At 36.1% G+C, this 60,948-nt stretch overlaps 1 protein-coding gene across 1 annotated transcript; it reads right to left on the reverse strand.

The window, feature by feature from the left end:
• Positions 1-1,033: 1,033 nt before the first annotated feature.
• On the reverse strand, positions 1,034-55,355 carry LOC134753476 (homeobox protein DBX1). Its single transcript, XM_063689352.1, has 6 exons — positions 54,683-55,355; positions 36,330-36,452; positions 33,672-33,743; positions 32,641-32,786; positions 2,251-2,464; positions 1,034-1,146 (listed from the first exon to the last, which is right to left on the reverse strand). Exons 1-6 carry the CDS (start codon positions 55,326-55,328, stop codon positions 1,034-1,036), a joined length of 1,314 nt encoding a protein of 437 aa, XP_063545422.1. The 5' UTR covers positions 55,329-55,355.
• Between the last annotated feature and the right edge of the window lie 5,593 nt (positions 55,356-60,948).

Consider the following 60,948-nt stretch of genomic DNA (forward strand, 5'->3'; position numbering starts at 1 on the left):
TAATATTATAGACGTAAACTTAATAATATGAATTTTTTTTTGTGGCAGATACAGGGTGCTAATTAGAAAAAAAATTTTTTTAAATAAAAGCGGTGGATGAATTTGACACAGATTTGTTTGAATAACATATAACAATGTTCTGTAAAGTACAACACTTCACTTACCGACTCTAATATTTTTTTAGGCGTTTTAGGATCAATATTAGGTATTTATTAAATGCCATTATACCCGTGGATGAAAATGACACAAAATGCGTGTGTACGTCGGAAGCCACTTTGCCTTTACAGGGAAACAAAGAATTTCGTCTCGAATATTTTTTTTACAGAATGCTGATTGAAAAAAGAAATACCTAAATTTCTACCTAAGCAAATACCTAGGATGACACAAAATATTATTTTTAGGTTTAGTATATGGTCTGGAAACTATATATAAAAAATAAGCAACATTAATATTCTTATAACCTCAGAAGTTATTGGTACAGGTCTAATTAGAACAGCGCGCCAAGCGGGACGTTTTGAAAACTCAAAACTACCTAAACTAAACTACCTCGACAGAAATGTGTGCCTTTCATCCCTTGTGGTTAACAATGTATTAACATGTCTGTTTCACGGAAGTTATGTTTTCTGTATGAAATCCAACTGTCATTCACATTTAAGATTTATAGACAGGAGACAAGATGGCGCTGGTCGCTGCTGTAATGGCTGCGTTCAGCTTCTGGTTGGGCTGTGTCGTACGACTGCGATCGTGGCCCAAAATGGTCTCGCCGGAAGATCAGCGCTGACTTTCGGGTCAGTATTATGCTGAGGCGAGACCATTTCGTGGTAAATTTTAACTCTTACCTAAGTATTTTATGAATGCTTTTAGTTTTAGTTATACTTTTGTATGTAATTTTAGTTTTAATCACGAATAAAACATTTGATTCTGATTCTGATTCTGAGATGTATAATCCTCTTAAACAATCACATTAATGAATAGTTCTAGCCTATTCTATATACAGCTACCATCGATGTAATGACAGCTACGTATAAACACGTCATGTCACGTTGATCTCCTCGTCGCTGGCGCTATCGCTGTCAAAATCCTCCGCCTCATCCATTGGTTGGAACGGCTCGCGGTAGAACGGGGCCGCCATTTTATCTTCGTAACCTGTAAAAATATCTTCTTTTAGATTTTTTTTCTATAACATGTTTTTGGAATTGGATGTAACGCTGCATCTTACGTAAGCGACACATCGCGAACGCGAAGCGGCGTGGCGCGGGTTAACGGTTTTACCGCTTAACCTCGGGTTAGTGGGATGGTGCAAGTGGGTGATAAAAAACATAGGACACTAAATATAGCTTCTGGCTGCGACTTCGTCGGCTTCGAATCTGTAGGTAATCCAAGACTCGGCTTAGGCTTAGCTATTCGGTTTAACGGTTTAAGCGTGAAAAAGTAACGGAAAGAAAGACAGACATGGATTAGTAGGGAAGTAGGTTTTTTTGCATAACTTTGTCATATAAACTAAATTCACATATTCCGTGACCTTCATAAAATGTAAAATTTCCTTCTCGAAGATACAAATCTTCGTGAAAAATACAGCTGTCAATGGTGCCATAGACAATATCTTAATTTATTCTGTGACCATAGAAATTCCGACGGTGAATATCTGTAAATAAATCAGCCCTTGTGTGGTGCCTAAGTGCGCCCTAAACAATAAAACTATGTCCCATGGCAAATCACCACTAGTCCGCGCTCTTCAATATATTAACGCGCTCCTCGCATCAGCACCGGAATGTGATGTATTTGCAAGCAGTTGGATGGATCTGTGTAAAGAGTGTATGAAGTTCTGTGATAGGATGGATAAACGTGAATCTTCTGTTTTGTATTAGTTTTTCATTTTTGCATTTGTACCTACTGTTTGTCCTCTACTTAAGACCGTATAATATACCTAGTCTGTATAGGGACCGTGCGCGTTGGAGGGTCTGCCATCTTGTGGCCTGAATCGGAACCATAAACATCATATGTACATTGACAATTCACGCCAAAGCAAGTGCTGCACTCTTGTGGACTACTTTGGAAGCATAAACTACACATTTACGCCTCGCGCCAAAAATCTGACGTCTCCTGTGCTGCCTACAGTTTATGCACGCTCCCTATAATACTGTCTGTTTTAAATTTCACAGTGTATTAGTTCGCTGTAATGCTGTGTAATTTATCGCAAAAAAAAACAGGGAAGCCAGACACGGCCAGGCACAAACTGTCAGGACTCGCCTCTAAACTCCCCAGAAGTGCTGGCGAACATCTTCTTATCCTCATCCTCAGGTACCGGAGACATCTTCTGCTTGTCCACTTCAGCGTCAGACAGGTCCGGGTGAGGGTTGTTCTTGTTCGGCAGCGTCTGCTCTCTGGAGCCGCCAGACGCCAGCAGCTCCCTCTCTTTGGAGTTACGCCACTTCATGCGACGATTTTGGAACCAGATTTTGACCTGAGGAAAAAAAATACTTCATTTTTGATACAAGCTTTTATCAGACTGTACTTTTCTAACAGGCAACTAATAAAGAGACAATCCTAACGAACCCAAACGTAATTCGGTTGGGTTGTTTTATCACAGAGTTCCTATGACCACCTCCTTCCCTGTGTTCATCATCAGATCAGCTCGATGTTACCATAATATTGCATTGTCACCCAACTTACATATGTAGGTACATGAATTTTAAATCGATCGAATACTGGGAAGTGGGTCTAATTTAGGTTGCAAGATTTGATCAGAACATACATACTTAACATTGCAAGTTAAATAAAAGCTTGTAAAAATGGTAAAAATCTGAAGCATCCAGAATTTATTATTGTTATTTGTACGGTTAACAACATTTTTTGTGTCATAAACGTATCCATACTAATATTATAAATGCGAAAGTCTGTCTGTCTGTCTTTCTGTCTGTGTGTTCCCTCTTCACGCTTAAACCGCTGAATCGATTTAGATGAAATTTGGCATAGAGATAGGTTGAGTCCCTGAGAAGGACATAGGATAGTTTTTATCCCGAAAATCATCCCTTAAGAAAGTAAAAAGCGGGGTGGAATTGAGATAATTAATGAAGTGCCTGCTAATTTGTGTGCATAATATGCTTAAATTGAATAATTGTTATGAGAATTTTTCCAGGCGCTATACTTACTTTAGCTGCTGTTACTAAGTCCACGCAGACGAAGTCGCGGGCAAAAGCTAGTGCTTATATAAATGTTTGGTGGACTACTTGCTCAAATTGTTTTTTTTTTTTTTATAATTGGGGGACAGATACAACAACACAGTTTTCATTATTAGAAGAAAAAACATTAATCAGGAGGCATTTCAATAAGCAGAACATAAATCCCGGTTTTACCCTATATTGACACGTTAGAAGAATATACTCGTATTTATTAAAACCTTTATCAATAGGAAGTACGTACACTTTATTACTTAAGTCATTCATACTTTAAAAAAAACTTTTGTTATTATTCTTATACTACCTTTTGCCCACGACTTTGTCTGCGTGGACTTAGTAACCCCAGCAAGAGTAAGAATAGCGCCTGGAGAAAGTCTTATAGCAATTATTCAATTTGAGCATATTATGCACACAAATTAGCAGACACTTCATTAATTATCTCAATTCCACCCCGCTTTTTACTTTCTTAAGGGATGATTTGAATGAAAAAGTATCCTATGTCCTTCTCAGGGACTCAACCTATCTCTATGCCAAATTTCATCTAAATCCATTCAGCGGTTTAAGCGTGAAGAGCGAACACACAGACAGACAGACAGACAGACTTTCGCATTTATAATATTAGTATGGATAGTATGGATATGGGTTTTTGTTTAAATTAGTTTTAAATAATTAAACAAAGAAAAAGTAACAAATGCTTATGTTACTACACTCTTTATTATTTTTTTGGGAGCTTCTTGGGAAAAAAAATCTTAAATCCGAACTTTATTCAACCAAGACCGTTACCGTTAACTCATCAGAAGCAATCCATCTTTTCGGAAGTATGTGTAACATGCCTTTTTAACGTCTTTATCAGAAACACTAATGACCTCCGGAAATCAATTATAAACGCGATTTCACGATCGTTCCATATTTAAAACTGACAAATGGCTCAAAATTTCAAATATCGAACATCTATCAATAACTGATTGGCTACGCCAATCGGCGAGCACTATTCGTCATTCGGAAATCAAATTTGTTTTTTTAACGATTTCGCGCCGTTTTCGATGAAAAAAAGTTTGTCTATGGCGAAAGTGACGTGTCATTTAATAGTGTGTGCAGTGATTCATCATTGCGCGCGGGCGTGAAAGCATCTGTCCGTGAATGGACCGCAATTTCAACAATATCTCGATGATAGGGAGTAAAACGATTGTCTATAAAACGATATTATCATTATTGGACATTGGAACTTTGGAACGGTTACATTTTTATTTTACTGTTTCAAATCAAGGATATTCATGGAGATTTAAAGGAAAAAATAAATAAAGTGCGGTATGCTGTACTAAACTTTTGCAGGAGTCAGCAATACGCAATAGATAATTCTTAGGTTATATGACGTCTATAGGCTACGGTGACCGCTTACGTGGTGGTGGTGATGGGTACTATTTTAATATAAAATAAGATAAAGTAGGTAAAGTTTAATGTTTTCGTTTTAGTCTTTTTTATGAGTTGATGATGATAATGATGATTGGAGCCCTTACGTGTCCCACTGCTGGGCATGAGTTAAATGATCAAAATGGGGTTGGCAACTGTCAAAGGTTTGCAGAGATGGCGCCATCATAGCTTAGCATTGCCCCTTTTTCTATGAGATTTGGCTTAAAAGGCTGGCATCCAGGGCATTAAAAAAACAAAAATTTGACACAATGAGGGCTAACGCGTATGAATTCGCCGCTACGGGCGCTAGTGTAGATGGTGGTCTTTTCCATAGTTCGAAATGTCAAATGTCACTTGTCACTTCAATGACTGACAGCTGTTCTTTAGTCTTTTGGACCACCATCAACAGAGGCGCCAACTGGTGAGCAAAAAAACGATAGCCCTCATTCTAGGGATTGACAGGGCAAGCTATGCTGGCGCCATCTGCTAAACACTTCGACCGGCCAACCCCATTACCTAAGCACTTTCTTTTTCGTGTGTCTTACTCCTTATAAAAATATTTTCACGATATCGCAAACTACTTTTTCAAACGGCTGCCAGTTTAAATAGTACAAAAAAAAATCTATTGCCACACCTAGTAAACGTCATAATATATTTTCATTTAAATTTGACAATAGTGATGACAATTGATGACATGGCCACACTTTGTCATTGCAAATGACATGCAGAGTTAGCGTGATCCGACTCTAGTGGGCGTAGAATTATACAAAAATATTCTACGTAAGTAACCAAAACATTTACGGTAATAATTTTCCTAAACAATAAACTCAAATCCATATTACTAATTCAATACACCGACTTCAATAAATCACATTCATTATAACCCTTAACAATATATTTTCCATTAAACCCGTATTTTTCTAAAAAAAAACAACGACAATCCCGCCAAAACGTATTTTTTTCGGGGCACAGGCGACCACGCCTTCAACCATCAATAAACGCGCCGTCAGCAACACAATGCGTGGACACGGGTGTTGTTCCAAAAAACTGTTAGATTTTTGCCACCATAGATTTGTATTTCGAAATGGGATTTCGATTTACGTTAATGTGATTTTTTTAGTTAGATTTGCGATAATGCACACACTCGCACAGATGTCATTGATGGTGATTAATATTATACCTTTTTACAGCTAAGTTTTTTTAACGGGCTTGCAATTTTAAGGTTAAGAAACGATACAAATCTGTCCCAACTTCCCAAGCATTACATAAACAGGAGACACAAAACTGCTTAAGTTTGACTTTTCATTTTGCTTTAAAATAAATGGCGCCATACCCACTGCCCATAACTAAAATCAAATCGTTTTAATTTGTTAATTATGATAAAACCGTCGTCATTAAAGACGTCGAAAATATAAAAGACGAATAGGATATTCAACTTTTAACGCGCAAAGTGGTACAAATTGTAAAGGGGTCGGTGAAATATCAAAAATACTCCAAATGTTCTCTTAAATGTCGCCTGATTGGTGCTATACCTACTAGTTCTTAATCGAGAAGGGTTAAGTCAAATAACAACATTTTACACAACCCCCAACAGTATCCGTCCGTCGAAAAGTACCCGGCGGCGATCTGACGCACCAATTACAGCTGTCAGAAACACGCTACTGTCAAATTGCAGTCAGTCTGACCCTCGTGACGACTACCGATTTGTGTTACTAGTCTTGGGCTCTATAAATCTCACGGTCATCGCACGCGACATTTGTACTTCTTCTTTCAAAATTTTGTCATGTCATGCACTTTACAGCAATGGAAACTTAGTCTTAGACTAAAACAAACATTGATATAGTAGCGGCACCAATCATGGAACATTAAAGATATTTTTTTGAGTATTTTTTATTTTTTACCGACGGGGTCCCTTTGTTTGACATAATTATTGAAAGTCATAATTCTGAAACCGTTAACTTTTCAGGATTTTCCTCAGGTTATCCTTTGCCTATAGATAGGTTAGGTTAGGTTAGATATATGATAATATGACAATCATATCATTACATTATGACTTTTAATAATTATGACATAATTATTGAAAGACTGACATTTGACAAACATTGACATTGTCAAACAATAGAGACCCTTCACCGACACCTGCAAAATTTCTACCGTTAAAGTTGAATTTTCTATTCGTCCTTTATGTTTTTCATGTATTTAACAATGGATACTGCAATTGGTTTCAATATTATCAAAGATAGATATAACTCCGTAATAGATGGATACAGTCTAAGGAAAAAACGTGCCTCGAAAATCACGAAAATTTGATTCTCGATCAGATGGCGCCACTAGTTTTGGCCAACTCTCGTATAGAGGGCGTTGACTGTTTCGTTTGTTATTTATAATTTTAACGCATACCAGTGAAAGAACATGGGTCAAAATCATATAAAAATAATTAATACAAATAAAAAATCATTTATCCATATTTAAATACATTTTAACGTATTTTTATAAATCTTCATTTTTAGTTTTAAAGTATGTCGATAGATGGCAGTGAATTTACAGTGGTTACAAAATTTACTATGACAGTACCGCTCTATCTTATTATATCCTCATTGATATTATTAACAAATTATTTTTGCTCCAGTCATGGGATGTATGGCGCCATTAAATTTAAAACTAAGTAACAAAAATCAATGAAAAATTAAACTTAAGGATCTCTATGGCTCTAGTCTATGGTATAATGTTGCCAGTGTTTAAAAACTGATGATAAATACTTATTTTACAGGATTTGTTTATACCATCCCATTAGGCCCCATAAGCACGAGAGCTTAAAAAGCGTTGCGTGTGAGACGCACCCATAAGTAAGAGCGAGAAAGCGATATCTCTTTCTCGCTCTTACTTATGGGTGCGTCACACGCAACGCTTTTTAGGCTCTCGTGCGTATGGGGCCTTACCGTGCCAGTTCCAGTATGAGGTGGTACTCTAGCTACTAAAACACTAGATGTAAGCACCAACCAAAACCAATTCTTTAATTAAATGATAACGAATTCCTCGAATAAGATTTGAAATTTGAAACTAAGTATTTTAACGTTTAAAACAGCTAGATACCTATTCAATAAATTGTTTGCCCTCCATTATTTATGCATCTTACATTTTAATGAGTCCAAACTTTGGCAATATTTTGCGAGCCGAAGTTCTTTCATCGCTAGAACTTTCGGTTTCACAGCTGATACTCAAATATTCAATGAGGCCGATTTTATAATAATTATAACAAACAAATTTCTATTCCAAAAATCTAAATAGGTATATAATAAATCATTATTATAAGTATCAGTGCGCCGACCTCGCACTCAGTCATGACATGTGACTATGTTTTATTGGAAAAAGGTAAGAATTTTACCGCAATCTCTATCACCTGATGGTAAAAGTGCCGATGCAGTCTAGGATGAAACATGCTTACCTAAAAGATATCTATTCACTCTCGATTTAAGTAGACGCAAGTTATAGTGGACTGGGAATAGATTAATATAAGTAATCATTGATTTGTCACAACAAGTCACAATAATAAATCATTATAATTTGGGGCATTTTCTATGAAACGGGACCTTATTGTCGATGGCGCTTACGCCGCACAGCATCGCACGGCATTGTATTTATACCGAAGCATCGTTTATAATGACGTAAGCGCCATCGACAATAAGGTCCCTTTTTATAAAAAATACCACATTTTTACGATCAACCCGTTCAACTATCATGACATTTTAATTTTAAATATATCGCGGTTATGTTTTGATTACACACAATTAAAATGTAAAAAAACCAAATAGTTACAGTTAAAATGACAAACAAAATATAGCCGGTCAAACAACATTGTCAGTAGAAAAAGGCATGAAATTCAACTTTTCTATGGAACGATTACCCTTCGCGCCTACATTTTTTAAATTTGCCGCTTTTTCCTACTGACGGAAATGGCTTGACATAGTTTATAATTTACTCTTAGATAATAACAATATGTAGGCTGAATGTTTTATTTATTTTTAGTTTTAGTTTTTAAGTTTTATAAGTTAGTTATTTCAGACCTAGATATACCTCATGTCATTTAAGTATTTTTATTAAGCCGAATGTTGGACAAAAAATGTGTACGTTTGCAAGTTGTCTCAATGACAAAAATTTGCATTTGAATAAAAGTCAACCCAAATCACCGAAGGGTTACGCAAATAAAACTATTTAAATTTAAACAATTGTACACGTATACAATTACACAACGAATTTGAATGTCAAAAATTAATTTAAAAAAATAAACTATTTGACTATGGTAAACAAAACATGGTGGGCTGTCAATCATGATGTAAAAACTCCCGCCAAAAAACCGCGGCAAAATAAATAAATTCAACATTCGGAATTGGAACGCCGTGAATGTAAACAGGCTCCGTTTGAATATTCATTACAAATATGAATATTTCAAATTTCGAACCAGACCGTCCGAAAATTAGATTCATTGGTTGCGTGGACTGTGATGGAATCTCGTGTTTATTGGCATGAATTTAATGCCTATTTTGCTGTGCGTACCTATTTCGCGGCATCGATTATAGGAAGTACCCACAGATGGCATAATACTATACAGGTAGAAATAACCCTTTTAATATAAACGAAAACTTATTCGCAACCGCCATTGAAGTCGCAAGTTCAAAGCAAATATGGATTTATTTAAATTAATTAAATCAGGATCAGGTGAATTTAATTAGTATGTCTGTTTGTACTAAATATTTACAAAAAAATATATACCTGAATGCTTTAGATACCTTGCCTTTTAGACAATCTACTATCTCTAAATAAAATAAAAAGAAAATTTGGGGATAATCTTAAACAGATCATCCTAGCACCGAACTAACCTATATTAAAAAAAAATATATATTTATTTCGGACAGTAGAATCTAACAGGTGCGTGGTAGTAGGTACTTACATATAGTCTGGAAAACCAATTTTGTCAATAGCAAAAGGCGGAAATTTTGGAAAATATTAGTCGGTCTCCCATAAAAAATTTGAATTTCGTTCCTTATTCTGACAAATTAGTGTTCCAGACTATACAGCATAAAAGACAATCTTGCATAGACATTTTTGCAACGTTTTGTACCTTAGCTATGCCCGTCGGGTCCTCAGTAATCAATTATATCTGACCGCGCGACAACGCGTGCTGCAGCTGACGCGGGCCCTTTTTAGGGTCCCCTGGGGTCCCACACAACTATTACCGACTATACAAACACTGTTTAGTATACTTGAAGGTAAAGTTATATTACAGTGTTAATAGCGATATAAGTGCGGATGGTATGAAGCTTTATGAAACTAGATTTATAATATAGTAATGGCATCAATTATGACACATTTAAGAGAAAATTTGGAGTATTTTTGACATTTTAAAATCAAAATCAAAATCAAAATTTATTTATTTGTAAACATAGGTTAAATATAGGTCTTATACAATAATTTATGTTTCACTATGTTTTGCCATTTAGCATACAAATATAACCAAGGAGAGATGGAGCATGCACTAATTATAACATATGTCAAACGAAAGTAATATGTTAAATGTCAAACAAAATAAGAGTGTACTTAAAACTAAAACAACTTAAATTCAAAATATGTCGAGTAAATATTCCATTATCGAATAGTATGCTTTTTGTACCAAAAAGTCATACAGGCATTTCTTAAATTCACCGATACATGTATTACATAATTTCTACTGCTTTGCACGTTAAAAGTTGAATGTCCTATTCGTCTTCTATGTTTTCGACTTGTTTAATGAAATATACTGCAATTGGTTGCAACATAATTAATAAATTAAGTCCATGTTTTTTTCTCCAGTCATGGGCAGTAATGGCGCCATTTATTTTAAAGCAAACAGAAAATAATGAAACGGCAAACTTAAGCAGCTCTATGACTCTTGTTTATGGTAAAATGTTGCCAGTGTTTAAAAACTGATGGTAAATTCTTATTGAATTTAAACTGTTGTGAGACATGTACTAACATTAAATAATTTCACGATTTAGACTCACTTGTTTTAGTCACTCGCGCGTAAATACTTATTTTACAGGATTTGTGGTAACCTTCTTATTATTGGTGCCAAAAATATTTCTTCTATTATTTTTTATATTAAACCCAACCACAAGAAACTTGAAGGAACTGTCATTCGATGTCAGTTCGTTTTTTTAACATTAGATAGAAGCATAGACATAGTATATACAAGTAGTTATAGACGCGCCACCGAGCGACCGGGGGTAAGAGAAAGAATATTCATATAAAATTTAGGCAGCATAGGATTTTTTCTCTTTCACTCTTATAAATTTCGGTATTTCGCCATCGCCTCCTACCTATGATGCCACCCAGTCGGTGATAAGGACAAAGCATGGCACTATTTTCTCTTTCTTCTTATAGGAATCGCAATAAGACTATCTTTCTCTATCAAAGAGTGTCAGGCCCTTGGATAGAAGATAGGAAAGCGATCTTGATGTCTTTTATTAAAAATCACTTTTGAAAATTAAGTCACAGAGCAAATATATTACAATTACAAATCATATACGATCTTTTACATTCTTTTGCTTTCATAACTAATATAGTTGGTGAAGCAAATCTTGTCAGTAGAAAAAGGCGGCAAATTTAAAAAATGTAGGCGCGAAGGAATATCGTCCCATAGAAAATTTTAATTTCGTGCCTTTTTCTACTGACAAGATTTGCTTGACCGACTATATTAACTAATTTTTTAAAAGCGTTTTACAATATTTTTCAATAAAAAGACATGTCAAGATTGTTTTTTTTTCTAATATTAAAAAAACGGTAAATAAATTGCAACGTCAATATTGACTTAGTCGTCAAATATCGGTGAAATGTCGATATGTCCCACCCCTAACAGGGGTGAGTCGCTTGGAATTAATTACTGACACTGTGATACGTATTTTGTCGTCAATTTGTATTCAATTATCGCCGTTAGACATTTATATAGATACGCAAAATTGTAGTTTTTTTTACTCGTTTTAATCAATACATCCTTAAGACTCTAAGAACAAATTAAATTATGTTCTATGAAAATATTTTAATTTGTGTTTTTTCAAGTAGACACACTACTATTTAAACTATAAATTGAAATAAATGTCATATAGGAAGGAAAAAATGACCAAAGCCTCCAGTGTCCAGAGCTGGAATAGAACCAGCGTCCCCCGTTTACCGGACAGGTGCCTGAACCGCTCAGCTATGCGGTCACGGCAAGGGTCGAAATTTCCAAGTATATGACATCGTTAAGAGTCCGCAGCAAGCTAGGCCGGATTTCACCCTCCGATACAAACGGAGTTTCGTTCTCATTTTAAAACTACGTGTTGAATTATAAATGAAACTTTGCACATATAATGACATGAGGTATATCCAGGTCTGTAATTAGTTTATATAGCTCCAGTTTATAAAACAAACGAAATAGAGCAAAAACAAGTTTTCTATGAAAAACTTAAATTCGCTGTATTTTTAGGGTTCTGTACCCAAAGGGTAAAAACGGAACCCCATTACTAAGACTCCGCTGTCCGTCTGTCCGTCCGTCTGTCCATCTGTCTGTCTGTCACCAGGCTGTATCTCATGAACCGTGATAGCTAGACAGTTGAAATTTTCACAGATGATGTATTATTCTGTTGCCGCTATAACAACAAATACTAAAAACAGAATAATATAAAAATTGTACGGAACCCTTCGTGCGCGAGTCCGACTCGCACTTGACCGGTTTTTTTACTATGGTATCTGAAGGTCTGGCAAAAAAGAGTAGAATTTAAAAAGTGGCAACACTGTAGTGTCGTCCCGTTTTTCTTAGATTGATTTGAAAGGGACGACACTAATTTCTACTCTTTTTTGCCAGACTGTACATACACTATTTACAGACGTAGATATACCTTATCCTATTGTAAGTACAAAGTTTCAGAGCAATCTAGCTAGTCGTTTTAAAATGAGAGCGTAACTATACTACGTTTGTATGGAGAACCGAACTTGCCGAAGACCCTTAAGTCCTTGAGCTTCCCATATTGAATATTCTAGTACACCTCGCCTTGAGGGATAAAGCCACAAGCTGCCCTCGCCGATTAGGGCTAAAGCGCTTCACACTTTACTTAATTCAGTAACTGACGACAGGGACGCAGCAATACGTAGAAGTGAGATGCAGATATCTCTACCGTATCGTCCGTGTCTAACGTGTCTGCGTCCCTGTCGTCAGTTACTGAATTAAGTAAAGTGTGTGAACTATGAAGGCTTTTAGAACGCACTGCGATTAATTTCTTGCGGTTTCAGTCTAATTTCTTGCGGTTTCAGTCTTTTAAGTGCGTGCGCTTATAGGGCCCTCCACGGGAGTGTGGAGCCTCGCGTTCGCGGCTTCGCGCCGCGATTCGCGCATTAGTGTGGAGGGCCCTTATGAAGCATGCCGTACGTTACACTTTTTGCGGTTTCAAAAAAATAATCGCAGTGCGTTCTCAGCCTTAAAGCGAAAAATAACCCTGTATTAGGGTACAGTCGCCATCAGATATATCGGAGCGCCCGCGGTGCTCACAAATATCTGAACACGCCTCTATTGTCAAGGCGTTAGAGTTCATGTTCAGATATTTTTGAGGGCCTCGGCCGCTTCGATATATATGATGGTGACTGTACATCTAGTAAACGATTTTAATATATCAAACGGATAAATTAAAAGTAAAGTAATGACCAATATTATTTTAAGGAACCGCGAAAATAGAGGCTTCGTGAATTTAAAGCTTAAAAATGCCTCGTTTGTATATTTTTGTTGTAAGAATTCATTAAGAAAAAATAATCTTCGAAAGAATACGTTTTTTATTAGGGTTCCGTACCCAAAGGGTAAAAACGGGACCCTATTACCTTAGTAAAACTCTAGTCCTTAACTCCGCTGTCTGTCTGTCCGTCTCTCACCAGGCTGTATCTCATGAAAGTCATGAATCGTGATAGCTAGACAGTTGAAATTTTCACAGATAACAACAAATACTAAAAACAGAATAAAATAAATATTTAAGTGGGGCTCCCATACACCAAACGTGTTTTTTTGCCGTTTTTTGCGCAATGGCACGGAACCCTTCGTGCGCGAGTCCGACTCGCATTTGGCCGGTTTTTTATTTATTTAAATGTTATATTTATAGGTAAGTCATTGGGTTTCCGATAATGAATATTCTAGTACACTTCGCCTTAAGGGATGGAGCTCGGGAGCTCCCCTTGCCGATTAGGGCTAATCTGAAGGCACGAAGTAAAAATCACCCTTCAGGGACCCGAGGGTGCAGAGTTAGAGAAGGATAGACATGACAATATAAAAAAACCGGCCAAGTGCGAGTCGGACTCACACACGAAGGGTTCCGTACCATTAACTATAAAAACGGTCACCCATCCAAGTACTGACCCCGCCCGACGTTGCTTAACTTCGGTCAAAAATCACGTTTGTTGTATGGGAGCCCCACTTAAATCTCTATTTTATTCTGTTTTTAGTATTTGTTGTTATAGCGGCAACCGAAATACATCATCTGTGAAAATTTACAGCCTCGGAAATGTACAGCCTGGTGACAGACAGACAGACGGACAGACAGACGGACAGCGGAGTCTTAGTAATAGGGTCCCGTTTTTACCCTTTGGGTACGGAGCCCTAAAAAAAGCGTTTATTTCGGACAAGATATCCATAAACTTATATATAAATAACAAAACAAAATCAGTATACAAAGATAAATCACAACAAATTAAATAATTTTTAGTTTCAACTTTTTTCAATCACATATAGTTGGTCAAACCAAATTGGCAGTAAATAAGAACAAAAAAACTATACTCATCCTTTTCTTTCGGGTGCTAGTACTAATGTAAGATAAAGACAGTATGATTCTCTCTGTCTATGTTTAAAATGAGACAGTCCTTTGACAAACTATATTTAATACGTAAATAGGCCCTTGCACAATAAAAAAATATCTATAATACATATAAATGTATTTATATTATTACAGATTTTTTTAAATATGTCTATGATCGAACTGATGACTTGCCAAGTATTTAAGACAACCTAATTTATTCAAGAAAATATTTTTTTACTGAAATATGTATTATAGATTTTTTTTTAAATAAGAAATTTTATTTAGGCCCCACGTTGGGCGCCACTGTAAGGTTTGAGTTTTTAAAATAAATGTGACATTTTCAACCAAAAGGTACCACATTGTCGCTTGTCAATAAGGTTGATTTCAAATTGAAGCTGTATATAAATAGCGCCTTATTGACAACCAACAATAAGTACCCTTTTGATTGGAAATGGCACAGATACAGTTAGCCAGTTACTCTTTTAGCAGCAATTTTTTAATTTAGGTAGGTACGTCGGTGGCAAACAATCATACAACTTAATAAGCAGTCACCGTAGCCTATGGACGCCTGCAAGTCCAGAGGTGCATGACGACCCTTTAAAAATCTGACTGATATTTTCATTCAACATAAAAACACAATATATCACCCCCGTCCTGTCTACCCATCGCAAACGGAGCCCTATAATTATTTCACGTCAAATGCAACCGGCAAGACGGGCTCCCTCGGACGATTATAACCGCTTAGCAAACTTGAGCGAGGGGGCCTAGTCAAGGTAACAATCGTAAGTACATCGACAAACGATAAACGAAAAGAAAATAGTTATTTGTGCAACGAGAGAGGAAAGTTGGTTTTTCTTGCGAGTGTTTATTTTGAGTCCAGAGAAAGCGAAAGATTCTATAATTGGATTGGAGCGTAGCGAGGGACTCAAAAACACGAGATGTAAAATAACTTTGCTCGCACACATAATCTTTCACCGTGAGAACATATTAAAGGTTAAAATGTATGTCGAATTACATAAAAAAAAATTGTAATAAAAGTATGAAGTGGCAGTTCGTGGCCTTCACTAAATTAAAAAGCTACTTTGTTTCACTCCCTGGAGTAAGGAAAGTCGCAATTTCTTCACTCCCTGGAGTGAAGAAAGTAGGCTTGTTCGAGCTGCTGAGGTGAGGCAAAGATCCACTTCGAGTCGCTGAGTCAGCGTAAACAAACAAACATCGACAAACCAAACCAAAAGTCACGTGACTATTTCCATACTTAACTTTCAATTGGCGTTTTCCATCGACTACTGACATCTTGGCCCGCTCAGAGCCTACCCTGGAAGCCCCGATGACCTGTTCTCACTTACCTCTGACGCAGCCCAATGGCTGAGAACCTTGGATATTAACCTGTGACATACCTGTTATATTTTCGATTTATTTGTGACTTATTATGCCATTCGATTAAATAAAAATCTTGGCTAGCCCCCCCTAGGCTGGTTGCTCAAGTTCGCCCAAGAATCCCAAGATGATAGAAAGCGCTAATACAGGGAGTTTATTTAGTCACCTGCAATAATTTACGGAGTGAATAATGTGAATATATAGGTATAGGTCATACTGAGCAACTTTTACTATGGGACCAACCCAGAAATCGCGAAAAAAAATAATTGGCTGTTACATTTTGGCTGTCTGACCTTGACATTTTCTATGGGAGAGAAGTCACTACGCAGAGTAACGGTGGTTAGAATTTGTCATTTATTGCTTACATGTACATTGATGCATAGAAATACAACCTGTATATTCAGTCCGTAAATTATTGCAGGTGACTAAATAACACCCTTATAATAAAGTTACATTGCGGTTTTGGTCGATCGACTGGACCAAGGGAAATTAAATGTTAATTATTAATATAGTTATGGTGGCAACACTGGCGACAACAACGACTCCTGCGTAATGCATACAAATAAAATACAAAAGATGGGTTTTCCAATCCTATACCGTGATAAAAGTGTTTAGTTTAGTATAAATACGTAACACAATTGTGGACAAATAAATAACTTGCTTCGATATTGACTTATAGTGAAATCTCAAAGTGTCATAACCTCAACAAACTCTTGGAACGATTATTGTGTATATAAAAACAATAATAACTTAAACCAGTGTAGAAAGTGAACTTTTTTCAACGTTTTATTCAGTTGTAATCTTACAATGTATACAACAAAGCTAAATAGACAATAAATATTGATATTAATACCGTTAAGTTTTCAAAACAATAAGTGACGCCAAAGTGATGCGTAGAAGTCAATGACCTTTTAGTGTTTACTATTCCTGCTTATTTTGACCAGGGCTCGGAACCGAAGCCGCAACTAGTTTTTTCACAGTATATACTGGATTAACGACCGACACTTACCTAATAAAAATGGCGCCACTGGATAAAAAATGTGCAGGTTGTGGAAGTATAATAGCTGAAGGTGATAGATGCTATTTACAATGTTGGAAATGTAAAGAGGCTTCATGTCTACAGTGTGCTAATGCAGAAAAGAGGTTCTTTAGCACAATGAGCCCAAATCGCAAAGCAACATGGATGTGCGTAAGTTGTAAAAGTAAGCTCCCGAAAGGCGACAATATTAACATACCGGTGAGGCCGACGCGTTTGCAAGCTCTCAAAACACCTCCTTCGAGTACAAGAAATAAGACTTACAAAACTATGAATTTAAGACCAAAGCCACCAGCTACAGTTAAAGCAATGTATAACTCCCAGTCGAGAAATAGCGAGTCTACTGATACTAGCATGCTAGGTGACACTTTAAACAGCTTGAACGTATCGCAATCTTCGGAATTGGACACGGCTGATGGTAGTACTCTTACTATGGACGCTCTCAGCAAATTATTAGAGCAGAAACTGACATCACATCATCAGACTACTATTTCAGAATTGAAATCAATTATTCAAACAGAAGTATGTGCAGCAATAACATCATTTAAATTAGAAATAACCCAAAAAACTAATGAGCTATCTAAAGAGCAAAAACAGATAAACGAAAACATAAGTAACTTAAGCCAAAAAATTTACTTACTAGAAAATGATAATCTGAAGTTACAGTCCGAAATACGTGATTTACAAAATAAGACACATCACAACCTGAACGCTGACCCAAACACCCAACTGCAACACCTTGAAACCGAGCTATCCTCATTGAAAAAGCAAACTGATTTATTAGAAGAACATCTGAAACACCCCAAGTCATACGCTGATGCTACTAAAGAATATTTGAACTATACAAACTCAACCACTTATATACAATCTGAAGGAATTAGTAAGATAAACCCGAAAAATACCTCAGACAACTCTAAGAAAATAGTACTCTACGGCCTGGGAGAAATTTGGAGCGAAACAGAGCCAGAGCTTCTCAACAGAGTACTACATCTATTTTACGACTTTTACGGCATGGATCTCACGGGATATATAGATGACTTATATAGAATAGGACGAGCAACATCGAAAAGACCATTAGTGATCGAATTACTTAGCAAAAGGACAAAGAAGCAAATCTTAGATAATGTAGGATACTTACAGCGTACAGGACTGCATATATCAGAGTTCCTAGATACCGAAAGCTTGCACTTAAGACAAACATTAAGGCTAAGGCTACAAGAAGCAAGGCAAAACGGAAAGAAAGCAGTGATACGGAACAATAGACTTATTATTAATGGTCGAGACGTTACGGAGCAGACAACTAGGCATCTATCAACGCAACAAAACGAACCGAAACCCGTACTTGCGCATGCAGCACCGTTATCGCAAGCCGTACAGAGAGGTGCCCAAAACCTGAGCGTGCAGCCTCCGGACTGTAGATCTTCAACCCCAATTGCATCGAGTTCAAATAATTTTCGTCCCTAAACCAAGTCAATTAGAAGTACTTTTCCAGAATATGTGTAGCATTAGTAATAAGTTACATTTAGTAGAGGCTGTGATAGATGATAAACCTAATTTACATGTATTATGTATATCCGAGACATGGATAACTACGTCTAAGATTAGTTTATTGCATATTGAAGGCTATAATTTATCTAGTTACTTCTGTAGAACAAATTACGAAGCTGGAGGTGTATGTATCCTTGTTCGGGAAGATATAGAATATATAAAATTAGCAGATGTTAACAAATTATCAATTGAATATATATTTGAAACTTGTGCCATAGAAATACCAAAATCTAATATGATAATAATTGTTATTTACTGGCCAAATAGTGTGAGAAGTCCTGACATATTTTTTGAAAAATTAGAGCAACTTTTACATTTAATAGAGACAAAACATAAAAATAAAAACGTCATTATAGGCGGAGATCTAAACATAGACGTTCTCAGTAAGTCGAATTTATCTAAAAACCTTATAAACCTTATGTTAACCTTTAACTACAAACAACACGTAAATGAACCAACTCGAGTCTCGAAAAACACAGCCAAATGCTTGGATATTGTATTTACTAATTTTGATGCCGATAGCTTTAAAGTAAATGTTGATGAACTTGGTCTCTCAGACCACAAAAGTGTGTCTATAATAGTGCCCAATGCAATACAAAAGATTGGACATAACCCTAATGAATATAGGCAATTTAAGCGTTTGTTTACAGAGGAAAACACTCAGTCATTAAAAACAGAATTACAGAAGGTTAATTGGTGCTCTATCCTCTCACCACAGTTTACAGTTGATGAAAATTATAATAAATTCAATAATAAATTAACTATGTTACTAAACAAATGTATCCCAAAAAAGGTAATTAAATTTAAAGTTAACTCTAAAAGACAATGGCTAACACAAGGAATTAAGAAATCTTGCCTACATAAAAGATTATTAAAGAACATTATCGTCCAAACAAATGACCCGATATTAATTAAATTCTCAGAAACGTATGCAAAAACATTAAAGCAAAGTGTCATGATAGCTAAAAAAATTTATAATCAGAAGAGAATAAATATGTCAAATAATAAAATCAGAACTGTGTGGAAAATCATAAAAGAACAGGCAAAAAAACCCCAACTACAATCAAAATGTAAAAAAAATGTTTCGATTAAAATAGACGGCAAACAAATAGACGCACCACTAACCGTAGCAAACACTTTTAATGATTATTTTACTTCTATAGGGCTTAATATGAACAATAACCAACCTTGTGGTCGCCCGGTACTTAATCCCACTTGCAACACCCTTTTTCTATCACCTGTGACTCACATAGAAGTTGAAAAAAGCATTAAAAAAATAAAAAATAAGTACAGCTTTGGTATAGACGAAATTTCACCATCGCTAGTTAAAAAATGTGCCAACGAACTTATCCTACCCCTGACATTTTTAATCAATCAATCCTTCTCAACAGGAAAATTCCCCGACGCCTTGAAAATAGCGATTGTTAAACCAGTTCCAAAATCGGGAGACTTGACTGACCCTGGCCAATACCGGCCCATCGCTCTGTTGCCGACGATTTCAAAAATCTTTGAAATGGTAATGGCTAAACGCCTGTCAGCTTTCTGTGATAAATACGAGATATTCGACGATAGTCAATTTGGTTTCAGGAAGAAAAGGTGTACAATATTAACTATTAATAAAGTTATGCATGAAATTATTGGCGTTATTGACAGTAATAGATATGCATTTGGGCTTTTACTTGATATGAGCAAAGCCTATGACCGAGTACAACATAATATTCTCCTAAATAAATTGTATGGCATAGGAATCCGTGGAACAACTCATGACTGGTTCAAATCATACTTGACAAACAGAATACAGTATGTAGAAATAGAATATTTTAACAAAACAACTAACTCTCTTTTAAAAACATTTTCACAAAAAAGACAAATCACAGGTTCTATTCCTCAGGGCAGTGTTTTAGGCTGCATCCTATTCTTAATCTACATTAACGATCTGGCAAAAATAATAAATACCGAATATACAAAATGTTTCCTATATGCCGATGATATATCTATAGTATTCTCTTGTTCAAACAGTAACAATCTAACTCATAAGTTAAATAATATTTTTGATACCGTAATTCAATGGCTCAGCGATCATAATCTACAACTAAACCTAAAAAAGACAAATTTAATTCAATTTCGACCCCATCAACGAACCCCATTAAATTTTGATTTCACTTACCTAGATACCCAAATTCAACCAATAAAGCACTGCAATCTCCTCGGCATAGTCATTGACGAGAATATCAATTGGAAAATGCATATAGATAAAATTAGCTTGAAAATATCATGCTTTGCTTATGCCCTCAGAAATATTAAAAAAACCACAGGGTTAAAAACGGCTCTTAGTGCTTATCATGCATTTACCCAGACATGGCTCCAATACGGGATCAATTTGTGGGGTAATAGCACAAATAGTGCAGATTTATTCATATTACAAAAAAGGTGTATTAGAATATTAAGTAATATAAAAAACCAAGAAAGCTGCCGACCGTACTTTAAAAAATTTAATATTTTAACTCTACCATCCCTCTATATATTAGAAACATGTAAATTTGTAAGAAAACATCCTGACCTATATTTAAAAGCTAAAGATCGTCATAATACTTGTACCTTAAATTTAAGACACCAAAACAAAATAGCCCTTCCCGCCAGTAACTTACAAATAAGTAATAAGAGCCCCTATAATATGTCAATAAGAATTTTCAATAGTCTCCCAAAGGAAATAGCGGGAGAGCAAAAATATGATAAATTTGTTAACTGCTTGAAAAATTATTTAACGAGTAATTGTTTTTATTCTATACAAGAATATTTTGATTGTAATAAATACCATAAATAGACATATAAGTAATACATAGCTTAGATAGGTATAACTTTTGTGTAATGTTATCTCTGTGTTTAATTTACATATATATTAGTTTAGAGTAGATAGATAAAATTGCAATACCCTTACAGGGTGTCATGTTGTGATACATTATCGATTAAGAACATCTGTAATTTTACCAATGTGAAAGCAATAAACATATTATTATTATTACATATTATTTCAGGGAAAATAACCTTCGTAAAAATGTTAGGTTATGTGTCAAACGCTAACAAAATCTGTCCCCAGGTAGCAAAATGACGTCAGCGACGTCTTAATGACGGCATTATTACGTCATAATGACGTCGCTGACGTCATTATGACGTATAAATGCTACTGGGGTCATATTTTGTTTACATTATTTGCAAGTTCTATTGACAACGACTTTATTTAAAGAGTTTTATAGAAAGAAAGAAAGAAAATACATTTATTTAACATCATAAACATTGGACAAAACTTTGAAGAACACATAAAACAATTAGATGCGTTTAAATGTTAAATTAAATTTAAATTTAAATGTTCATTTAAATCCTCACAGGATCCCCACTCAGCATAATGCCACGGGAAGCTATGACGCTGATTTTCAGTGGGTCTTCTTCTTCCTACCCTTATCCCACGTCATGTGGGGTCGGCACAACATGTTTTTCTCTTCCATTCTCCTCTATCTTTCGTCACCTCAGCACTCACTCCTTTCTTTCTCATATCCTCTTTTACACAATCCATCCATCGCTTTTTGGGTCTACCATACGCTCTCCGTCCATCAACATTCATCCCTAACATTATTTTGCCTATATGGCATTCATCCCTCCTCATCACATGCCCATACCACGCTAACCTACTACTTCTTATCTTCTCCGTTACTGGTGCTACTTTCAAACTGCCCCTAATATACTCATTCTTAATCCGATCCTTCCTCGTCACTCCACACATCCATCTCAACATTCTCATTTCCGCTGCGTGCACTCTTCTTTCATCCGTCACTTTCGTCGCCCAGCATTCTGATCCATACATTACAACAGGTCTCACGATCTGATTTTCAGTGGGTACCTGACTTAAATCTAAACTACAACTAAACTATAGTTGGTCAAACCAAATTGGCAGTAAATAAGAACAAAAAAACTATACTCATCCTTTTCTTTCGGGTGCTAGTACTAGTGTAAGATAAAGATAGTATGATTCTCTCTGTCTATGTTTGAAATAAGACAGTCCTTTGACAAACTATAAAACTAAACGAGTTTATGGACTGCCCACACTATGCAAGCAATGTGAACGCGCCCCTCATTCGATTTACAAATTAAACTGAGATAATCTGTAATGTTGGCCAAACTGCGGGGGAATTTATATTGTGGCTGAATTGGGATTTTATTCTTAAACGATTCGGGTTTCGAGTGCTTATTATTGGATATAATTGGTTAAAGATATGATTTAATTCAATTATACTTATAATAAGGCGAGCTATGCTTATTGCTTAATCCGATTTTTGGAATTTAAAATTTTCAATAGTTAGGTAATTATGCCCGAATAGTTTTTAAATATAAAAACTACGTGATTAGTGATGGTCTACTATAAATCGGCATATATTAATAACAAACCTACCACAATATAATTTCTAAAAATTCAATTAAGTTTTTAAATATATTACGGTATCTATTAAGTTTTAGTTTATAATTTAGTTTTGATTTATTGATATAAATAAGTTCGTTTCTATTAAGTAGGTACCATTAAGTAGCGACAATATTAAAAGGTGAAATATTTTAAAAATTAACACAATTGTATATTGTACCAACAAGTTGAACGTAGTGATTATTTGTGGCTTTCCATCAGAAAAGAGTCCTTATGTAAGTATATGGAGCATACAGACCCTTTTCTGATAAAGTTGTGTTGCTCTTTAGAATCTTTTATTAGGTAGGTAGTCAGATTTAATTGTATAGGTAATCTAGGTTTTACTTACATACAATAAAAATGCCTAATATTGTATATACAGTCAATGAGGATATAATAAGATAGAGCGGTACTGTCATAGTAAATTTTGTAACCACTGTAAATTCACTGCCATCTATCGACATACTTTAAAACTAAAAATGAAGATTTATAAAAATACGTTAAAATGTATTTAAATATGGATAAATGATTTTTTATTTGTATTAATTATTTTTATATGATTTTGACCCATGTTCTTTCACTGGTATGCGTTAAAATTATAAATAACAAACGAAACAGTCAACGCCCTCTATACGAGAGTTGGCCAAAACTAGTGGCGCCATCTGATCGAGAATCAAATTTCCGTGATTTTCGAGGCACGTTTTTTCCTTAGACTGTATCCATCTATTACGGAGTTATATCTATCTTTGATACAGTGGAATCCGTTTATTATGACTCCGCTTATACTGACCAACCGCTTATTATGACGTAATTACTGTGAGAAGTTTGGTTTTCATATAAAATTCTTTGTGACAAAGTTGGATAAAATGACTTCGCTTATGACAAACTGCTTACTATGATCTATAAATCCTATTTTCATGAAATTATGTCCGGTTATACTGAAATGGACGGAAGACATCATCTCGGTAGCAGGCACAGAATGGTTAAAGGTTAAAGACAGCCCAAGATAGAGACAAATGGAGAAAGTGTAAGGAGGCTTTTACCCAAAAGGGATCTACATCAGACTAAATTGAAAATATGTAGTAATTTTGCAATGTGATGTGGAAATAAAAAAGCTTTTTTATTATTTTTATTATATTATTTATACTGACACCTTAGTCTGACCTGTATGGCTACCATCAGTTTAGCACTGACATAAACGCCATCGAGAACGTAATTTACTTTATATGCATCTCGCTCGCACTAATATTTTAGTACGAGCGAGATGCATAGAAAGTAAATTACGTTCTCGATGGCGTTTATGTCAGTGCCAAACCAAAGATAGATATAACTCCGTAATAGATGGATACAGTCTAAGGAAAAAACGTGCCTCGAAAATCAAGAAAATTTGATTCTCGTTCAGAGGGCGCTACTAGTTTTGGCCTACAGTCGTATAGATGGCGTTGACGGTTTCGTGTGTTATTTAACAATTTTAACGCATATCAGTGAAAGAACATGGGTCAAAATCATAAAAATAATTAATGCAAATAAATAAATCATTTATCTATATTTAAATACATTCTATCCTATTTTTATAAATCTTCATTTTTAGTTTTAAAGTGTGTCGACAGATGGCAGTGAATTTACTGGGGTTACAAAATTTACTATGACAGTACCGCTCTAGTATAAGTTACTCTATGGCCAAACAGGCTGGTAGCCGTACTGACACATTCGCTGGTATTCGTGGCGGTCCCCACATCTGCGAGGATGTTTGATGCGTGCGTGGCGTTTAAATTGTTTTAGTTCTCGGTGACAAGTTGATAATTGGTACAATGTTAAGAAAACTCATCTCTCACAAAGGAATTTCAGATTAATTTGAAAAAAATAAGAAGTTAATAGACTATGGTTTATATATGACATAGACATTTATTCATAATATTTTTAAATATAACATTAAAATTCAATAAAATATGAGGATTAAATTATTCAATTAAACACATCATTAAATTCAATTATATATATAATATGGCATCCGCTTAGTATGACGTGTTTGCCACTTCCGTTCGATGTCATTATAAGCGGATTCTACACGTACGTTAATTTAAATTTTCACTGCTTTTGCGTACACATTTTGTAAAGCACGAGCAAACCAGGGTTTCATGAGGAGCATTAAACTTGAACACACAAGCTCCGTCTTATCTCTTTGTCTCTTTGAAGTACCGATTAATTTGCCAACCAATTAAGATTATTCTTGAAGACAGAACGCCGTATCTTTATACACCGTGTTTCTGTTGAACTCCGATAACTTCCGCGTGATAACTGGTGCATTTTAAACTAACGGGTCGTTCCTGGCGCAGACGTTGTCAATTGCGGTTCAACGCGGAAACGCAGCGAGCGTGATGGGCACCTTTGCGTCGGGAACGATGCGGGGTGGGTTACTTGAGTAGTTTTTATAGGTTACTTTACTTTTATTTATAGTTAAGGTTTTTTTATAGATTATTTTTAGTTCTTAGGTATTTATTAAGTATTGTATTTTTTTGTGTTAAATCAAATCTATAAATACCTTTTTAAACTAAGCTGTTGTTATATCCTTGATAAGGTAAGGTGGGCTAATACTAACATAGTTTGTGTTGTTCGGGGCAAGACAAACAGTATGAGGATTCCATACAAGTGATAGTCTTACCCCGGTGATAGTCTTACCCCACCTTACCTTAGTAATAACAATTCGATTGGCTAATCTACTATAGTTTTTAGGGTTCCGTACCCAAAGGGTAAAAACGGGACCCTATTACTAAGACTCCGCTGTCCGTCTGTCCGTCTGTCCGTCTGTCTGTCACCAGGCTGTATCTCATGAACCGTGATAGTTGAAATTTTCACAGATGTTGTATTTCTGTTGCCGCTATAACAACAAATACTAAAAAGTACGGAACCCTCGGTGCGTGAGTACGACTCGTACTTGGCCGGTTTTTAGGCCGAGCACATGATTGACGCGACAGTATCTTGCCGCGAGATAGACTACCCGTCTTTTACTAACTGTATGAATTAAAGGGGGACGGGTAGTCTATGTCGCGGCGAGATACTCTCGCGCCAATCATGTGTTAGCCCGGCTGGCCGAGATTATTTTGTAAAGCGGTATGGTTAGATTGATAGATATGATTATACCGAATTTATAATAATGCATTGTAAATTAATTTTTAACAAGCAGAAACGTCTGCGATCGATGCTATTAAGCTTAGAATAAATTTAAAAGTGGAAAAATACCTAGACCCATATAGTGGGAAAATTGCTGACTATGGATGAGGTCTTGGTGGCTCAGTTGGCAGAGCGCTGGAGTATCTATCTAGAGGCCGTGAGTTCAAATCTCACCCAAGGCAGTAATTTTTCCACTTTTAAATTTATTCTAAGCTTAATGCATTGTAATTTTAATCATTTAATGTATGTATAAAAAAACAGAATGTAATCTAGAATAGTATTGTAATGTTATTACTATAACGTGTAAAATTGTAATTTTATTAATAAATGATTATACATATATTGTATTGTATTGTATTGTATTTGTATAACACTCTCCCCTAATATTTGCATATTTATTCTATTGGATTGAATTCTTTAGGTACTATATTTTTATTTGTGTTTAAAATGTGGTCAAAATATTATTTTCAATCTATGTTAGCGTCATTAGTTAAGTTTAAATTAAGCGTTTTTGAATAAAGCATCTTCTATTCTATTCTATTCTATTCTATTCTACTTTCTACGAGTATTCCAATGAAAACACGCTGTATGTCAGTATCTTACCCCATTTTGATCGTGTATAGCGCAATTCGTCGCTTATAGTCTTAATTAATAGGTTTGTTAGAGGTTCACTCGCGTGTTCGCGGTTATAATAATACCTATGTTATAACAATTAAGGGTTATAATATCGACAATAAGGGGTATTACTGCAATGTTCTGCCGCCAGAGTGCAGCACTAGCACCTATCGTTAACCATAGAGTAACTTATACATAATACCTCTTTTTACAATCCAATCGTCAGAATGTGTCGTCAGTATAATGAATTGGTATTTAAACACAAAGATATTGACATTTTCGACTCACGGCAGGCAGTATTTAGGAGGCAGGTTCTTAGGGTTCTCGGCCATCATCACACTTCTCAATAATAGTACGCAATTTGACATGTAATTATTAAGTATTTGCGAAGTGTTGTAATTTGTAATTTAGTATAATTTTGAGTAGTTTTAGGATACTTTTTTATAGTTTTAGGATAGTTTTTGCTCCTTATATTTCTTTCTTGCTGTGCATGCTTGCTTTGGATGCATTCTTATGCAATACCTACCACTCATGTACTCTTTGTAACTATGTTGAATGTTGTCTGTTTAGTGTGCCTTTTAAAAAAAAATAAAAAAAAAATACTGTGCCAACTGTTTTTTGACAAGTTTTTCACAGATAATAAAATATGACATTGATGCGTGAAGGCGGTTTGTTTACAGAAGACCTACGAGTGAGCTTTTTCATCACACTCGCTCGCTTAGCGGGAACTATAGGAAAAGCGTTTTCCCTAGGGAGTTATGAATTCTCTAGTATTATAATTAACAGTTTTTTGTCTATACTTCATTTTTGTATCGCAAGTGTGATGAAAAACATTGTGTGTAACTCGGGGCGTAATAATATTGCAAACTCGAGTCTATAAATCGCTCCGGCAAGCCGTCACGATTTAACTATACTCTCTTTTGCAATATTTAACTTACGCCCCATGTTGCACAATGTACTATTTTTTTTTCACAATCCATAACTGACGCGGGAACAATATAGGCCTTTGTCCTTCATACCTGCATGAAATAAGATCTTTTTCGAGCAAGTGTGATGAAAAATAAATTATTTCACACCATGCACGAAATAAAGCGCCAGAAAAATATTAGAAACACCTAGACCGCAGCAATTTTCAGACACAATTTCTATTTAATAAATCCGAAAGAACTATTAAGAGTAGGTAACTTGACCGTGACGTCATTGTTCTATTTTTTAGGGTTCCGTACCCAAAGGGTAAAAACGGTACCCCATTACTAAGATTCCGCTGTCTGTCTGTATGTCTGTCCGTCTGTCACCAGGCTGTATCTCATGAACCGTGAACTAGACAGCTGAAATTTTCACAGATGATGTATTTCTGTTGCCGCTATAACAAATACTAAAAACAGAATAAAATAAATATTTAAGTGGGGCTCCCATACAACAAACTTGATTTTGTTGCCGTTGAGCGTAATGGTACGGAACCCTTCGTGCGCGAGTCTGACTCGCACTTGGCCGGTTTTCAAGATTCCATGGTGGCTAATCGTTTTGACAGTTCGAAAAAAGAAACTGATTTGACTAAGCAGTAGGTACTACCCTTGTATTTCAATAAAATATACATACTAACATTTCAATAACATGTAGTCTGCTGCTATCGCCCTAACCACTAACTTAATCTAAAACATACCCTAATTTCAAACGAATCAGAAAGGCAACTTAATAACTCGAAAACATTCAATAAACCGAAAACCTGCTTACGATCGCTCCATAACCATCAGGAATCATAAAAAAAACTGAACGCAGCCATGAAAAAAAAAACTCAAACGCGCGCGCTCCAATAGAAAAGCGGGAACACTTTTATTCGATACAAATCGGCCAATAGAAACGGGGTATAAGACGTCGTTCTAACGTTATAGCGGTCTCGTTCTAACTTAGGATACTTGTATAAGTTGTTCTCTTTCGTAGAGGGTAAAGGCGTATTTTTGTCTTAAGAACGTTTGTATATTTTATTGTTATGTCAGTGTTAGCGAGTTTTTTTTTATTATGTTGAGAGTGCTTTTGGCGGGTGATTTTCCCGATTTGCCGCCAGATTTTGTTAATGCTTGGTTTGTGTATAAAGAATGGAGTATTTCGTTTGCAATACCGATACGATACGATTTTATTTGGTCGCGTTTTGCGATGCTCAATATAAGATTTAAGATGGCTCAGTTTAAATAGGATTAAGTAGGTTCAGTTTATTGGTTGGTATAATTTATTTGAAAACGTAATGGTAAATATACCTTAATGTGTTTTTTTATTATAAGGTTTTAAGACGAACTCATTTTGTTACGGTGCATTACTACTACCTATACCTAATAATTTTTAGTTAGCAATTATATTTAAGCCAAATTGAAGATCGTTAATATTTTTAATTTATCAAACATGCAATACATTATTTTTGTGCTAAATACAGTAAACAATTCAATATCGTACTAGGAGCTAGGACTGCTCAGCTAGAAGCGTGTCTATAAAAATATCCAACGAATTTTAAACCGGTAATGAAAAGTGAAAAGCGGCAAAGGGCGGAAATAAACAAGTTAAACAATCCGTCTTTTGTTTTTTTTTAATTGATACGAGGAAGAGGAAAAGTTTCTTTTAATTTTTTTTTTAATTTGGCTTACTTTTAATAAGATGCCACATGATAGAACACGTAATTTCGATTTTATTATAAAGATATTGTCATATAAACAAGTTTATTATGATAATGTTAGTATATCTCATGGGTTATGTTTCCATTAGAGCCAGGGAACACGGAACCTCGAATTGTTTGCCTTGCCTACGGTTCCTAATAACAATGTATCCAATAATGCGCCCGTCTTTAGAATGTGTCGTTTATATAATAACTTAATAAATATAATTAATAAACAACTAACTTATAAAACTTAAAAAACTAAAACTAAAAATGAATAAAACTAAACTTAAAATAAATAACTAAAAACTATTCCTCTGCGGCACGCGGCATGGTGCCGATGGTGCCGACATGGTGCGTATGATTCTGACGGCAGATATAATTAATACAAATTTATTTGTTATAAATTCTTAAAATGCAAGCGAAATGCAATGCCGTAGATGCTGGCAGCATTTCCTCGCTGTATAATAACTTATATAATAATAATAACTTAGATAATAATAATATTATAATAACTTAGATATTGATTTTGATATTTTGAGTTTTCTTTACCTAAGTTCAAAAATGTTTTGCTGTCTCAAAATTTGTAAGTAAATACTTATTATCTTACCGTGCTAATAATTTATTGTGTTTTTACTATGAACTTTAATAACAGAAGATTTCATAGTCAAAATTAGTATTTAGCTTAATAATTATTCCACGATAATGTTGTGTACAATTGTAATTGTAATGTAAGTAATGTGTAAGTTGCTTATGTAAGAAATATTTTACAATGTTGTTTGCCTGCATTATGTTATTGTACCTATCAAAATAAAATAAAATATGATTTTGACGGCATAACGAATAGAGGCATGTAATTATTAACGGGGTCTTCAACGCCATCTAGCCAAGAATAGGCCAAAGGTGGTAGCGCCATCTATGCGAGAATGAAATTTTCTTGATTTCCGAGGCTCGTTGTTTCCTTTGACTGTATTAATCTTATACGGAGTTACATAGGTCAGTCTGTTCGTAGTCGCTTGCCTTTACAAAGCGGGAAAATGCTGGGATCGGCTACGAGCGTGGCGCTACAAAAACGTTGGTAGTGAATGTGTTAACCTCTACGTCGCTACGTCGTAGCGGGTCTACGGGCGTAGCATATCAAACAAATTATTTGTAAATAAAAAACCGGCCAAGTGCGAGTCGTGCGTAGTCTGTTTTTAGTATTTGTTGTTATAGCGGCAACAGAAATACATCATCTGTGAAAATTTCAACTGTCTAGCTATCACGGTTCATGAGATACAGCCTGGTGACAGACAGACGGACAGACGGACAGCGGAGTCCCGTTTTTACCCTTTGGGTACGGAACCCTAAAAATGTTCAACTATAATTAGTCACCCGTAGAAGCCTACGCTGACAAAGTATTCAAAATTATCTAAACTCTAAACACGCCTTTTCTGATAAAATAAGATTTTTGGATATCATTTAGAGGGTAGTACCTCCTTAGTATTGTTTAAAAATAGGTACAGAAAAAATCTTACATAAAAGTATAATACGTATAACTTTTTAACACCTTATAAATTAAATTGAAAATACTTCTAAAAATTACCTGCATTTAATAACTATAACATTTAGCATTACACTAATTATCTGGGAGCCCGAGATTTGCTCGGAAAATTTGTATATATAAACTCAAAAATGCGCGTTTTCCCAGATACCTAGATCCTAGCTAGCTTTTCGCCCCCGAAAACCCCCATAGGTACCTATAGCAAATTTCATCGAAATCGTTAGAGCCGTTTCCGAGATCCCCGAAATATATAACTATATACAGGTTGGCTATAAAATATGTGCATTCCCGGTACCAGAGAGGTTTTGGGATTATACTGTGCAACTTTTACTATGGGACCAACCACGAAATCGCGAAAAAAATAATTTAACCCTCCCATAGGCTGGTATTTTTATACCGGCCAAAATGTTTGATACAGCCGAATTTTTTTTCGCGATTTCGGGGTTGGTCCCATAATAAAAGTTGCTCAATATAATCCCAAAACCTCCCTGGTAACAGAAATGCACTTATTTTAAAGCCACCGTGTATACCTATACAAGAATTTCTCGTATAAATCTAAAGATTAAAATACAATACCTAAAATTCCAACAATTACTAAAACACCAACCGAGTTAACGCCGTCAAAACGCTTCAGATTTCAAAAAATACAGTTATTCCCTGAAACTCACCCCATAGGGGTCCGGGTGTTACAAAAAAGCTTCCCTCTGGGGGGCTGTCACTTACACGCTAGGGGAGGGGAGAAAGGTTTAAAACAATTACGAGGAAAAGCGATATTTAGATGCAGGTTTGATTAAGGATTATTGAGCCTTTTCAGAGGCGTTTTTGGGGTGTTAAAAGCAATTGAGTTTTCAGTGTGGTACTTTTTATTCAGTCAAGTCAGTATTTGTGTCATTTTCAATCAAAAGGGTACTTATTGTCGGTTGTCAATAAGGCGCTATTTCCATATAGCTTCAATTAGAAATCAACCTTATCGACAAGCGACAATGTGGTACCTTTTGGTTGAAAACGTCACATTTAATATTAAAGACTTAAAAGTGAATAAAATGTTGCTTTTGGCCTATGTGATTAAGCTATAGGTATGATAAAAGAAAGAAAGAAAATAACAGAAGAATAATAAAATTTTCATTGTATCAAACCATGTTCATGGAATCTAGCTAGTAGCAATAATATAGCTAGATAGTAGTATATCAGCAATAAAACTACGAACTCTTAAAGTCCAATATCTTTTAAGTATACGTCACATCTATTTCAGTTTATAATTTATATTTAGAGGAGTATGATTACTTAAAAAAAACACAAATTAAAATACTTAATAAAATAATTTGATTTGTTCCGAAAGTTGCGTATGTTTACGTCTCTTCCAAAGGAGATAAGAGGTTTGCGACCTTAGCAGACGTTATAAGGATAAATTAATAGTAAATAACGCCTTAAAGTCCGTTTATTTTATGATGAATGAATGAGAGAAGGCTAACAAAGAGAGTGTATAAGGGAGAGGTAGAAATAGGAGTTGGAAGGGGCAGACCTCGGCGGACTTTCTCTGATCAGATCGGGGAAATCCTGAAGAAAGGTCAAGAGCACCCTAAACCGGCGAGCGTGTATGAGTAATGTTATGAAAGTGAAGGAAGCGAAAGAGGTATGTCAGGATCGTAGCAAGTGGAAATCCGTGGTCTCTGCCCACCCCTCCGGGAAATAGGCGTGATTATATGTATGTATGTATTTTATGCTATCCACAGGAAATACGCATACATTTAAAAAATGTTTTTGACCCGATTGATTTTTCTATAGCAAATAAGTATTTTTAAATAGCAAAATGTGCGCTGACCTGGCTATCCTTGAGTCCCAGCTTCTCAGCCAGCTTCTTCCTGTCTGGCTTGGAGATGTACTTCTGAACCTGAAACCGCTTCTCCAGCCCCTTGCGCTGCAGGTCCGAGAACACGGCGCGCCGCATCATGCCCCGCCGAGGTTTACCTGGTAGTTAATAAAGTAGATTGTTAACCAAGGGAAAGCACTCATGTCTGCCGAGGTAGTTTGGCGCTCGAACGCAGCGAGAGGGCCAACAGTCCGAGGCTGAAATGATGCCTTTCACCCAAGTTAAACACTTTACTTTTCATTTAGAATACGAAGAAGGTAAAATGCATGTGTTTTAACTTAACTAACTTAGCTAAACTTAACTAAATTCGATTGCATGTGTTTTTTTTTTTAAACATGACTATCAAAGTGTGAAATAAAACTATGAAAACGGATTATATCGCGTATATTGAATTTATAATACATCCCGACGTTTCGAATGCATTACAGCGTTCGTGGTCAACGGGTGACTGAGGAAAATCTACAAAGTGCAAAAATACCCACATACAAAAAATAATGAACCATCATAGACTATAAACTTTAAGGCTGGTTGTACATGCAAAATCGGTTCATAAGGCTCCAGAGACGGCTGGCTTGCGCGGTTAACGCCCTGAACCACTAGCCGTGTGACGATATATGACGTGGTAGCCTTAAGGTCGAGGGTGTTATTTGTGCCTATTCTTCGCACCATCACATGGCTCGACTCATTTTCATATTGTGTTATTTTTTGTACTCGTTAGGTATTTAAGACAATGCATGTTTTGTTACAATTATTTTTGCATGTTTGTAATGTCTTTTAAATTTAAAATTATGTTTTATAATAGTAATGTCGGCCATTAATTAGAGCCATGTAATGATGAGAAGAATAAAGTTTTATTTCTATCTATCTATCTTGTGCAAGCAAAAGCCGGGTCGAATCTAGCCTCTGCGACTGGAGGGCTTGGTCACTTTTTTTTGTATAGGAAATCTATTTCAGTTTATGAACTTAAAGCAGTATTTTCCTACCTCTCGAACTGTGTGCCCAGGGAAAGGCGCCGGGCAGCGGAAACACTTGCGTGTGCGCCTGCGACGGTCTCACTGCAACAGATAAACATAGTGTATATTACAGCTAACTGAAGTAACTATTTTAAAGAAACTTGACACTCATACATTGTCATTGCAGTCTGGTAAATCTTTCCATGAATGTGGTATGTCTTAATTAGGTACAGAAACAAGTATTATTATTATTAAAATGTATGAAGAATTTTAAATATCAGTAAGTAACAGTAACAGTAATTTTAGCAAATCATTTTATTTCGGATATACGCAATTGCCATTATAAGGCCCACAAGTTAACAGACAGATAGCATTAAACCCTCTTTTTGCGATACATTTAAAAAGACCACCTCGTAGCGGTTTAAAAAAGCAATTCTTTTCTATTCGCCATTGTTGGCGCAACAAAAGGGCATTATTTGCCCAATTTGATACATAAACATACGTTTAGTTTATCTTTAAAGTAAACATTGGCATCTGGGGGTTATAAAGTTGTGTTTAAATATACAATTTGAGTTCATTACGTTTATTTCAATTATAATACATTATCAGTTACTGAGCCAGTAAACTGAAAATATGGCACACTTTTTTTTTCATTGAGACCACATTTGCTACAATTATAACATTAAAACCACCTTTGATATTTATAAGAACATAAGTGAATTTTGCTGCGAATGCTAATATAAGATTAATAGTGTTTAATAGTACAGAATATAATTTAGAATCTTAAGCGTAGCGAGATACTCAAAACTCATCAGGTGTAGATAGCTTTGTTTTACTGTGCCATATTGGCAGTAATATCAACATAATATCAGAGATATAAATATTAGATGAAAGAAATTAAATAATCTTTACATTTATAACTTACGCAAAATAAAATCTCTTTTTTTGGATTTCAACCGAAAAACTCTTAAAAACTTGACAATTGGTGTGTAAGTAGCTCTATGGATGGTATAGAAAGGATGCCAATCTCTTATGGCAGAATTGTTGCAAAAGTGACCGCTTTCAGCTTTAAATAATAGTTCCTAATCTCTCCGGTGGCGCTAGTTAGGCTCTGGGACATGAGTATAACATGAACCATATAAGGCAACAAATAACCCGACCAAATTACGTAGGTTGTTTTTGGTAGTATTTCGGTGTATGGTGGCGCCGCCTAATTACTGTTTTTTGATGGACACTTTTCATACATAGAGATTTGGCTCCTTTATATAGTCTCCATGAGTAGCTCCATGAACGGAGTTTTTTTGTTGCCATAAACCACAGATTACTTTTTATGTTAATCCAATAACATGTAATGGAGGCAAAATGGACAACGGCCCTTTTCAATAGGCGTTTTTTGCAAACGCAAGCGTGTTTATAACCTAGCATTGTATTGTAGTGCAATAAAAATATTGGCAGATCAATAAAAGTTATTACCTTTTTTGTTGTGTTGATCTTGGTGTAAAAAACATGCGTTTATTTGTGTTATAATTGTATTTATTTTGATTTTTTTAAGGTTGTCGTTATGACATTTTGAGACATCCTGACAGTCTTGTGTGACATACTTCCGCTTGTCTATGTATGTCAGGTATCGGCAACAGAGTTGAGGTGAATGATTTTATTGTCTTTATTGAATTTCTGTCAATTTTTTTTGGCATTTTTGTAGTTAAATCGTTTAAAATTGTGAAATATTTTCGTCTTCTTTAAAATAAAGTAAAGTAAAAGTAAAAATCATTTACTGTACACAAAGATTTATTATTATTATTATTAAAGCCTTTATTATACGAACTGTTGACATTTTATGTAACAATTATTAATATTTATTGTATGTTTCTTCCATATGCATATTCGTAAGGTCTTTTTGACCTAGGCCTCTTCCGAATCGCCTTTTTCTATTATATTTAAGTATTTGTCCAACATTTTTTTTCCATTTTTGTCTGTCTATATGTTTCTATTAGGTCTTTTTCCCATCTTGTTTTTGGTTTGCCTTTTTTTCTCTTACCAATCTTTGGATTCCAATTTGTTGCTGTTTTTGTCCATCTGTTATTTTTACACTCACACAAAGATATAGGCAGAAACAAAAATTGACTGGTCTTAAAACTAAGGGACAATTATGTACATTTATGCATTTACAATGAAGGTTGCACCGGTTCCTACACTAGGCGTAGCCTGTCACGTGTATACATCAATGACATTCGATGACTTTCAACAGTTTCAACGTCTGGCAAAGTCTCCTTGCCAGTAGGTAACATAAATTAGTACCACTGAATATCCGCAACATGCCGGAGGCCAAATCGTGGGCCGTCGCCCACGGCCTCGCGCCCCAAGCGGGGCCTAGCGCGAGGCCCCTTTAGGCACAGTGAAAGAAAAGGGCATCCCATGCGATTCCGCCCACGGCTAGATTAGTTCACGCTATGCCACTATTGGCAGCCCCCTCCACACTCGTGCGAGAAGCCGCGAACGCGAGTGTGGAGTCTAGTTCGCTAATCAGCGAAATCGACTCCACACTCGCGTTCGCGGCTTCGCGCCGCGTAGTCTGGAGCGGGCTTCATACCTTTAAGTAAGTTTTTTTTTATCCCAGACCATTGGTGGCCTGTTGTACACCACAACAGTTGTTGTGTTGTTGTTGTTGTTGTTGTATGGTACACTCACCAGCTAAGTAGGGGTGGTGGCAGTGCGCCAGGAGATGCTGTAAGTGCTGGTGCTGGACGGGGATGGGTCGGCTGGCGATGGGCTTCGCGATGGGCCACGGCGTCATCATTGGTTGTCGGTAGTCTGTGAAAAAAAAACTGTTTAGGTATATAGAGTCCATTTTAACCTTTTGGGCGCCAATGACCGATATATACGCACCGCAGGTTCAACGCCAAAGACCGATTAATCGGTCATAGACCACAGAGCAACATAGACCTGCATGCATATGCATAAAGTTCAATTTCAGTTTTGACACTTCGGTGACGTTGCGTCTGGATGACTGCTTTTGTGTTTGACACGGCGTCGAAAAGGTTAAAGAGGTTGTTGTTTATTACGGCATCCCACAAGTCAGTCAGTTTGACTAACTGACCTTCTGGTCAGTTACAAAATTCAGGAAGGTGTAACAAACTCTTAAGAGCCCTCGGAGAGCTCTTGGTAAATAATTGTGACTATTTAAATTAAACGATAATTTCGATTTTTCGATTTGATTGTAAAAATTAGATGCGAAACACAGGGGATACCGCCGTTTAGCCAAAATATTTTTCGCCAAATTTCACTTCCCAACAAACTTATGGCAACAGTTTCATTTCCCAAATGAAATTTTAGCAAGTTTTTATTTCGCAACCATTTCATTTCGCAACCCCATAGTTGGGAAATGAAAGTCACGTACAAGGTTGGGTTAGGTTAGGTTGGATTATGAAAATTTGCATAAAATAGTTTGGGAAGTAATACTTTGGGAAACGATTTTTGGCAATACATTAGCAAAGATAGATATAACTCCGTAATAGATGGATACAGTCTAAGGAAAAAACGTGCCTCGAAAATCACGAAAATTTGATTCTCGATCAGATGGCGCCACTAGTTTTGGCCTACACTCGTATAGAGGGCGTTGACTGTTTCGTTTGTTATTTATAATTTTAACGCATACCAGTGAAAGAACATGGGTCAAAATCATATAAAAATAATTAATGCAAATAAAAAAAACATTTATCCATATTTAAATACATTTTAACGTATTTTTATAAATATTTATTTTTAGTTTAAAAGTGTGTCGACAGATGGCAGTGAATTTACTGGGGTTACAAAATTTACTATGACAGTACCGCTCTAGTATAAGTTACTCTATGACATTAGTAAACCGAAAAACAGATTTCATACAAATATGTAATTGCTTCTAACTCTTATAATAACAAAAAATTTAAAAAAAACGAACGTTAAACGTTAACGTTAAACGAAAGCTGTGGTTGATATGCAACAAATTGTGTAAGTATTTTTAATAATGTTAATATCCAGATAGGAAAATGAGAACTACGTTTGTATGAAAGGACGATTTCGCACGGGTCCTCCACTTTCGTCTAAGTGTAAGGCCTGAGTGGACGCTCGAAGCGGAGCGTTCGGCGGGGCGTGCAGCGTGGCGTCGGGCTCACAAGTGATTTGAGCAGCGTGCACTAAGGCCGCTCCTATATGTTTGCATTTGTTTAACATGCACGCTACACGCCCCGCCCCGCTGCACGCTGAACTCGAGCGTCCACTCAGGCCTTACACTTAAGCTCACAAGACTTTTAGGTGACGATGTATGATAACGCCACTATCAATATTTTCAAAGGGATGTCGTATATTAATTACACAAGGTGTTTTTTACGGTATTTTTTATATTAAAATGACCAAAATGTAAAAATTAGCGTCCTTCTCGTTTGTATGAAATAATGTAGTGCACAAACATAATAATGTCAGCGGCACGCGCGACCGCGACGGCCGCTGGAATTAGCTTCGAATTATCTGCATTTTCATTTAATACGAGCTTCGTTTTGGGCCGTGTGCTGTGGCCGTGTGCTGTGGCCGTGTGCTGTGGCCGTGTGTGTGACTTTATTTTTAGGTCTTTTGTTTCTTTCCACCAAAATATACAATACATATACAAAATATACAATAGTACTAGCACCCAAAAGAAAAGGATGAGTATAGTTTTTTTTGTTCTTATTTATTCACAATTTGGTTTGACCAACTATTTAAACAATACCGTCAACCGGGGTGAATAAGGATGGCTGGGGTGAATAGGGACAAAACATAAAATGCGATTTACCTAACAATATCATCAAAAATACTCACACAAATAGTATCAAACTAAATTTACTATTATTTTCAATCGAATGATACAATTTGTGTGGGTATTTAAGAAATTGTCAGGTAAATCACATTTTAAGTTTTGTCCCTATTCACCCCAGCCATCCCTATTCACCCCGGTTGACGGTATCCATTTTATAATTAGTTTAGTTTAGTACTCGTACCTCGCAAGTTGCGGACCACTAAACATAATTTTTCACTAATTTTCGAGATCGAGCATGCTCCCGAAATCGCTTTTAATGGCTTTAATTAAAACAGTCTTTATAAAAGGTAGAGGCAAAGATAGATATAACTCCGTAATAAATGATTACAGTCTAAGGAAAAAACGTGCATCGAAAATCAAGAAAATTTGATTCTCGTTCAGAGGGCGCTACTAGTTTTGGCCTACTGTCGTATAGATGGCGTTGACGGTTTCGTTTGTTATTTAACAATTTTAACGCATATCAGTGAAAGAACATGGGTCAAAATCATAAAAATAATTAATGCAAATAAAAAAAATAATTTATCTATATTTAAATACATTTTATCGTATTTTTATAAATCTTCATTTTTAGTTTTAAAGTGTGTCGACAGATGGCAGTGAATTTACTGGGGTTACAAAATTTACTATGACAGTACCGCTCTAGTATAAGTTACTCTATGGTAGAGGTAATCAATTTGATCGTTTTTTGTAAGTATGTAGGTATGCTACCGCAAAACTCCGTGTTTTTTTATTTCTTACCTACATTTAATTTTATGTCTTTCTACGAGCCCTTACTTTGAGAACCCCTGACTTGCCTGCAAGTGTCACTTTGACAGTGACAGTTGTTTGTTTACATTAATTTCGTGAGAATAAAATTCAGACCATAAATTCCAGAAGATGTGTAAAGCTCTTTACGCCCTTTATATTATTATAGCAAACTCTCGCTTAACTTACAAAATCTAATTAAAAAACAATTTTTTGTAATGACCCTCATTTAAAATTAAATACCATTTAAGTTCAATTATCACAACGCGAATCAAAAGAACATCGCTTCAGTAATCTCCGATCTAAAATAATCCCACAATCAAAAACAACCTTATGTCAATACATTAAAGTTCAAACTCGCTCAGCCGTCAGGCCTAATACTAGCTCGTTAAAGTTACTCTCGATGTCGCCACAGACTAGCGTTATAATTAAGTTCGTTATTGGTTTCGCGCCAATTTTTGCGCGCCGGGCGCGAAGGTAATTGATTCGGGGGACCGTTTATTGGGATTGGGAGTTCGTTAAGTTGGTACTTGTGGAGTTAGAGGTGTTTTTCAATGAAGTTTGACAAAATGGTTTCAATCTTTGTTTAACTCTGCTTATGATTTTTTGAACTTAACTGTAGATTTTTCCAATAAGGGCGACGAATATCAGTAATGTAATGTCACGAAAGTCAAACAAGTGATACCTATTAATGTTAATTTTTGAGGAATTGTAAGAGTGCAACGGACTTTGCAATGACAAACACCAAATTTAAAAAAAAACATGATGTTTTTTATGACACTTTTTTCTTTCAAAGTCGGCGCAGAGTTAGGTTGGACCATTAAAATCCAATAAAGAATCAAATGTAGAAATAAATTAACAATGGCGCTTGCAACTAAATGCCGAAGATGCTGGCATTTTATTAGTTAAGTACAGCACAAAAAAAAATTGATAGCAAAATTAATAAGACGCTTCTCTTATGAATCACAAAAACCACGCGAAATCGAACCACAAAAGACCCAAGTGGATTTTTAATAAATTCGCACACAATTAGAACGAACACTTGAGAAAACAAAAACACGAAATCCTTACTTGCTTCTTTTACAATAGGGCCACAACAATAGATAATCCGGCCACAGATAATGTTAAAAATGGGAGTTATGTTGATCCCGGCACAATGCCGTTTTTATCTTTTTTACTTACCCCACTTTGTTAAGGGATTATATTAAAATAATATTAGCAATATTTTATTATGTTTTATTAACTGTGGGATTGTTAACATAGACAGAAATAAATGGTATGTTCACGCCTACTGTGATGAAAAGGACAGTTGCACATATATTTTATTTTTTATACAAAAAAAGTCCGATTTTTTTTTTTTTTTATATTTTAAATGTGTGTGAAACAGATTTTTTGTAAGATTCCAATAAGTTTTAGATATATAGTAGATATCCATGTATAATATACTCTGACAAACCCACTTAGTCAGTAGAAAAAGGCGCGAAATCAGAATTTTCTATGGGAGGCCAACCATTTGCGACATTTTTTTTAAATTTCCCACCTTTTGCTACTGACGGAAATGGCTTGCTAAACTATAGATTCCCGTATATACTCTGGCACAGCCACTTTGCAGTAGAATAAGGCGGCAATTTAAAAAAAATAAGCGCGAAAGGTTGATCTCCCATAAACAAAAAAAAATTCGCGCCTTTTTCTGTATAATAAAATATAAATAAGACCATAAAGCAGTCAATTTCAAATAAACTACCTAATGCATGTGATCTTTTTTTATAATATGTTTTATTTACCTAATCAAACATACTTGAATAACAATAAACATTTATTAAACGTAAGACGTATGCCTACAAAACCGTATCACACCGCCGTCCCCTATAGCTCCCATAGCTCCCCACATGACTTCTCAATTCTTAAGAATATATTAATTGCACCCCGGGGATAAAACGCTTAAAACAATTAGGGGGAGTCGTTAAGAGTTCCGGGGTAACGCCCCCGAGCGCCGGCAAGATGGAATTATGATTTTTAATAGTGAGTTTTTATATTAGAAAAGTTCGCTTTATTTTATTGCCGAATTTTTGATTTGATTTCACGCAATTGATTTTTGGTGTAGATTTGGTTATTTAAATCCGACTTGTGAAGTAACATTTGTTATGGGGCTCCATGATATTTTATTTATATAGTTATTCAAACTTTTTTAACCCTTAAATGCATATTGTTGCCAAATGTATACAAAGCATTGGACAGCTCACAGATTCAACAGAAAAAAGCTTAAGTTTAGTTCTAAAAACATTTTTTTCAACCAAAAATAAAAAAATCATGCATTTAAGGTTAAAAGGAAACTTAATGCAGAATGTACAAAAGGTGAACTTAGTGTCATGAGGCATTTTCTACGAGTCAACGTTAGAGAAAAGCTTTTTGGTTTTATTGGCTTTCTGGTAAGCTCGCATTTCGACCTAGGGCCCCTAGGCACTTGGAATAGGCGGGCCCCGGCCCACTTCATCTCAAAACCATTGCGGGGTTGCCTGGGCCCCTAGGTCCGGGTCTTGTGGGCTAATAAATAAGTATAAATAATAAATAAAGCAATAAAATAAGTACAGTTAACTTATAAACGGAAGAAAAAGTTCAAGTCCACGTTACGCGGCTATAACATCCTGACCACTAGACCACCCGGCCACCATCATCATCTCCCGGTCATCAGTACAGTTTTCATACAAATTTTTGGGATATTTTCTTTTATTATCAGGATTGAATAGTAATTCTGAGTTGAAAGAACCCAAAATGATCTGATCTGTGAGAATCAGGTTTTCAATATTTATTTTAGAAAACGCCCAGATACTTTTGGCGCGTTGTTTCATCTTATTAAAAACTAACGACACAAGCTATGTATACTAAGAATCATACTTATGATAAAATATAGGATATAATATTGTTTTTCTTTATGTTATTCTCGAACTCCCCATCGGCACACAAACCTCCATAAGGTTTTGCCTACGATGGGTCTTGTGATAATCTAACAAACTGTAATTTGTTTCCTTATTCAATAAATAAAAAAAACTACTATTGATGCTGACTGTACGGTCTGTGCCCCAACTTAACGTACTAATTGTATAGAAAAGTGGTTACCTACTTATGTTAGGGAACCGACTGCATAGCGAGTACTAGCGAGATGCATCGGCATATGATGTCAGAGATCTCACGGCCCGAGTACAAGATATTTTCTTCACTAAACTTGAGACTTGTCAAAAATTCAAGCTTTTCCACGAAGAACCTAGAGGCGTATCCATACTTAATATTATAAATGCGAAAGTGTGTCTGTCTGTCTGTACCTCTTCACGCTTAAACCGCTGAACGGATTTAGTTAAAATTTGGTATAGAGATAGTTTGAGTCCCGGGGAAGGACATAGGGTAGTTTTTATCCTAGAAGTCATCTAAAGGAGGGGTGAAAAGGGGGATGGAAGTTTGTATGGGGAATCGATAAAAAGCAGATTGGATAAATAATAAGCTACCCAAATTACTAACTCCACGCAGAAGAAGACGCGGGCAAAAGCTAGTTTATAATAATTGTAAAATATCATTCAATTCAATTCATTTGAGCGAAACTATATTATTTGAAACTAGCTTTTGCCCGCGACTTCGTCTGCGTGGACTTAATAACCGCAGCTAGAGTAAGAATAGCGCCTGGAGAGAATATCATAGCAATCTAAATTTGAGCATATTATGCACACAAATTAGCAGGCACTTCGTTAATTATCTCAATTCCACCCCGCTTTTTACTTTCTTAAGGGATGATTTTCGGGATAAAAACTATCCTATGTCCTTCTCAGGGACTCAACCTATCTCTATGCCAAATTTCATCTAAATCGGTTCAGCGGTTTAAGCGTGAAGAGGGAACACACAGACAGACAGACAGACAGACTTTCGCATTTATAATATTAGTATGGAAGTATGGATTAGATTGATATCCAACTTTATTAATCCGAACACAAATGATAGAATCGTAAGACACCAACAATTAAATCAATACGGTATACACCGTGCGCACGAACAGCAGGCAAATCGTTTCTTAACCGCCATCGGATCGCGATCGCCGTTCAAAAACATATAGCGGTGATTAATGCGACAAAGGCGTACGATATATAACGCGGGCGTGCAAGTGACAGCCAAGACGGGTGTTGAGTTAAATTATAAAACGGTCCGAAGGGGCGCCGCGCGCAGGGTGTGGCCTGTAAACTGCGAGTAATTAGGATATGGTGGCTCAAGTTGACAATCATTTCGATGCTAGTGCGGAAAGTATGTCATTACATCACGAGTACCGAGATATCTTGCCACGAGTGAAGAATGACATTTCCGCACGTGTATAGAGTATGACAAACGGTGACGGTTATTTTATTTAAACAAAAAAAAGTGACGAAGCCTGTTGCGGATATCATCATTGGTATTTTTGGTACGAAGCATGTTGCTAATTTGCATTTGTAGCCACCTGACGAAGCCTGCGTTGCGGATTTTTTACATGTAACTAAATATATTTTTTTAAGTTTTTCTCAAATTCTGTATTTTATTTTTAATGTAGTGTGCAAATTAAATAAATATTTTACTATAAATAAATTGAAAAAAAAAATAAAAAAATTGTATGACAAAATATGTGACATTTTCAACCAAAAGGTAACACATTGTCGCTTGTCAATAAGGTTGATTTCAAATTAGTGCTAATAGAAACCAGCGCTTGTTATTTCAATTAGGTAACAAAAGGTGTACAATTTCACCGACTAAATCTATCAATTTTACATTTTTGCGACTAAAGGATGACTCACGTTAGACCGGGCCGTGTCCGGGCTGGAGCTTCCAGCGCTTACTTTTCTATGACATGACAGGTGATCACGTGATGCTTTCCATAGAAAACGAAGCGCCGGAAGCTCCGGCCCGGACACGGCCCGGTCTAACGTGAGTCATCCTTAAAATCGACACCGGCCTCTTAAACAATTACGAATAGCAGTTGATTATTGTTTAGTAATTGATATATTGCGCGGGGAGTGCCTCTGACAGGCAAGACGGGTGTTGTGCTAAATTCTAAATTATGAAATTCACCGGCCGATGGGGCGATAATATACTTGTATTTAAGTATCCAGCGTGGGGCCTGTAAATGTCAGAAACTTTACGCTGGCCATAATTAAAATGACGATATTATGTTTTGAATTTAAGATTATAAAGCCTTGCATGGCAAATTACACTGGACCTCTGGGTAGGACCCTCTTTATGTATTATTTTCCTAACAAGCATTATTAAAATTATTGAGCGCCAAGGAAATTGAGTTAAATGAAGAATTTGATAGATAATTTAATTCAATATGAATCACTCAAATAATTTATGAATCGAAGGTTTAGATGGCGAAAAGGTTTTTAAACTGAACTGAAGTAAAAAACTAAATGAGTTCGAACTGAAGTAGTGAATGAACGAGTGACATCAAGTGAAGTACTTCATTTGAATCTTTCATTCGCGAACTACTAATGTCTAGTTCTCTCTTTCTGCCCCCGTGCATGATGTGAGTCGTTTCGGTTGTAAAAACCACAGACCTAAAATTTATGCTTATAGTTCTGTGGTAAAAACCGATCCCTCATCCATCTAAAAGTCACGACCTTCCCTTTTTTAATTCAAAAATAGTAATAGGAATAGGTAATCACTGACAAAAAATATTTTATAATAATAGATTTATAATATAAAGACCTAGCAAATAAACTGAATTTCACGACCTATCCAGAAAAACGGTCACGTCTCTCGCCCGACGGCAAATGGACTCGACCTGAGATTTCGAATTTGGAACACTCCCGCTGTCATTTACATAGCCAACGGGCATTCGTCTCAAGCACACCAATAACAGTGGATATCTGATAGCCTACTGCAAAAACCAAAAGAAGCGAATTTTCGGATTCGCGTTTCCCGGTAGATCCTCTGTAAGCAAACCGCCTTGATGCATCAATGTCATATTTTATTATCTCTAAAAACTTGTCAAAAACCTGTTAAAGGTACAGTATGTATAAGTTACTCTATGGTTTACTAGTCCTGCACTCTGGTGGAAGAACATTGCAGTAATATCCCCTATTGCCAATACCATAGGTAACCTTCATGGAGACTATATAAAGGAGCCAAATATCTATGTATGAAAATTGTCCATCAAAAAACAGTAATTAGGCGGCGCCACCATACACCGAAATACTACCAAAAACAACCTACGTAATTTGGTCGGGTAATTTGTTGATTTATATGGTTTATGTTATACTCATGTCCCAGGGCCTAACTAGCGCCACCAGAGAGATTAGGAACTATTATTTACAGCTGAAAGCTGGTCACTTTTGCAATAGTTCTGCCATAAGAGATTGTCTTCCTTTCTATACCGTCCATAGTAACCTTTTTGCTTTACATCGCTGCTCACACAGACTGCTCTATATAATTGGTTACAGACTGAAGCAAATCCTAGCTAAGCCTCTGAAACGGCCGCTCGTTTAAATTCAGCGCGCGTTGCGGTCGCTAAACCATCGGTTGGTACACCTGCGGATTACTGCCGTATTAACGCATGCTTATTTCTGTTGTTCGGTTAGGTTGGTAGTAGTTGCTCGTTGTTGTGGGTGTATTAAACGCTTTACACACCTTACTTAATTCAGTAACTGACGATATAACCGAGGGACTTTTCTAGCAATATTTTAATCAGAAGTATACCTTCAGATATTGAGGTAAATAAAACGTTAAAAGCTGCGCGATCGCCAAATCTTCCGTCGCAAGTTTCATGCTGTGCTCTTAAGCGCGCTCCAGACTACGCGGCGCGAAGCCGCGAACGCGAGTGTGGAGTCGATTTCGCTGATTAGCGAACTAGACTCCACACTCGCAATCGCGGCTTCGCGCCGCGATTCGCGCACGAGTGTGGAGGAGACTTTAAATAAGGAATGTCTATCCGGGAACTCTCACAGACATACAAAAGGATTAATTTATTTTTACTATCACCTAAAAAACTGAAAAAGTAAGCCAACTTCACGATTTCCCATTCTTGCCACAGATTCTAAACACTGTCTCGGTACGAAACTCCGTACCGAAAACAAGTCACGTACCAACATACCGAAATGAACGAGAAAATCAAAAATCGTACTGGCACTATAAAATTATGCATATCGGATCCCGAGCCATATTAACATGTCATCGACGCCATATTGCGATAATATTCAAATATCGAAGCCGATTCCAACGGTCTTTGGGTTTTCTATTGCCGAAGAAATATTCACTCCGAAACGCGACCTTAAATCTTAAGCAATAAGATTAAAGTAAAGTCTCGATTTGGTGTAATATTGGATTGTGTTACAGTTGTCAAATGCTTAGATAAAGGAAAATCGGCAGTAAGTTTTTCGTAATAAGGTCTGTGGAGTATTTGAAGAGTGTTCGTTGTAAGTTGGTAGGTTATATTACGATTTTTTTCCCAATCGTAAAGAGTGGAAACGTCGTTCTGGAGAAATCTTTTTGCGAAATAAAAGGGAAGTTTGAGAATGGTGGAATGCAGGTGGCGTGTTATGGGTAGTGATGGGAAATATAAGGAAATATTCGCGTGCGGGAATATACGTACGTGACTGGTAATTTTCCCTAATACTGACTACAGTGTCCCAAAAATATCACGTAAAACTGACATTGGAGGTACGACACACTAAGAGGATATAACCAGCTTAACATGTCCCCGTTATTGACAAATTTAACTTCTTCATTAATTATGTGCCCCATTTTAATTATTTAGGTATGGTGCCAGTATTTTTACTACAATACTACTATTTACGTCTAAACTAGTTGATTAAGATGTCAGAAGTGTTATTTTGGTGATTAATTGTTAATTGCGGAAAAATACTCGATTGATCCTGACTTAATAAAAAAAAACATTAATTTTAATTTTTACCACCCCCTTGTGAAAATAGTACTGGAAACGAAATGAGGAACTAGCGTCCAAATATTTTGCATGTTGTGCAGAGTTCAAAATTGGTATGATAAAAGTATCTTGCTTAAAAGTCCCACAGCACGAATACAGAGGTACAGAGAAAACAATTGTCACACGAAACGCAACAGATCGCATTAATTTGGTTTAGCCCTGATACTAAGTAGTAGTGGTAGCTGGTAGTGAGTAGTATTCTTTGCAAACGGAGCGGGGCTCATACATTTCAAAACATCGCACTCAGGGTGAGGCCCGCTGCTAAGTCTAGAACTTAGGGAGTACAAGAGCCTAGTACAGGGGTCGGCAAACCGCGTTTCGCGAGCCACATGCGGCTCTTTGAAGGTACAATTGCAGCTCTTCAAGTGACCCAAGTGAGCTTCCTAAAACTGGTGATTTCTAATGCTGTTGGTTTTTTTTCTCAAGTTGTCGACCCCTGGCCTAGTAAGATGCAGGGTATTCTGATAAATCTGACGACCTGTCTGGCCTAGTGGGTAGTGACTAGTGACCCTGCCTGTGAAGCCGATGGTCCTGGGTTCAAATCCTGGTAAGGGCATTTATTCAGTGTTGAACACGGATATTTGTTCCTGTGTCATGGGTGTTTTTTATGTATTTAAGTTGTTGGCGCAACATAAGTACCAGCGAAGACCGGTTGACGACACATGACGTCACATACATACGTCACGGCTCCCCGTTCCGCGTAAGTACCTACATTTAGACTGCACCGTACAGCCGAAGCGGCTACACATATCAATATATTTATATAGATATATCGAGTTATACGTTACTTGTACCTATTAGTTATTAAGTTAATTAAAAAGAAGATTAGTAATACTATCCTGGAGTTCCTTCATTCTCTTAATTGAGGAGTACACCGAACAAAGTATTTTATAGGTATATTATGTATATCGTTGTCTAAGTACCCACAATACAAGCTTTATTGAGCATACCGTGGGACTTGGTTAATTTGTGTAATAATGTCCTATAATAGTTATTTATTTATTTATAAAACTCGGGCCCAAATAACAGGGTAAATACCTAGTTGAGTAGTGTAACGCTACTAGCATATTTGGGCTTTGTATTTGAAAGGTGATTTTTCCGAGAACGCTCCTATATGTTTTTTAAGGGCCCGTAGCAATATTCAAATTCATCATTGGTTTTTCTAGGGAATATTGCCAGGCAGGAATATTCCCGATAATCTGGGAATAAGGGTCTCATCACTAGGGGGGTCGAGTGAGGAGTGGCTTTGAATGAGATCACGCCCATAATCCCGAATGGGTATTCTTAAAACATTACAGAAAGATGTTTCTTATGAAATTGTCTGTAGGGAAACAATTATTAGAATTAAACTTATATGACCTGAGTTTTTGGTTACAAGTGCAAAGGCCACGAACAATTTTTTTTTAATAAATGTAATATAATGCTCTAATTTGAACAGTCGTGAGTCACACTATTAACTTTAACGCGACGAGCGACAGTACGCAGTTTTAGTTCAGTTTAGTGGTTTAAGCGTGAAGAGGTAACTGACAGACATACATACAGAGTTAATAAGGCAATATTGAGGCAGCATATAATAATATAAGGAAGAGCTTACAAAGATCATCAGTCTCATATTACTTAACACAACTGGAAATCTAACATATATAGTTTGTCAAAGGACTGTCTCATTTCAAACATATAGGCAGAGAGAAACATACTATCTTTGTCTTACACTAGTACTAGCACCCAAAAGAAAAGGATGAGTATAGTTTTTTTTGTTCTTATTTACTGCCAATTTGGTTTGACCAACTATATTAACTTAATATCATACACCGTACATTACATAAGCGTTAATTATTGCACTAAACTGCCCGACCATAACTAATATCTTATCTGTGCACAAATAAAAACCAAAAGTTAATATCAGAACTAACCATTATCGCTATTACGGCATCTCCCTAGCGACAGTAGCGACATCTTAATTTACTAACAGAAACTCGCAATATGGCCGACTTTTTCAATAAAACTGGCAACATCTGTGCCGACACTTAAGCCAAGGGGCTAGAGAGAGACGGATTAACACAGCTTCACTGAAGTGCGAGAGAGATGGAGGTTGGAGGGTGTCCGAACGGAATTAATATGTCTTTTCTTAGCTCTTAGTATTTTATTATTGATGTTGGATATATCTTTATTAATAAAGATGTTATTGGAGGAAAATGGCGATTAAGGTTTTATTGGATGGACATATTGTGCTAAACTGTGATAAATTGATTTTACAGCTTTTTGTCTTAAGGTAGAGACAGGAGCAAGTGGTAAAGTGTGACAGGTGTTTAAAATATCTTATTATTGAAGCGTATCGATATCTCTCGCGTCGAATTATGGTCCCTTATGACAGGTAATTTTAATATGGAGTAGCTGTCACGTAAAATGTTTGGACACATTTATTGGAAGTTTAGCACATTATCTTATTTAGAAATGTAGGTATCATTTTTATGCTCCTATTTGTATCGAAAGACAGGTACTATTATATAACATTTAAAACTTTCGCGGTTTAAACACATATTAAATCACATTTAGAAACGGGTCTATCGCGAATTTATTTTGTTACCTTTATTTACCGACGTTTCGACACAGGTTTCACTGGTCGTGGTCGCGGCTAACTGACTTTAAATGCACTTTTCGTGGGGTAGTCACACAAATCTCTGTTTTGACATTTTGCTGGGACGTCAGTTAGCCGCGACCACGACCAGTGAAACCTGTGTCGGAACGTCGGTAAATAAAGGTAACAAAATAAATTCGCGATAGACCCGTTTCTAAATGTGATTTAATAGGTACTAATTATGTTATATGCAATCAATTACGAAAAACTTGTAATTTTACAATCATAATGTGTTTTTCTTCCGAATCTATTATATTCTCACAATTAAATTAGAAATGCCCCGAATTAGTGGTTTTGGGCGAATACGGAATATTCGGCCCCTCTCTCGGCCGCTATTCGACGACCGAATAGTCATGACATGGAGACTATATAAAGGAGCCAAATCTCTATGTATGAAAAGTGTCCATCAAAAAACAGTAATTAGGCGGCGCCACCATACACCAAAATACTACCAAAAACACCCTATGTAATTTGGTCGGGTTATTTGTTGCCTTTTATGGTTCATGTTATACTCATGTCCCAGAGTCTAACTAGCGCCACCGGAGAGATTAGGAACTATTATTTAAAGCTGAAAGCGGTCACTTTTGCAACAATTCTGCCATAAGAGATTGGCATCCTTTCTATACCATCCATAATTCATGACATGCGAACATTTTGAGTCACAATTATTATGAAAACTGTTCGCCAACAAAGCACATTTGCTATGATATATTTTTTGTTAAACAGAGTTAATGAATGTAGTTAGAGTCAATCAAATCAGACCCATTATAAAAATAAAATATGTATTTTATTAAAAATATTTTTTTTGAAAAAAAAAGAACTAATTTGACCTGCCACTTCCCCTATTTCTAAATATCTTAAAAATATGGCGATTGCTTCCGGCGGATCCGGAAACGCCGTCGGCTGTTTTTCAAATTTTTCGTTTTACCCGCACGGCATCAGATGTTGAATAACATCAAGCTTTAATTTACAACAACGCACAGTAAACAATTACTGTTGGAACACTTGGAACAGTAAATTAAAATTTTTAGAGTTGTGCTTATTTTTTTTTGTAGTATACAGTGTGTAAACCTTATACGGGCAATAAATTAAACCAGATATATAATTTTTACCTCAGCAGCTCGAACAAGCCTACTTTCGTCACTCCCTGGAGTGAGGAAAGTTCGACTTTCCTCACTCCAGGGAGTGAAACAATGTAGCTTTTTAATTTAGTGAAGGCCATGAACTTCATACTTTTATTACATATTTTTTTTATGGTACGGTACGGTACGGTACGATACGGTACGGTCCGGTCCGGTCCGGCCCGGTCTTGTCTCGTATCGTATCGTATCGTATCTTATCGTATCGTACATATTATAATACTTTTTTTTCTGTTTATTCTGTGTAATTCGAAATACATTTTAACCTTTAATATGTTCTCACTACTGAGGTGAAAAATTATGTGTGCAACACGAGAGCAAAGTTATTTTACATCTCGTGTTTTTGAGTCCCTCGCTACGCTCAAGATTCTACCTTAGAATCTTTCGCTTTCTCGGGACTCAAAATAAACACTCGCAAGAAAAACCAACTTTCCTCTCTTGTTGCACAAATAACTATTGTCCGTCTAATCATTAATTAAGAAGTTTTTTTAAGTAACACTTAATTATGAATTATGACCCCAGAAGCGTTGGTGGCCTAGCGGCAAAAGCGTGCGACTTGCAATCCGAAGGTCGCAGGTTCAAACCCTGGCTCGTACCAATGAGTTTTTCGGAACTTATGTACGAAATATCATTTGATATTTACCAGTCGCTTTTCGGTGAAGGAAAACATCGTGAGGAAACCGGACTAATCCCAACAAGGCCTAGTTTCCCCTCTGGGTTGGAAGGTCAGATGGCAGTCACTTTCGTAAAAACTAGTGCCTACGCCAATTCTTGGGATTAGTTGCTAAGCGGACCCCAGGCTCCCACGAGCCGTGGCAAAATGTCGGGACAACGCGAGGAAGATGAATGAATGAATTATGACCCCGTAATTATTTTTTTTATTTACCGAGCAGCAATGTACTGCAAACATTAAGAAACATAAGATGACGTGACATTACGAGATACGTGCTTTTTATAGTAACTGCCAACAAGCGTTGACAGTTACTTTAAAAAGCTCGTATCCCGTAACTTGTGTGGTGTATTACATTGCGGGCCGAATTATTTTGTATGGTTAAAATTTTCATTGTATTTCTAAGCAAAATCTATCTAAATATATTTCTTAGGTCCTATGCTAACCACCGTTTAAAGGATGACTCACGTTAGACCGGACCGTGTCCGGGCCGGAGCTTGCGGCACTTACTTTTCTATGACATGACAGGTGATCACGTGATGCTTTCCATAGAAAACGAAGCGCCGGAAGCTCCGGCCCGGACACGGCCCGGTCTAACGTGAGTCTTCCTTAAATGTTCGCCCGTATTAAATTTACACACTGTATATTTATTTAGATTTTGCAACACTTACATGTTCGTGAGAGATTGCCACCCTCGTTGCAATGCTTGTATGTATGGGCTTGTATAATCGTATAGGTGTTTAGCCAGAGGGGAACCTAACATAAAGGTGAGAGCTCAACCCTTTGAGGGCTGGAGGCTTCTTTCAGCCCTTTCACCATTCATTCATTCAAATCGATAGGTTCTACAGGTTGATTTCCAAAAATCTAATTTTTACACATCATATCACTACATCTTTCAATGATATAATAGGATAGAGCGGTACTGTCATAGTAAATTTTGTAGCCACAGTAAATTCACTGCCATCTATCGACACACGATTAAAATTAAAAATATCAAAAAATGTATTTATATATGGATAAATGTTTTTTTTCGCACTTAAACTATCGTGACTATCGTGAGACATATTTCAAAATATTTATCAGTACGGTTTTTACTCAGTATTATTTTTAGTCGCTTTTGGCGACATGTTTCGGATTCTTTGGGAATCCATCCTCAGGCAGGATTCCCAAAGAATCCGAAACATGTCGCTAAAAGCGACTAAAAATAATAGTGAGTAAAAACCGTACTGATAAATGTTTTTTTTTTATTTGCAATATTTGCATTAATTATTTTTAAATTATTTTGACCCATGTTCTTTCACTGATATGCGTTAAAATTGTTAAATAACAAAGGAAACCGTCGAGGCCATCTATACGAGAGTAGGCCAAAGGTAGTGGCGCCATCTGATCGAGAATCAAATTTTCTTGATTTTCGAGGTACGTTTTTTCCTTAAACTGTATCCATCTATTAAGGGAAAATCTATATTTGATCTTATAAAACAAAGTCCCCTCCGCGTCTGTCAGTCCGTATGTTCGCGATAAACTCAAAAACTACTGAACGGATTTTCATGCGGTTGTCACCTATCAATAGAGTGATTCTCGAGGAAGGTTTAGACGTATAATTTGTTAAGGTTTTGTGTTTTGTTTAACAAGGTTTTGTGTTTTGTTTTGTCAAGTTCTTAGTAATTTTCATTTAATTTTAATTTATTTATTTGGGAAACATACAGCACATAATAATACAATAAGGTAAAAGATATAGTTAGAACATAGGCCAAAAGAGTTTCCACTTATAGTTAATACAAAATTCCTTTGCTCCGAAAAAAAAGTACAATTATTAGGTAGGTATTTTGAATTTAAAAGTTGAATTTAACAGTAGGTAACATTCAGTAAATATTCCACCACCATTAAAAATATAACAAGCATAATTTAGAATTTGGAAAATAACAAGCACAATTTTCAATTTTGAATTTGAAATATTAGATAGGTACAATTACAATAACAATTATAACAATACAACACAAGATTACAATTTTATTACGAGCTACGAAGTAACGGAATTTTCCATTTTATTTTTTATATTTTAGTAGGTAGTGATATCGTTTAATTCTCAATTATAAATCCTGAAACTAACAAACGTCTCTTTTTGGTCCAGTGATTCTTTATCAATATACTTATTATTTTACTAGCTTTTGCCCGCGACTTCGTCTGTGTGGAGTTAGTAATTTGGGTAGCTTATTTTTATCCAATCTGATTTTTATCGATTCCCCATACAAACTTCCACCCCCCCTTTTCACCTCCTTAAAGGATGACTTCTGGGATAAAAACTGCCCTATGTCATTCCCCGGGACTCAAACTATCTCTATACCAAATTTCAACTAAATCGGTTAAGCGGTTTAAGCGTGAAGGTGTTAAGGTAACAGACAGACAGACACACTTTCGCATTTATAATATTAAGTATGGATTAATATGGATGTGTAATAAAATTTAATTAAATACCTAAATATTCCCTAAACAAGGTTTCAGCTCAAGTAAAATGAATTTTTCATGAATGATTTATATCAAATATTTCCAATTAGATACAATCCAATAAGAATTTATTAGGAATTAAACGAACTTACCTGTAAGTGAAGTTCGATTCTAATTATATGAGCTGCACAAACTTCGAAATTTATATGGGCGTCGGATAAGATGACTTCGCTTATAATGACAAATCGCTTACTAATATGACCTAAAATCCTATTTTCATGAAATTATGTCCGGTTGTCTTACACTAGTACTAGCACCCAAAAGAAAAGGATGAGCATAGTTTTTTTCGTTCTTATTTACTGACAAGATTTGCTTGACCAACTTATATGTATCAAACTTCCAAAAATGTCTACAAACATTTTACGTGACAGCTACTCCATTTATAAATTAACTGTCTTAGGACTAATCAATTTGACGTGATAGATATATGTAAATGTAAATATCACTTGTCCTCGTTCTTTTTATACGTCAAACATCGATGACGTCAAACTAAATTGCACCTATAGCCAAAGAGATTGAGATAGGTATTTGCTATTTAAAAAAAACATATAAAATGAAAAACTCACCATTAACACTATTTTTCGCCCCACCCTCTTCCCGGTCTCCCAAAATCGCACTAACACTAAATTTAAGCATAGGCTTCTTCTCCATCTCCTCACATCTTACTAAATCATCTGTATACGCCTTTTCTTTCCCGTCCTCATCTGAGGCATCCTGATAACTCATATTAAATCTCTTTTCTAGCTCTTCAAGTCTCGTAATACCTGTTTTTTTACAAGCGAAAGGCGAACACTCGAAACCGTTACAATTTTGACAGCGACGGTTCAAATTTGGAATGTTTAACACTTTCTCGTCGTTCTTAAAGTCGTAATACTGTTCGGTTTTTGAAAATTCCTCATCGTCCGTTTTTGAGTCGTTATCGTTTTCTAATTTATGCTCTTCGTCAGGTTTCTCCAAATCTGGAGAGGTTTCCCTAGACCGTTCGTAGTTACGCTGCATGACGTAATTTTCAATTTGCTGGTTTAGATATTGATTGTGCAAGTTCACTTTCTGATGGTGCAAGATATTGTCCACTAGGAACGGCGAAGTCATATTAAAAGGGGCATTTGACTTGTAACACAAGTTTTGTATAGTTTTCAACATATTGTGGTCCAGTTTCTGATTCATAAACGGATTCAGCTTCAACGGTCCATTTTTATCATTCGGGTACATTATACGAAACCTACTATCATTTTTATAAAAAAAAAAAGAAAAAACAAAACGCAACAAAACACTCAAAAATTCAAATTTCAAAAATCAAACATCGATCCAATTTCAAATACGTTCACCGCGTTTGGAATTCAAGAAGCTACTAACTAGAAAGAGGAGTGGTTATGAAAGGGGCGTTTTTGGGCGCGCTTTTGTATTAGGCGACCATTTTACGACGACCCCCCTTGCCCCCTTGGAGTTGCAAAAACGCCTTGCGATTCCCGTTAGCGTAGGGAGAATCAAAGCTCAGCTAATGCTGGACGTTGCAAACTTACAAATTTTCCTCTGTAGTTGTCTTTACGCGAATTAAAACCTTATGGGTAAGTAAATAAATGTAATTTTTTGTCAGTTTTATATGTTAGTGTTAGACTATGTATGGGGTTATTCATAAGGAACGGGTAAGTGTGTTGTTATAGATTTCGTTAAGCGGTATTCATGGCAAAAATTGTTTTATATTAAACTCAAATGGGAGGCTGGCAAAAGATCCATTTTGGGCTAATTATATTGCTTTGGGCAGGATAACGACCTTTTTCGACAAATATTCACCATTGACTATAATTTGTGGCCGAGATTTTTAGGTCTAATAAGTAGGTACCAAAGACCTATGTAACTCCGTATAAGATGAATACAGTCTAAGGAAAAAACATGCCTCGGAAATCAAGAAAATTTCATTCTCGCATAAATGGCGTTACCACCTTTGGCCTATTTTTTTTTGTTGTTTGTTTGATATTTAACAATTTTAATAATACATATCAGTGAAACAACATGGGTCAAAATCATGTAAAAATAATAATTATGAATAATTTTTTTTAATCTATTTTTTGATATTTTTATACATTTTTGTTTTAGTTATAATCGTGTGTCGATAGATGGCAGTAAATTTACTGTGACTACAAAATTAACTATGACTGTAACTCTCTATCCTATATACGAGTATTCTCTTTGGTATGTACAATCAACTCTTACTAAATACTGATCACACTAGAATTATGTCAAAAATCTCCTAGAGTCTGATGTCTAAGCTAACTTTGCACCGATATTAACAGAACAAAGTGAGGAAGTGTCATCACTAATGATGACGTTGCCACCCTTTGTATAGGTATAGTAACTTTCAATGATATGTGTCAGGTAAGTGTCAGTCATATGGTCTCCGTTTTTTGCAGTCAAAAATGTACCGAGACACTGAGAGCATGTGGTACCTTTTACTTGAAAACGTCACAATTATGTCAAACAACGGGATCCAGATACAGATAGAAGTATGGATGGTATAGAAAGGATGCCAATCTCTTATGGCATAATTGTTGCAAAAGTGACCGTTTTCAGCTTTAAATAATAGTTCCTAATCTCTCCGGTAGCGCTAGTTAGGCTCTGGGACTTGAGTATAACATGAACCAACAAATAACCCGACCAAATTACGTAGGTTGTTTTTGGTAGTATTTCGGTGTATGGTGGCGCCGCCTAATTACTGTTTTATGATGGACACTTTTCATTCATAGAGATTTGGCTCCTTTATATAGTCTCCATGGATAGAAGTTTAAAATATCCTCACGGGTTATATGATATTTTATAAAACGCTCCCATTTTAAAATTAATGTGCACTCTTTTACTACGCGTCGTAGCATCTTCGCGCTACGCAGTCTACGGCGTAGAAAGTCTACGGATAACAACTTGCTTTGTTTACTAAAAAAAATATACTACGTCGGTGGCAAACAAGCATACGGCCCGCCTGATGTTAAGCAGTCTCCGTAGCCTATGGACGCCTGATATGAAACTCCAAAAGTGTTACATGCGCGTTCCGGCCTTCCGACCCTAATAGTTATTTACACTCTTTATTTAAGTGTATTTTCGTTTTGTTCTGTTTTGATGACTGCTAAGTATGAAACAATTTTGAATCTTCTTATACCTATAAATTAGATACGAATTTGAAAAAAGTCGCAGTTATCATGTATAGGTATTTGTAGTCACCAGTCAATGAGGGCTAACGCGTATGAATTCGCCGCTAGGGGCGCTAGTGTAGATGGTGGTCTTTTCTATAGTTCGAAATGTCAAATGTCAGTTGTCACTTCAATGACTGACAGCTGTTCTTTAGTCTTTTGGACCACCATCAACAGAGGCGCCAACTGGTGAGCAAAAAAACGATAGCCCTCATAAAGTAATAAATATAACAGTGGCTACTAATAATACTTTATATTAACAAAGTTTACAGTTATAAATGCAAATACAAAACCATTTAGTTTCAAAATACACATGGCATATTACATTTCCATGGTCACCGACAAAAAAAAAACATTAATAGACTAAAGACTGGCACAAAAGAAAATCGTCCGCTGAGAAAGAAATCGTTCGGATTTTGAAATTAGCCACTCCCTCCTATATTGTTATTGGCTGCGATGCTCCGTTTAAAATGACTTAAGTGCACATGACTCTCCCAATCTGATTTAAGTTCTATTCCTTAGTTGTTTTAGTGTACATTTGCGTGGCAATTCTTGTAGTAGTATTTTTCTGCTTGGTGAATAATTTTTGCATATTGATTGACACAGTTACTGATATTTAGGGGACCCGAGAGCTACTAAATTATTTTTGCTGCCCCAATATTGTTATTAGGAAGAGTGAGGGTTCGTTTTTGTTTGATTTTTACGGGAGATAAGGTGGTATGGTTTTATTTTGCGATTTCATATCAAATGCCCATTCGTATTATTTTAAGAAAATACGGATTTAATTAATCATCTGATGGTAAGCGACTACCTTTACGCGCGATAAAGTAATAGTAGATTGTGTTACAAGGGAGCAAAATGACATATTTACGGCGAGGGCGTGCATTGAATCCTAAACGAAGCGAAGGATTCTATAATAGAATCACGAGAGTAACGAGGGATTCTAAAGTAGAATTCTGAGCGTAGTGAGAGATGGAAATAATTTTGCTACCATGTGACACATACAACTTTTCACATCACCTACGAGGTAATTATGATGTTTAAAAATATTATTTAAGCTAAAAAAATAATGTGCAAAAAAATGTAAAAATAATGTATTAGAACAGAAAAGTGTCACTGTGATCCCTCTCCTAGCAAGGAAGAAAAGTGCCACTTTGATCCCTCCTAGCAGGGAAGAAAAACCCCTTTTTCGAATTGGTGATGTGAAAAACTTATTTGACGATTACGTTTATCACTATGTTGGCACTTTGACGTGTGTGTGTGTCCTATTGTGCGTGTGTCACTACTGAGCGTTACCACAGAATAATATACAATTATATAAGTATTTATTTATTATAACATTTAAAACTTTCGCGGTTTAAACACATATTAAATCACATTTAGAAACGGGTCTATCGCGAATTTATTTTGTTACCTTTATTTACCGACGTTTCGAGACAGGTTTCACTGGTCGTGGTCGCGGCTAACTGACGTTCCAGCAAAATGTCAAAACAGAGATTTGTGTGACTACCCCACGAAAAGTGCATTTAAAGTTCGAGGTAGACATCACATTTTCAAACCACCCACTACACATAAAAGTTAATTATTGTCAATAGTCCGACACACAACACTCACAACATCCGCGCACACATCCGAACCACCACCACCACCGACCACTTGACCAGTTCCGAAGTTGAAAGTTGGTTGGAGTTCTGTATATTGTATTAATAATAATGCATTGTATATAAGAACAACTTGGTTTAGGTTGGCAGTGTAGCTTATAGCTTAAGTGGCATTGTAACCTGTAAGTACACTTGTACAGTATTGAAAGTTGAAAATAAGCAAAAGAATGAGATAAGATAGTGAGCCATTATCGAGTACTCAAATAGGATTCGTTAAATCACTTTCGGGTCGTAGAAAGCTACACAAGGTGTAGAAAAATTAAATTTAACAACAGGAAATGTAAATAAATAACAAACGGACCAGAGATAAACCAAAACATGATCATCATGTCAGCATTCAATCGTCATGGGTTATAGAAAAAAAATGAACCGTCATTGTCACCAAAATTGAAGAATGTCATTAATACTGTAATGATTGTTCAGCTCTTATTGTCTAGCTAATCAAATATAAAGAATTGGGGCCACAGTTTTATTTGGTAGAACTGTTTTGGACAATTAGGCGAAGAAAAATTAAAGGCCTTGCATCATAGTATTTCCACACAGACCACTCCCAAATGATAAGCTCATTAGCTCATGCAGTGACTTAGATGAGAGGTTTCTAGAGGGAAACTACTAACTCTTGGAGCAGTTGGAGCTTCATGAAATCATTTCATAATTAATACAGATAATAAACTCAGTACCTAAATAAGTTAATTATCACAGACTGAGTTGGCTACGAATTGTTTTGTTAGGCATTACCCGATGATGTAGTCCACTATCCATATCACGAACATTTTAGGAACGGTTTTGACGATTATAAAAACAAGGGGATTAAGTATAAGCACTTAGACTTTACGGAAAAAGGGGGAAAGGAAAAGGGATTCAGGTATCAGACTTACAGGAGCTATCGACAATACAGTAGAGAAATTGAAGATTACAAAAGTCCCAAGTGGGGTAAGTCATAGATCTCGGAGTCTTGGAGATGTCCACCCAAGGCAATGGTACCAGCGCATTCATAGAAAGTTGGGTATGTATTGTTATGATTAACTTAGTTCTCGAAAAATAAACAAAGGAAGGGATTTAGTGTATTGACGCTTCGAGCGCTTACGTCATGGTGACGTCACTGACAGTTAGGGTCAGTCGATATTATGCGGTGAGCAGAGCCTGACGTACCGCGTGATGTTTGTGTTGGCGAATCGTTGGAAATACATTACATCGTATGATATACTGAAGTAAATACAGTACATTACAAGACCCATTTCTAAATGTGATTTAATATGTATTTATTTATTTTATAAAATATAGTACTACCGTACATAAAGGAAACTTCCTACAAAACCCAAGTTTGACAGCGGTTCAGGGTCGAATCATGCTATCCCTTTCTAATATATGGCAATATCCCTTTCGGCTGTTTACTTGTTTAGGGTTGTCAAAATTCAAGTCATAATCTTATCTGTGGTCGTGCACGCAAAAGGAGATCAAGTTGTATCAACCCTAATAATTGCTCGGAGCAATGCTGAGCCGAACGGAGCCGAGTTTGCCCGATGCAAGGAGTTTCGCACCCCTGGCGTTACTTCCGTCCGTCAGAAAAAAACCGGCCAAGTGCGAGTCGGACTCGCGTTCCAAGGGTTCCGTATTTTACACAATTTAAACAATATATTTTTTATGTGAAATATCTTTAAAAAAACCCGTAGGGGTCGGATTACAAACTAAGTAGTTAAGTCCGACTCACGCTTGACTGCACATTTCTAATAGGTTTTCCTGTAATCTATAAGGGCCCTCCACACTCGCATTCGCGGCTTCGCGCCGCGATTCGCGCATGAGTGTGGAGGGCCCTATAGGTAAAGGTCTATTTTGTTTATTTTTTTTTAATTTTGACCTAGTAGTTTCGGAGATAATAGGGGGGAAAGGTCATTTTTTGCCTATTTTCTTGAATAACTTCTAAACTGTTTATCTTAAAATTATAAAAAAAATATTTGAGATTTTCACAATAGTCACAATGAGCTCTTT

The sequence above is a fragment of the Cydia strobilella genome, chromosome 27 (genome assembly GCF_947568885.1).
Source record: "Cydia strobilella chromosome 27, ilCydStro3.1, whole genome shotgun sequence".
Taxonomy (NCBI): Eukaryota; Metazoa; Arthropoda; class Insecta; order Lepidoptera; family Tortricidae; genus Cydia; species Cydia strobilella.

Bases quoted from the DNA above. Each gene is read 5' to 3' on its own strand.
- LOC134753476 (XM_063689352.1), bottom strand. From the start codon at position 55,328: ATGTACCCGAATGATAAAAATGGACCGTTGAAGCTGAATCCGTTTATG. The intron at 2,465-32,640 runs GTCAGCGCACAT...TTTTTTCCTCAG, and splicing joins TGGGACTCAAGGATAGCCAG to GTCAAAATCTGGTTCCAAAA. The intron at 1,147-2,250 runs GCGAGTCCTGAC...ATATTTTTACAG, and splicing joins CACTTCTGGGGAGTTTAGAG to GTTACGAAGATAAAATGGCG.